Below are 72,089 nucleotides of genomic sequence, written 5' to 3' on the forward strand. Positions count from 1 at the left end.
CTGCAGTCAGGTCGAGACCCCGATGAGGACGCGAGCATGCAGATGAGCTTCCTGAGACGGTTTCTGACAGTTTGTGCAGAAATTCTTTGGTTATAAACCGATTGTTGCAGCAGCTGTCCGGGTGGCTGGTCTCAGACGATCTTGGAGGTGAACATGCTGGATGTGGAGGTCCTGGGCTGGTGTGGTTACACGTGGTCTGTGGTTGTGAGGCCGGTTGGATGTACTGCCAAACTGTCTGAAACGCCTTTGGAGATGGCTTATGGTAGAGAAATGAACATTCAATTCACAGGCAACAGCTCTGGTGGACATTCCTGCAATCAGCATGCCAATTGCACGCTCCCTCAAAACTTGCGACATCTGTGGCATTGTGCGGTGTGATAAAACTGCACATTTCAGAGTGGCCTTTTATTGTAGCCAGCCTAAGGCACACCTGTGCAATATTCATGCTGTCTAATCAGCATCTTGATATGCCACACCTGTGAGGTGGGATGGATTATCTCGGCAAAGGAGAAGTGCTCACTAACACAGATTTAGACAGATTTGTGAACAATATTTGTGAGGAAATGGTCTTTAGTGTGGATAGAAAATGTTTAAGATCTTTGAGTTCAGCTCATGAAAAATGGGAGCAAAAACAAAAGTGGTGCGTTTATATTTTTGTTCAGTGTATAATAAGATTGAAAGCTGGGCTGTGATCGAAGCAGAGAACAGCATTAGAGGATGAATGTCTGGCACATAATCACACATGAACACCATGTCATCCAATGACTTCTTGCTAGAGAAGTTAACAGAGTTGGAAACACTTGTGGAATAAATGAGTGAAGAAGTGCTGCTAGCAGTTAAATCACCATGGATGAACAGACAAAAAAGCATTGATAGAAACTTTTGAATGCTCTGGTGTGATCAACAGAAAATCCAAGGAAAAGAGGTCACAGTGCCACCCACGCTGTTTGACTGACTGCTGATCTCTGGCAACTTCAGTGCAGACACACCACAGTGTCTTTGGCTGCTTAACTCCTGAAGATGGAGCCAGAAGAAGGAGAGAAACATACACACAGAAAAACTGATTTTGTGGATTACTACTACTTTACCACTACATAACCACTCAAAAAACCCATTGATAAAAGTGAACCCTCAGCACCAGCACTGCTGCCACACAGTGCAGAAAGTTCTGTGGCGTAGATCAAAGTAGGGTATATAACGGGATCATGGTGTCCTTCCCTCCTCTGCCACAGTCTCCCACTCTTCTGTATCTGACATCTCTCAGCTCTCTGGCCATTACTCCCTCTGTGTCTTCCTCACCTCTCATCTCCACCCCATACAGACAATTTATATAAAAGATTTTCCTGCCCACATCTTTCATCACGGGGCCTATTTTCATCACAGGGCCTATTTCACGACATTAATACTCTTTCTCTTACCAAAACCATCAAAACATTAATTCAAACTATTTCCGGGGTCCGATTTATCAGCGCCTGTCAGCGGATTTCTGCACAAACATAAAGACAGCATGGCGGCTGGCATATTACGTTTGACCGAAGCTACTCGAGCTCCTCAACACCAGTAACTAACCGACCATTATTTAGTACGAGAGCCCAAAATCGTGACATGTAACGAATAGAATGAATCACTGGAAAACTAAGAGCCCACAAGGCTGAAATAATCCACCTGAGTGGAAATGCCTGTGAGGAATTGAGCCCTGTTATGTTCGGCCTTGCGACTCATTACTGCAGCGGTATGCATGGGTGGAGAAGAAGCAGAGCATGGAGTCTCAGCAGAAGCAGATAAAGCCCACATCACTGTTTGGTGCCCAGTGTGGAGGTGACCTGCAACACTCCCCCATCTGATCTCAATCCTGTTTTTACTCTGACTCTAAACCCTGTCATCATAGTGAGACACAACAGAATTATTTTGACAGAAACCTTGGTCCTAAACTACGATCTCTCAAAGCACGTGTTTTTATTGTCCTCTGAATTGAAAATGTTCAAATTTTGTTAAGCAGTTCCAGAACTCAAATCCTGAATAGATACAGTCCCATAGGATCTGAGTATTTGTAGATATTCTTGTTCTACAGCCTAATTTTTCAATGTTTTTCCATCACTGATTCAAAATAACACATACTGTAGACTCAGTAACTCTGCGCAGATGAGATTATTTTGCTTTTGCTGGTTGCAGCTCCCCCATATATTTAAAAAAAAAAATCAAAGTCAACTCCCCAAAATCAAAGTTGTGCACATTTGCCAGCTGGCACTAAACGCTGGCTGAAAAATGAGTATGGAAGTCAGTAGAAAACACTCACAGTGTAAAACACCATGCAGGGATTTACTCTCTTATCAGCTTCATTTAAATTTGTAAATTTTATGAATTTCAAATCATTCAAAATTTGTAGTTTTTATTTTTAAAGCCATTTCAGAACTTGTAACCAAGAGTTCTTTTGACTCTTAAGTCAAAGACTGTATAATAAAGATGGACGCCATGACAGCTCCCCAAAAGTGAAGCCAAAACATCTTGATCGCCCCCTGGTGTCTGGCTGCAGTATAGGTTATAAACCCCGCCCCCTCGATGTTAGCAGATGGGATATGGGCCAAACTGTCATTTTAAGTAGTTCTTATCACATTGCTGTATGCTCACATGTTCACTTATCTTATGATTATCTGATGCTATAAAAATGGGGTTTGACATCTTGATTGAAACTGTGTGTGCCACCTAGTGTGCTCACGATCAATGCTGCTGCTCACACTTAGCTGGGCCGCGATACCCTGGAGATCACTACCACATAGACTCTGGCTCCAAATGTTGCCACCAGTGAAAGAAGGCAGCCATATCTGCGACATTTTGACTTTTTTTGTGCAGTTGGACTAAGTGGAGAGGTGCTGTCCATCTTTATATACGCATAATCACCACCAACTGACGATCAGTGGCTGGTGGCAGGAATGTGTATCGAATCCTGGTGCACAATTCCAACAAAACATGCACTCATTTGTAAAACCATAAATCTATAGCACCACTAGTGGTCAGAAACTCCACAGGGTAGTTTTAAGTCATGGTCATTTCTTCTTACAAAAAATGAAAACAATGCGGACCATGGTGAAGGTTAGTATCCAGTTAAAGCTGGGGTAGGTAGTTTTATTTTGGCAACACTAGTCAAAAATCCCATAATACCCTCTGAGCATATTGTAACTGAAATGATCAAACGCCTTTATTGTAGTGGCTAAATCATTTAAAGAGCCAACATGTTTCGACCACTGCAGGTCTTCGTCATACTGGATTGCCCTTCAGACGATCCTGCTGTTTCCTGTGCTCCACGAGCACCCGACACAAGATTTTGATCTATGTTTGTATAAACAGAACAACCAGTCGTGTCTCTCTTTTTCTGGTCTGAGAAAATATCAAACTTCTGCACCACTCATCCTTTAAGTTGGGAACAAGAGGTGTTAGACTAAATTTTTGAAAAGGAACAACAACTGGCATGGCCATTTTAAAGGGGTCCCTTGAGTTCTCACCTGAAGATTACTGAATGAAAATGAGTTCTCTGGGTACCCACGAGTCTCCCCTAAAGAAGAAGGTTTGTTTCAAGTGAATGTTTTGTTCCTTTTAATCAATGTCCTCCTTTAAAGAAAGATTTTTTTTGTCTTTTTTGATCAGCTTATTTGAAGCACAATGAATCACCTAACATGTTAGATAGCCTACATCAGTGGTTCCCAACTGGTCCAACCCGGGGGTCCAGATTTCTCCTCAGTCATTGATTCAAAATCCACACAGTTTAATATATTCAGTGTATACTTGCGTTTGGTCATGTTGTCGAGCTAATTTGCTGTCTCTGTCAAGAAGCTGTCCATTAGTCACTCACTCTGCAGCAGGAAACAAAAGCTCTGTGCTGGAAATCCCCTGAACTTCAAAATCAAGTGTGTTTTTTGCTAACTTGACATGTTTGTGAGTCACTTGCGGTCCATTCAGAATGGATTTGGGACTCACTTTTGGACCGCAACCCACTAGTTAGGAACCACTGGCCTACATAACCCATTTAAACAGGATTGCTGTAGAATTTAAAATTCTAACTGCACCGCTACAGAACACAGTTTTCAGCTTGCATATTCGGTTTTGGTGTGTCACCTCAAGATTTTTAATTATTGGAGACACCACTGCATTTCAAAGAGGGTGTTGCCACTGGTTGTTTAGTTCAGTCCACAATGAGTTTAATTCTCAATAGCTAATTTCACATCTTCTAAATGTGTGTCTTGATGTTAGTTTTGGAAGTTATTATTCATTTAATAGGACATGAAGAGTTAAAGAGAGGAATGTCTGGGAGCATGTTTGCCTGACTGACAGACAGACTGTCAAACTGAACCACAGTCATTGCCGTTTGCCCAACCTCTACAGTACCACCCAAGTTTGGATTTTCAAGTCTAATCTCTGCTGCAAACATGCCTTCAGAAGATGAATGCCTGTATGATCTCAGCCTCTTTGGCCCACATCCTGCCCCTTAAGGCCCAAAGAAGAGAAGTGAATGTGAACTACACAAAACAAAAAGAAGCAGTGCTCATGTGGTCTTTATCTTCCTTCTGTCTGGCTTCATTGCACTTTGTTTATTCGCTTCCCTCCACTGTTGTTGTCACATCTCCGATCTGTGTCAATCAAAAAAGTTCCATGTCGCAGCTTTAAACTCAAACAATTCTGCTTTAATCCTTCTGACTCACGCTCACTATCAATCAAACATCTCTGACTGTCAGCTGTGAGAAATGTGTGATTGTTTATGATGACAATTTGCATCTTGTTTGTCATGATTGCTTTGCATCAATATTCTACCCTCCAACTTTCCCAGAGCACCGTGGCTGACATATTTCCCCCATCAGCCCCGGTTCTTGCTTCTCCTTTCGGGGCTTCCTGATCTCGTACTGCTGCTGCTGCTGCTGGCTGTGTGTGCTCGTGTGCCGGGGCTCCAGCTGTCAAACATGGGGAGGCTGGGAGATAAACGCCACTCTGTTTTAACACTGGATGTTGGGCGTGTTTGGCTGTTGTTTTCGCCGGTAGGCTTCATGTCTGGCTGGACAGGAATCAACACAAATGTCGCTTTTTGGGGACATTTGGGACAAACTGTGAAGGATATCACTGAGATTACTTTGGTTTTATGACATACTGTGTTTGTCTGTTTCCAGACCAACACATACCTGCTGGTGTCAGCGCCTAAAAATATCACAATGGCAGCTCATTTAAGCCTCCATTTCATCTGTCTGCAAATGAGCACATGAAAAGTCGGGTACATGCTCTGTCAGGCGTGGCTGAACTAATGGGACAGGCAGTGATGCACCTATGATAATTGCTCAGATGAAGTTTGACGTCATTCTACATCCTCACAAACCCATCATGGAGAATACTGGGGCGTTTCATGCCAGAGCGCATACTCCTTCATGATTGATCACTCTGCTTATAATTTCCTAATTTCTAATCCACTGGGGGACTTAACTGGAAGTAGCCATTTTTCCTGAGCACCGACCAGCTTCCTTTTATTTCCGCACAGGGCTAAATGGGAAGAATCTTCCAGCCCATTAAGCAGACTTTCTGTGTCATAAAAGTTTGGTGGCAGAGTCTCCCTCTCTCCCTCCCTCTCAGCAGCAGCATGGAGCAGTCTGTTTGATCTGCAGGCTGCAGGTTAATAGAAATCAGCCTGCTCATCAGCAATAGTGGATTGAACTTAACCACCCACCTCCGCCCTGTCAATTCAGATTTGGAAAAAACCTACTAACACTGGCCATAGTCTCATTTCCCTCTGTCAGGTAATCAGTATTTCACTATAATCCTTTTTAGGAGTAAAATTACAATGACCTATCCCTGATTCCTGAGCCGGTGTGGGGATTTGGATTTGGGGAACACCGGCGAAGGGTGAAAACCAGGGGCGTTAATACAGGATGTTTTCAGACATGGAATTGTCTTGCTTTGTTCTGAGTCAGGGACTAATTTTGGGCCTGGAGTTGGTTCGTGTTCTCACGGCAGCATTTACAAGAGGACCAGATCAAATGCCTTGCAGGAGAAAGCTGCTCTTGATTGGTCAGAATTTCCATGTGGGAATAATCCAGGAAGTAAACAAAACGTTGAAGAAGAGTACACTTGCAAGATAAATGTGACACTTTCTAATGTCACAATGGAGGGACAACTACGCAGGTTGATTTTAGCGCTGCTCATCGTGGACTATATTGCTGTCATTGTTCATTTTAGTCAAAGCATACAGTTTGAAAACGAGGCGCGGCTCCAACTAGAAAACAATGTTTTGATGCATTGGATGTGCTGAATGTGCATATTAAGGCAGTACAGGAGGAGGTGCACATTAATAATCCTCCAGGACTGTAACATGCTCATGTTTAACCCAAACAATGTGTCATGTGACTGCAGTTGACAACTGCATAAGACAGTTGTTTTGTCAGTGAACCTTGTGAGCTGTAATGGAGCTGAATTTTGCAGCGCTACATTTTTAAATGTTGCTGTTGTCCCTGGCTTCATATGAGTAGAGGAAACCTCTGCTAGCTGCTAGGCTAATTTATTCAATGTAAAATGCCATAGGCTTGTGCTAATAACATTAGCATGTTGTATTTGTGGGGAAAATGTGTCCAGATAAAGACAAGTGTTTTGTCTGTGAATGCTGCGAGTTATAGTGAAGCTGATTTGTGTACTTGTGTTTGAAATCATCTCCATTAAGTCATGTTTAATGTGTGTTTAATGTGTGTTTTGAATCAAGTAAACTTTTCAGCACTTCACAGAAACCCCACCGCTGACTAGTGTTTTGGAGGTGTAACTGCAGAGTGACACAGACACACCACCACATAAGTATAAATGCTCTCAATATAATACGAGCCATTACGTCATTGTCGCAGCTGGTAAATATCTCCAAGTGTGATAATTGCTGCAGCAGGTATACAGGGGCTCGAGGATTTTTGGCTTGTTGGGTTTTTAATGCAGTGTGCTTCTTTCCTCATGATAAAGATGTGTACCACGAATGGTGTTTACACAGTGTTGTTGAATTATCATTTTTAATGCATAATGAATGTGTTTAATTATTTATTTCATTTTTAAAAAAGGGTCAGATGTGTTTCTTCTAGCTACAGCAATTAGCTTAGCTTAGCATTAAGACTGGAAGCCACTGCAGTACCAGCAATAGCTCCACATTTTTACTAATTAACACTCATTAAAATTTCAGCCTGTATTCAGTTTAAACAAAGGAAATGTAACATGTTCATAAGTGAGCTTTAGGACGGAGCCAGACTCGCTGTTACCTTCTTCTTTTAGCCTTTATGCTAAGTTAAACTAATCTCCTCCTGGCTCAGGTTTCATACTTAACGTGCAGACCTGAGAGTGGTATTGATCCTCTCATCTAACCCTCGGCAACAAAGCCAATAAGTGTATGTCCCAAAATGTCAAACTATTTCTTCACACTGCATTCAATGGGATGTAATTAAGGCTGTTTTCACACTGTGTGCGGCCTTTCATGCTCAAACCAGAGCTCTTGCTGGTAACTGGTGTCTTTTGGATGACGGCTCATATCTATTATAAGATATAACACACTCTTTGTAACCAGTATGAACAGATGCCAATGTCAGAATGTACACAGAGCCATTAACAAAAGGTGTCACATTTGTTTTTGTACCTACGCTTCTCCGGCTTGTTTGAGGACTTTTTCAATCACACTTTGCACTCTCAGCTCTGTCAAGCACCAGTCAAGTCGTCTTTTGTCGTTGCTTCTTCGGGATTAAACACAAATCTGATGTCGCTCATTTGCATGTCCCAGAATCAGATTTTGTGCCACTTGTTCATGTGATTCAGGAGTTGAGAACGCCTCGCCGTGTGCAGTTTTTTGTCGCTCGCAGTGATAAGGAAACATCAGATCTGTGTCAAATGCGAGGGGGAAAAATTGGGACACAGTCTTGGCTGCGGTGTCAGTTTATCTGAGACCTCAGCAGCCTCCCTGCTCTCCGGCTGGCCAATCAATCACTGAGGAAACATCAGGCCAAAGATTATCAGTCTCGAACTTGGTTTAATGTGTTGGCTGATGGAGCGATGCTGGGCTGGAGGAGAAAAAGAGAGTCTAAACAAAGAGGGGGTATGACAGGAAGCACATTTACTGGCCTTAACACCATTAACTGATTAATTGAAATAAATGGAGAGGTGATTTTAGGATGGGGAGGGGGCAGAAGGACCACTGTATGTTTGCATGTTATAATCAGGCGTTGATTGCACACCTAGCTGCTGATTGAGAGACTTCAATCAGCGAATACATCTCCATAAGCAGTCAGGTGAGGGAACTTTCAATCATCATTTAATCATTAATTAATAGTGATGAGGAAGAGATGCGACTCCACGGTACCCCACTTTAGACACATGGGTGAAAAACAAAAAAAAAAAAACCTGACTATGTGCAGAGCTGTTTAAGGTGTTTTGATATGTCTCCGAGCTGATGAAACCAAACTTGGCCGAAGTGGCGAAGAGGAGAACATGTTTGCCTAACAGTATAGATTCACTTTGAAGGGAAGCAGGAGCCTGAAGTGGCCCTGCACAGAGTGGATGGCTCTGTGGGAATCTGAGTACATCTCTTTGCCTTCTACTTCAGATCTTTTCTTCACTTATTTATCGTATTATTTTCTATGTTAACATTTAAAACCAGCCTCATTAAAAGGAGGGGTGGTTTCATGGATGAGAGGTAAGCGAGTGTAATTGTCCTCCTGTAATCAATCCAGTCAATTATCTCACTCAGTGTTTTGATGTTAATGGCACTTGTAAGGGTACATTTTTGCACACTTAACTTACACTCATGTAATGTTATACAGGTGCCCAGCTAAGTAAGAGGGTGACATAACGTGTGGGGGGCACAAGCAACGTGAGATGGCAACTTAACAGGTTTTTACCATTAAGTTTATAACAGATATTTTGATAGGAAAGTCATGTGTTGCCTAATTAAAACCCAAAACAGACAGTAGCCATGTTTCCATCAGCCTGTTTAGATGCGCATCTAGAAGTATCGCATTGGAAAATTATGATGGAAACGCCAAAATTCGAATTAAAATCCCCTGATACGCACAAACTAAAATACGCTCGCTTTTTGCTCGCGTTTTGGTTGATTCGAAAAAATGTTGATTTGCAAAACGGGGGATGAAACAGTTATGTTCGAATTAAGTCTGATGTAGCGTACCATCTCCACGGTGATATCCACACTCCAGGTCGGGAAGGCGGTGATGCATTTACAAGCTGGTTGCCAACTGCCAGAAAACGTAGAAGAAGAAGAAGAAGAATGCAAGACTTGTTTTGTTTCCGGTTCTGCGGAAAACTCACGCGAGTTCGTAGTTTTCACCAAAGTATGTACATTTAATGGAAACACACAGGATTCATATTTCTTTTAATGTGCATTTCCCAATGATTCAAATCACTTTTGGATGGAAACGTAGCTAGTGTCTGATATGCGAAACTTTGACTGTATATGCATCAAATATGAGGATTTGCATAAATGTAGCATTAATATAATCTGTACTGTAATTGTGCAGGAGGCAAACAGCAGGAATTTCAGAAACTCATGTAAAAAAATTTTTTTAAAATTAAAAAATGTATCACACCATATGCAATTTCCCAATCAAAACAGTAGCAAAAGACGGACTTTAATGACATCACGAAGTAGCGTGGGATCATGGGAGTTGTTGGGAGTCTTCATTGCTAATGACAATGAAAATGTATCCAATGTGACTCAGCAGAAATTCACAGATAAGGAAACATATTAATTTAATTCATTTAATTCCAATGAAACAGTCGCAACTAATGTAACGTTAGCTTGTTAACTTACCATTAACACAGTGTTGGGGAAGCTACTTTGAAAGCTTAGCTTTGCAAGCTAGCAGTTACTTTAAAGTGGAGGAACATGAACTACAGCAAAGCTACACTATGGAGAGAAATCTAGTTTGGTTAATTGAAGCTACTTAGAAAAAGTGGTTCAAACTACTTTGTAAAAAAGAAAAAAAAAAGATCAAATTGACAAATTATAACAAAATAAAATACAAAAAGTCACATGCTAGCATAAAACAAATGCCACTCAGTTGAGTTTATTGCAAAAAGTACCCACTTGTTCACTTGTCATGAACCAAGAAAATAAAAAACCCCACTAATTAAAGTGCAGGAACATCAGCTTTGGTTCTGTGTACAATGTCCATCAGTCAGACACCTGCCTTCAAACACTAGAGTCCAAGTGAAGGTAATGCACTTAGCTAGCCAAGTAACATCTTCTATAACATGCAACAACTTCTCTGAGCATATAATCAATACGTTTATGACTAATTGTGTTCAAAGGGTATTAAAATACAGTAGAGAAGTAATGGCAAAATAAAAACTTATTCCTTTCTATTTATGAAATAAAATTGTTTAAGGCTTCAGTACCCTAATTAACTACACAAAAAAAGGCAAAAAGTAATCTTACTTGAATCACAATGCAAATATGAACGTAGATGAAGTACAAGCAAACAACTGCAAAATGTAGTTAAACTACTAGTTTAATTAGGTCTACATGCAATTCACTGCTCCCCAACACTGCATTAACACGAGATGAGTCGACTACCCATACAGCTACTGTAGCTAATGTTATGTGGCTACTTCAGTAGTGGGCGAGCCCAGTGCTGTTATCCACGAAATGACTTAATTAGTGTGTTTAAGGGTGTTAACCACAGAATGAGAGTGTGTTGAGGTTGTAGGGGGGACACAGATGTGTTATTTTTCCTGTCCATTCTGATGTAAGCAGAATCTGAACACAGAAACCACCTCATAGTAAAAATGTGGTCTTAACAGCCATTTTTCTCAACAAAGACACAGTTTATTCATTTTTCCTGAATGGTTAACTCGTATCAATGAATAAAGGGATGCTTTAACACACACTGTACATATATTTTGTATTATATTTGTCATTATTGCTCAAAATATCCTCAGTTTCTGAAGTATCTCCAGAAAGGTGTGTTGAAAACCTTAATATTCTCCACGCATAATCAGAAGAATGCATTATAAGCTGATTGCATCATCAGAAAATTAAATGATACAGAATAATCTTTTCAAACAGTATTCCCTCTGTTCATTTAACACTGACACTCAGATCCAGTGTCTATTCCTTTGAAAAATAAATCTTTCATAGGATCGTTTGACATGTAGAAGAGATATAATGTCTCATGATTTCTTCAACAACTGTTGAACACGACATATGTGCTTTAACAATAGTGTTAATAACAGACTGAAACTTGCCTTGAGCTTCCTTCTTGCCTCATGGTCGGCCATGCTTGTTAAAACAGGGGGCATGACGCTCCTGCAGTCCACTTTAGATGATGTGGAACACTGTGATTGGCTCATAGACATGCCATCAAATAAGCCTGTGCATCTGGGTGGAGTCACATGATAGTTATCATAGATCTAGACATCATAGAAAAGTTATGTCCATTGGAATAAAGGGGGATCTGAACAGGTTAAAACGCCAACACTGACAAAAATATCTCTATATAAGCGAGCATAACTTTGAGTCCATGAGTTTTCTGCTACTGCTGTGCACCATTTGACACTTAACAGTATTAGTTCCAGCCGTGCATCTCCTGCTGTGAGTCAAAATGTCTGCTGTGGAGAAGGCTCATCGGTCACAAGTGGTTAACTGACACAGAATACATAGGCTGCACTTTCTAAACCCATGACTCCACTTCATTCAAATTAGCCACTACTAAAACTGTGCTACCAATATAAAATGGTAAATGAACTATACCTGTATGGTACTTTTCTAGTCGTCCAACCACTCAAAGCACTTTTACACAACATGTAACATTTGTTGGGATTTGATGTATATTGTGGTAACATATTTTCCTGCCTTTGTGTTGTCTGGTTTAAAGTCCAGCGCAGTTTCTAAGTTTAAACAGTTGAAATGTGGTAATCCTTGACTTTTATTCAGACGTCATGAGTGCATGATCATAAGTTTGTTCCCATACCGGGAGTTGAACCCGGGCCGCCTGGGTGAAAACCAGGAATCCTGACCGCTAGACCATATGGGACTTATACAAACATCCATATATTTTTCAAAAGTTTTTATACAGGGAACTGAAGCATCTCATAGACATACCAAACCCAAAAATCCAGTTGGTTGTCATGCTCATCAAAACCACTGCATTGTCAGTGATCAAGGCGTTAGATACCCATGCACTGAGGTGCCTTTTTGTGGCGTTATGAAAGAGTTTGTAACGCGCCAGCAACTGTTGACGTATAAAGAGTGAGAAAGTCCACAGGGCAGGTGGGAGAGGTGGAGGACTGGTCAAACAAACTGTGGACTTTCACCCAGGGGCCCACTGTTGGTTTCCTGTGTGAAACCAGCAGTCGGTAGAGTTAGTTTAATGACAAAGTGTGCTAGCATGTGCAGCATGATACACTAGTGACGTGATGTATGTCATGTGATGTTACATGACTTGGTAACAACTGTATTGATTTTAAGCCAAGCCATGATGTTTTTTTAAAACCTAACCACTAGGGAGGAGCAAGCACACCATTATCTGTATCTGTTCGCAAATGGGCAGAGTTTATGTCTGATATGAGTGGGGTTTAAATAGAAAGTGGGTTGGGCCTAATCAGAAGTTGTTATTTTAAGCCTCAAATATATTTGGATTGATCAGAAGTTGCAAGAGTTATTCCCTATGAGAAAAGTATTTACAGAGCAGCCTCAGAATTGAGCTGAGATAATTTTTTATCACAGATTTTGTAACAGATTAAACATTAATGAGGGTTTTCCTTTATCACGAGTTCAGATAATGACACATTTTACTCGATGATATGATACTCACGCTCGTAAAAAGCAAAGCACATTGTCTGTAACAGATACTTGTATTCAGCTCAACCCTGCAGTAAGAGAGGATTTATTTTCATGAGGGTGTATCAAGTAGATTGTCTTGTTTTTCTATGTTCATTATTTTGCAGCTACATAATTTAATATTCACTACATTCATATTTTGATTACATATTTTATTTTGCTCCTCACATCACATTTGGGAACTATTTACCATCGCGCATCTTACGTGCAGGTAATAAGAGTTATGAGGAAGTGTGGCGGAGTGATATATAAGATGTGAGATGTCACTTTTGTTGTCGATTTTCAGTTGTCCTACATTCTTTTCTGGGAGATTAAAGTGGATCAAGTCACTCTGAGAAGCTGTCCCCGTGCACTTACTGGACCCACAGCCCTTTGATAGATAATTCAGTAACTAGAGGAAGAAACCTGCCTCACACTACTAACCACATGCTTTTGTTTCCCAAACTTGAGGAAATTTACTTTGTTTTAGGTTTACTTTGGAAAAGACTGTATGCATTTCCTGCAAAAACAGAAGTGTATTTTGAAAAGACCCCAATGCACATGACAAGCATTAATTGACACCCGTCCAAGAACACGCATATTTGGATATTTGGGTCACTTACAAAGCGATGAGTTGAGCTGACAAGTTCGGATGAGAACGCATTAGAACATCAGGATACTTACGCTACAGATAACATATGGTACAAACACTGAGACATTATGCAGCATTTTAAAGATCATTACTATTGTGCTGAGTACTGGAGATCGACCACAGCTGATATCACAGTTGGAAGCTTCTTCTATACATTAAACCCTTAACACACAGCTGCTGAGTGAAATTACAATCCTAATGTTTACTTCGCCTTTGTTATTTTGAGAAATGCGCAGCAATGTAAATGTCCTCCGCGTTACAAGGCAGTAAAAAACCTGAATACCACGACGTCTCCCACTGTGTGTGACTTTTTATTTTCTTCATCCTCATGCAGCGTCAGCACAAAGTCCGTGTAAGAAGAACTACAAGACGCTATAGGTTCTATATATACATTTTAAATAATCAACCACATAAACACAAAAGGCATACTGCAAAACTGATAAATGTTCTCAGCACTTTCTGGGCCAATATTTAACCCCAAAGCAGGTGGCTGTATCTACACTTTTAAGACTTTGGTTGCATTTTAGGAATTAAATTAATATAAACAGCTCTGCTACTGAGATTTACATTACAGTGAGAGTGTTGAAGCATGATCCTAGTTTGAGTAATGACAGTAACAAGCTGTGAAAACCTGTTTTTGCTTCTGGAACATAAGCAGTTAAATGTATGTGTGGATGTGTGTGTGAGAGACAGCGACATGTTGTAAGGAAGCAGACAGGAACACCAGGTGCTGACAAGCAGAGAACTGTGATTGTTCCAGAAGCTTCTCCAACAAGAAGTCACGGCAGATGCTGGAGATGACAGAGCGGTCTGGGAGCACAGTGACAGACTTCAGCACACGTCAAGACCCAGCTGCAGCACACTGCGCCCGACGTCGTGTCTGCAAGCTGTGTTGTTCAGCGCCGTGCGAGCACAAATCTGTACTGACCGCCCTGCGGAGTCCTCCAGGGCGACTTCTTGTACTTGAAAACCGCCTTTGGCGAGGTTTTGAGACATAAAAATACTCTGCTTTGAAGAATAGTTATGTCTGATATGTTTTTTTACTCCCAAAAATGTTCAGTTACCTTGTTGGGAATTATTAAATCTATAAATAAACAAATACTGTTCATTTCAGAAGCACTTGACACAAGAGGCCTCCTCCTTTACTGAGAAGTCCATTCTCAGTGCATGTACTCTTCAGCTTTCAATTTCCTCATCGTTCTTGTGTAAGCGGCATGCTGGACCGTGATTGGCTTCCAAACATGTGATGTCACAAACCCCTGGTCAGATGTACACGTGTTAAACTGACTTTTAAGGTGAATACAGAGCAACTTTCCCCCTTTATAAATGTAGAAACGGCTTTCTAGCATCACATTTTGCACATGCATCATCATCAAACATCAAAGTTAAATCATATAATTTTAATTTTACTATTGAAGGTGAGCTTTAAATAAAATAAATGTATGTTTCAATGTGTGTTTAAATAGAAAAACATACAGTAAAAATGTATTTGTTTTATTGTTCATTCCCATTTATCTCAATTTTAACACGCAAAGTTTGAATTTTCTTTGAATTAAATATACAGAATAAACAGATTATATGTGCAGAAGTAATAAAGCCTGTCAAAAACACAAAGTTTTGTTTCTTTGTGGACCTTGTGAATAAGAACCAGTGCCATGTGTTACCTTTCAGTGAGGTTATACTACTCTCTAGTGGTTACCTGACACTATTGCAGCCACACAGAAGTGAAGGTATGAGATGAACTCAAGCCTTTGTGCCTTTTCACACACTTTCCTCCATCTATTCCCCAAATTAAAATGTTTTGCTGCCAAAAACGTGCATTTTCAAATATATTTCAGCTCCACAGATGACCATGACAGCCCTCAAATGTATTTTTCTTGCCTGCGAAGTGAAAATATTTCTGATTTCCTTCAAATAAACGCCTAATCTGAGATTCATCTGTGAATTTTCCGTGCTGTTTTCCTTCAGCCGCAGTTGTGGAAACCTTGAAGGAAACGGGGCTGCATTCAGCATCCGGCAGCTTCGCCCATTATCATGTCCTAATAGCTTGCTCAATGGTGCAGTGTGTTATGTGGGTTCACTGGTCAACCAAGACACACGCCATTAGCCCGAGCAAACGTTGCCTTGCAATGCTACACAAAGCACACCTTATTTGTATCACATTAGCTCTTTGATGTGGCATAGCATATTATATCAACAGCTGCAATTTATCAAACAATTTTGGCACTGATTTGCTTCACTACCAGCACCACAGCGGCGGCAACGCCACCGTCACCCGTCTCCAGTTCTTTCCTCTGTTCCTCTACGAGAAGCTGCAGCAGCAAATAAATTAAACATGTGTCATTGAGCATGCTAAATGGCTTGCAACACATAATCATCTAAATAATTATGAGGCTGCCATTAAAGTGAGCTAGATGGATGACACATGAGGCGTTATGGAAAAACTGGAGGTAATGGTGCAAGATTTGATATGGGAGAAAGGGGAGATGGTGGGGGGATATATATATATAAAGGAAAAGGGAATGCAGTTTTCTGTGCGATTCCCTCCGTCACTCTTCCTTTCTTGCGGTTAAAATCCCGGACTCAAAGTGCTAAGGGACAATGGGGTGATTAGCCCAATCAGAAAAAGCAGTGAGGGATTGTGGGTAGGCTGTGGCACCGCTCACAGCCGTCTTTTTGTCCTCCCACATTTCATTAATCAGCAACCTGAGGCCCCCTGAAATCACTTCAGCAGATTGGCAGCTCACTCATTTGTTCCCATGTGGCAATCAGAGAGAAAAAGAAATCAGTTCACAACCTTCATGCTGTTACCTGACATTATAAACCATCTCTTTGTGTGCTCTTTGTTACTTCTCTCATCTCTTTTTTCTTCACTGTGATTTGCTGCTGAAAATATATGTTCCCGACACCAAGTGTGACCTCTATTAACGCTCAGACAAGCTACTTTTTTACCTCCTTGGCAACAATACTGTCAATTTAATCTGCCCGTTAAAGATAAAAAGAAGTAAAACATAAGTAATGCTTGTTTTTAAAAAGCGTGATGGTTAAATACACGTGTACAGCCTGTTCCCTGTGTTCAAAATCAGCTGTAAAATGGAGTCTGCCATCAGGCATCTCCAAGTACAATATTTTAATGAGCCACATGTATCAGCCTAAATGATGCAGCACGTCACCAGACATGCACGACAAGCACAATGATATTCTGCTCATGGAGGATATTGTTCACGGCTCTACACTTTTTACACGCCATTACCTCACAATGTCTGTCCAGTGTGTGCTTTACATGATCCCACTTTAATGTAAATAATAGAAACTGCTCTCTTTAAATGAAGAATATGAGGAACACAAACACAGTGTGTGTGTAAGGATTACAGTAATGCCTATAGTTCTCTATATGAGGGGCAATAATTGGGTTTTATTAGCAGAAAAAATAGGTTATGCTTTTGATTTTCAGCCTGCAAATTACAGTTTGATTATTTAGTACAATAAGGACTTACTGGTTATCTACTGGAACAAATATGAAAGTACAGGGTGAGAGGAATGGGAAGAAACTGGTGCCGTGTGTTGCATGATCCACAAATACAAAAAAGTGTGTGATGGTTTGTGAGCAATGTATGGTGTTCACAAATGCATCGCAACCCAACCTGAATAAGTGTCAGTATTCTACAGAACATGTATTTCCAACTTCAATATTATTTGTCTAATAATTTAATTTTGTTAACGTTCGTAATCATGATACCAGAGGCCCAGTGTCAGTGCACTTTACACAAGCTTCACATAATGTTTCCTCTCTCAGATATTGTGGCACTGAACTGGTCAAACAGCACTGTCATGGAGGTCATATAAATTCTCTCCTACTGAGAAGGGAAGCCTTTTGGATTTACACGTTGGACGCTCTGGCTCTAAGGGGGTTAAATGAAGATGTTGATTTGAGGCCTTTTCTGTGAATATTGTATCGTATTTACAGGTGAAGCTTGTGCCTTATTCTCTTATGGATATATGACTGAGCATTTGGTTTTATATTAGATCATGTATTTTTGTATTGCTGTGGGAGGGATGTTTACATGCTGCTCAAGATTTGTAAAAAAAAAAAAAAAAAATTAACAAAGAAAAAAAAATTATAAAAACATCTTCTTTCACAATTTCACCTTGAGTTTGCATATTATGATGATTTTTTTTTTTTTTTTTCACCTGATGTTTCAGTCATGTGATATTCAAGGTGATACTCTAGCACTGCTGGCCTCTTTTGTAAATGTAATTTTTGTAAATATAGAATTTTTGTTAATATGTTTTGTCAATGTATTTTAGTAAATATATTTTTTGTAAATTTATTTTTTGTTGATATGTTTTTTGTAGATGTATTTATTTGTAAATATATTTTTTTGTAAATGTATTTTTGAAATTTATTTTTTGTTGATATATGTTTTGTAGATGTGTTTATTTGTAATATAGTTTTTGTAAATATATTTTTGTAAATATGTTTTTTGTAAATGTATTTCTTGTAAATTTATTATTTTAAATGTATTTTTATGAATGCATTTTTTGTAATTTTTTGTAAATGTATTTGTTGTAATTTTTTAATCACATTTTTTGTAAATTTATTTTTGTAAATATATTTTTTGTAAATGTATTTTTGCGAATGTACTTTTTTGTAAATATATTTTTGTAAATGTACATTTTGTATTTGTATTTTTTGTAAATTCATTTTCTGTAAATGTGTTTTTTTGTAAACGTTTTTCTGTAAATGAATTTCTTTGTTAATGTGTTGTATTCTTGTGGTGTAAGTTTGTACTGGTTTTGCAGTGTGTTATATTTGGTTTCTGTATAGCTACATGTGTTATCACATGATCTGTTGGGCGACTACCACTGGTTGAGGTGTGTCTCCTTATCTCCTTCATGTCTGATGAACTGGGTCTCACTCCAATGTCGGTGAAATCCAACACTTGGGCAGTGACATGTGGCATCAGAAACCAACGAAAGAAGAGAACCTGACCAAACCCAGAATGTGGACAACCAACACACCCAGGGTACCTTGCACGTCGTATGTGGACGTGGAAAGTCCATGACCAAAACATCAGTATGTGATGAGGTCGGAGTGAGAATGTGTAGATCGGATCCATCTGACAGTCAAAACTAATCACAGAGAGGAACCATGAGCAGCTCTTTGTTCTGTCACATCATAAGATCATAAATAATTATGTATCAGAAAACATGTACTTTTACTCACCAACACTTTATTCTGCAGTAGCAATATTTTTTAATTGATGATGAGCAGTTACACTTTAAAAAACTTGTGTGCTTGACAATGACTTGCTCCATGCAGCCTGGCCGTGACGCAGCGGTTCTTCTCCTGGGAAAAATAAAGATTGAGCCGCGTCCCTTCAGGACACAACATCTGCTAAAACTTATCCGAATAAAAAGGACCAATCAGAATGACAACCTCCAGCCAATAAACAAACAATCAATGTGAGCCTATATTGCACAAACCTGCTCAAATTGGGACTTGATTTCCCCTGGGATGCAGCCGGCAACTGAGCAATGCAATAAGGGACGAGGCTTTTGGTGTACAATTGCAGGTAGGAAATGTAATTTGACAGAAATGAGGTCCTCCTTAAGGGACGGGCGACTGCTGGGATTTGAGATGGTGTCATGAGTGACCTCTGCTGGGAGGGATCGGTTATAATCAGCCTCACAGGTTACATTAATGCCTTGTAATGTGTTAGGGTTAGATGCTGTGTGGTATTTCAGTTGGATATCAGCTGATTAGCTTATATCAGCTTTGATACGGTATAATGGAGGGTCTTCTTTGCCCTGTTAGAGAAAGACAACTGTGTACACTGCAGTCTAGCCATGCAAGTGCTATGGCATATTAGATGGATGCAGCTACTTCAGTAATCCCCTGACTTTTCCTCTGGCACCACCATGAGGTTGACATTTGTGGTTAAGTCTGAAATATTTTTATTGGATGGATTGCCATGACATTTGGTGCAGACATTCACGTCCCCCCTCAGGATGAATTGTAATAACTTTGGTGATCTCAACTTTTCCTCTTGCATCAACATCAAGTTTTTAAGTTGTTGTTTATGAACAAATACTTGTACAAACAATGACTTTACAACTTTGAGTGTTACGTCCATAGACTGTATAAAATACTGCGTGTAGCCACAGTGACATCACCCATTGGTTTGTGGACTCTGGTTTTGAAGCCTTGAGTTTGGCACTTTGGCCGACACCATCTTGGAGCCAGTAGTGACCATATTTGAATAGGAGGATGGAGCCGTGAATGAGAAAAGGGTGGATCTGACTCATAGACTGTAGTCATGGCTCACAGACAGCCCTGTCCTTAAATATGCGCAACTTTAAGTCTTAATAACATTGAAACGGGTGAGTTATATAAAAATACACCACCTGTACAGTTGTCATGAATGTTGAAATTAGCTATAAAGGCCAAAATTGTTTTTTGTACCAGGGTATAAACATGTTTATTTCTGCTGTAAAATAGAGCATTTTACATGGGGGTCTATGGGGATTGATGTGCTACTAGAGTCGACCTCAAGTGGCCATTAGGGGAACTACAGATTTTGGCACTGACATTGGCTTCATTTTCAACCCCAGAGGTTGCTGCTTTAACACATGTTAACATAGTTTGCTAAGCTCACAGAGCTGCTAACATGTCTGTAGACCCTTCGTCTTGTTATTGAATTGACACTTCAAAAATATTACACATTTAATTAGAATTTACTGTTTAATTCTTCCCACCACTGAATGGGTGCAGTACTTAAGAGGCGTCTTCACCGTGTTAGTGATGCCATTCCTGGTGAAACAATGAATTCAGCAGTAGCTTTTCTGAATGAAAAGGAGTCAGTTTTAAAGGCCTTGTGATTAGCATGTAGGGGAATCCAAATTATGTTTACATTCCATGCACATTTTACACCGTCACCATCTGATACATCAACATAATAATTCAGAGTCTGCATTTTCCATTTGCTGTTCCTGATACCCAGTAAGGTCCTTTTTTCAGAGGTTTTAAACAACATAAAAGAAGTGCTGTATTTTTTTCTGTGTAGTAAGAATAAGAAAAAGCTTCAAATAAAAATCAGAGTGCATCCTACTCAAATTTCATCTCCAGATACCCCAAGGATTTACACTTTGAAAAGTGCCAAGCACAAACACCTCAGCAGTGGCTGCTTAGCAACAACGAGAGAGACAAAAAAGGCTTTCCACTAAAGAAAGCTACATATAGATGTAATAATTCAAGCTCGACACGGCCATGCAACTGTGCAGGAGTGCACTGACTTTTGAAAAAGCAGCCTTTCATAGAGCCTCGTGCCCGGGGAGCTCTACCTGCAGGCTACCACAGCATTTCAACTCAGATGTCACATTTGCACCCTTTGCTCCTGATAGTCTCTCAACGCACCATTAAACCTCACCAACGCCAGAACCACAGACATGAACACATTCATTTCACTTCACTTCAGCTTATTCAACCATTCCCTTCACATTCAGTATCATTTCCATTGCAGGCTGCTGGGATGGAGCTAACAGAGTGTAACAGGCAGAGACAAAGGCTTGGTTTCCTGTGTGAGCCAGCTCTGTAAATACACAGGTCTATTTACTTTACAGGTGCCGTGTGAGAACAACGCTGATGGCAACTCGCCAGCCAGTAGAGCTCTCTCTGGGCTGTTTACATCTCTGTACATGAGAGATAATACTGCTGTTTCACACACTTTTCTGAGTGAAGAGTTTAATTGGAAGCTTAGAAATTCTACCTGTCACTTAATGCTGTAATGGGTGCCTAGAGTGGGCTATAATCATACGCTTGCATGCATTATGTTGTCACTGCATAAATTAAAAATAATAAAGTTACACTAATTTGTCACATGGATTAAAATTCCTCTGCAGACCACTTAGTCTGATGCCATTCTCAGATAACATGCCGCACTGTAGCAAATGACATAACTTAACAGACACAGAGCTTTCATGTTACGTGAAGCAAAAATTTGAAGGGAGGAATTGACGAGCGCAGATCAAACACCAAATGAAGAGGCTCTACTCGAGCTTCCAGCTGGCAGCATCATTTCTGCAGTTTCCAGCAAAGCCATCCTCTCAGCAACCCCGTGGAGTGAAACCATATGATTGCTGTAAGCGCTGGAGGGGAGGGAGGCTCGCTAATGTAAAGCAAGCAATTCCCTCTCCCAGAAGTGAGAGATAAAAAAGGAGCACAGGCAGAGTGAAGTCGTGTTTGAGGATAATGAGGACCAATCTCTTACATTTTTCAGAACGCACAAATGTTACTTTTGAGACAAAGAAGTTATATATGGTGATACTACTGGTGATATAGTGTGGTATATAGCCATTGTAACATATATAACATATCAGTCCATGCAATACGGTTGGGTATACCAGCTGCCACTCCCCTTACCTGCATTACTTACTTCCCTGTCATTGGTATAGTGGTTGTCGACAAGATGGGCGTACAGCTTGGTATAGTCTCCTATACACCCTCTGGCCACTGTGTTGAACCCCGTTTTGCCTTCAGACCTGCCTTAATTCTTGGTGTCACAGATTCAACAAGGTGCTGGAAACATTCCTCAGAGATTTAGGTCCATATTGACCAGATTTGTCAGCTGCGCATCCATGATAAGAATCTCCCGTTCCACAACATCCCAAAGGTGCTCTGTTGGACTGAGATCTGGTGACTGTGGAGGCCATTGGAGTACAGTGAACTCATTGTCATGTTCAAGAAACCAGTTTGAGATGATGTGAGCTTTGTGACATGGTGCATTATCCTGCTGGAAGTAGCCATCAGAAGATGGGTACACTGTGGTCATAAAGGGATGGACACGGTCAGCAACAATACTCAGGTAGGCTGTGGTGTTTAAACCATGCTCAGTTGGTACTAAGAAAATCTCCCCCACACCATTACACCACCAGCAGCAGCCTGAACCGTTGATACAAGGCAGGATGGATCCATGACGCCAAATTCTGACCCTACCATCTGAATGTGGTTTTTCCAATCTTCTATTGTCCAGTTTTGGTGAGCCTGTGTGAACTGTAGCCTCAGTTTCCTGTTGTTAGCTGACAGGAGTGGCACCTGGTGTGGTCTTCTGCTGCTGTAGCCCATCTGCTTCAAGGTTGGACAAGGTGTTGTTGCTTCAGAGATGGTCTTCTGCAGACCTTGGTTGGAACCAGTGCTTATTTGACTTCCTGTTGCCTTTCTATCATCTTGAACCAGTCTGGCCATTCTCCTCTGACCTCTGGCATCAACAAGGCATTTTGGCTCATTGGATATTACATCCTCTGTAAACCCTAGAGATGGTTGTGTGTGAAAATCCCAGTAAATTCTCAGACGAGCCCATCTGGCACCAACAACCATGCCATGTTCAAAGTCACTTAAATCACCTTTCTTCTTCTGATGCTCAGTTTGAACCAGTTTTTCCACCAGAAAAAGAGCTTGGTATACCTTGTATACCTGCGTATACCCTCCACTACACCACTATGGCCTGTGTGTCCATAAGAATAAGACTTCCTCTAGACTTTCAAAATGAATGATAAAGTCAGATATATTTCACTGTCTCTGGCCCTCTGTCTAACAGAGTCATGCTGGACAGACTGTTCCCAGTTCATCAGATAAAGAACAGGAGCCAAAATTATATAGATGAAAGAGTTTGAAACTACGTGACTTTCAAATTATGATTATACCCCAGCTCTACTGAATTTCCCTTTTCAGAGTTTCCATCTGAGGACAAAGTGAATGATTTTATGTATAAAGTAGGTGATAACAGTAATCTACATATGAATATGTGTGTCCGTATGAATTTCAAACACCTTGACAGTTACTGGAACTTTTTTGGGCGTGTCATCTGAGTTAATGTACACTGACAATTGTGTATGCAGTGAGTGTTACTGATACAAATCAAACCTGAAGTGAAACCTGTTTGAAACAGGTATGATGATGATGACTCACTTTTAAAAGGGAAATACAGAATGAGCTCTCACATCCGCCTATACATAATTATATGTTGTTTGAATAAAAATATCTTGGGTGAGGTAAAAGTTCTTGAACATATTTTTTTCTGTTCATATTTTATGAAAATTCACAATTGGTTTGTTCTTGTAATTTGTTCTTCACGCCCCTGGATGGCGACAGTGAGACAAAATCTAAATTTAATAGTGGTGTCCAAGTTTAGTGCATGTTTCATGTTGGTCAGGAGGGATTTGGGGCAAATTGTATATAATAAGGCAATAGGGCCAAATCTGAGACCACAGCAGATCATGTCATGCACAAGAGGAATCAGTGGTTGGCTCTCTGAACATCTTGGGTTCTGGGAAAAATGAGGACATAATCAGTGGAAGGGTTTCAGGCCGACCTGTAATGAGACCACTTTCTCATCAGTGACAGTAAAGGCTGAGTTGTTTCAGTGATGCAGTTCCATGTTCGTGAATCATGGCCCTCAGGCAATAATCATCATAAGGCAACTTCACAAAGAGTCAATTTTAATTTCAGAAGAGTGTCAGGCTGTGTTTTTAAACATCATATATGGGGCAGACTGGGATAAGGTGAGGAAGAGGATAACTTTTCTGATGTTCTTTAGTAAACTGTGCAAGAATACAACAACAACAAAGGAAGACAGAAAACATCACACAGTCATGCCTTGTTTATACGGGATTGTTAGGAAAGTTACCTTTCTACCTCACTTCTCTTTTGGAATGGAAATCCATCTCTCATCACACATTCATTCATTCATTCATTCATTCATGTTCCATTACTACTTATACTGTTGGGGGGCGCGCAGGGGGCTGAAGTCTATCTCAGCTGACACTGAGTCACTGATAGTTTTTGTTGTTTTTATTATTGTTGTTATGTATCCCTCATTTACAGCAGATTTTGCTCTTGTTATTTAAATTTTTTTGTCTCTTTACTGTTTTTATTTTATTGATGTTTAGAATTTTTGATAGACAGCACTGCTACTTATTGGTTTTTATGGACTTTTTGTCATTTTATTGTGATTGCTGTCATATATTTGTATCCCTCTGGCTCAGGTGTAGGCAACCTGTGGTTCAAGAGGCACAAGTGTCTCTTTAGCTACTCTCCAGTGGGTTAAAAAAAAACATGGAAATAAATAACTAAACAACAAAAAAAAAACCAAACATTTAACAAAATATGTAACAAAAAGCAACAGTAGGTCTGTGTCGCTGCTATGTGTGATGAATAACTTTTCTTTGTGTTATTTCAATTTAATTATTGTAAGCTTAAAGTGATTCCCACATTTTCCAATTGAAAAAACATGTAGCTTATACACAGAATAAAAAAATGTTTTAAACATTTTGTCAACTAAAATGTGTTTCATACATCTACAGCCTGCCACTGTTAAGGAGGAGGAGGAGGAGGTTCAGGAGGTGGTCTACTATCATGGGCATCAGTCAGAACGCATTAGCCACTGAAACTTTCCTTTTGCACACAAAGATTTATTTCTGAACTCAAACTGCAATTAAACATATAGGGGGCGCAAACACACATGGGCTGTGAATCAGCGCTGCTGCACCACGTGAGGATGAAGACAGAATGAGTGCAGTGGTGGTCAGGGTTTAAATAGAGGTGAGCAGGTGAACTCAGTCAGGTTAATGAGTGAACAAAGACTGAAAGGAACCAATCAGTGCCGAGGAAAGGGGAGGACAGGAAGTGAATTAAGTGAGGGAAAGTGTCAAAATGCCGAAATAAAGAACATGGCAGTCTTTACTACAGCCGCCTTTTATTCTAAATTAATGAATAAAGGTGAAGTCAGAGTGTTGCTGTAAAAAAGAGCTTATAGTGCTCAGTCAGTTTTCCCTGAATAAACAATGGTTTGATGATGATGACACAGTTGAAACAGGTGAATGCAGATATGCAAAATAATTTAGAATTCAGAATTTATTTCAGTCTTCAAATAGAAATAAGAACATCATGTATTAATCTACAAATTCATGTAAATTAAGTCACAACCTCTCACAGAAAATGGCAGATACTTAAAAAGTACAGTGCAAAACATTACAGTAAAGTCATTTAACATAACTTAGACACTTGCAGTTTGAAAAAGAAGAAGGCTGATGCTCCAGCTTGTGACACCTACACTTTTAACAACATATCATTTGAAGCAATCAACACCAAAACAGGCAAACAGAGACAAAATACAACACACCTTACACACTTGAAGCTCCTGTACCCTGGTCTTCTACGTCAGTATTACAGTCTGATCATCCAGTTTCATATTTGGCCAATACATTAATAATGTTCTACATGTTTTCAGTTCCTCACTACAACTATTCCATAAACTCTCTCCTTTAAATGAAACACAATGTAGTTTGGTGTTGGTCATCACTAGTGGTTTCTTGAACATAAAAACACCTTTCAAAATATGCTGACTATGTCTCATTTGAAACAACTTTTGGATACTGTCAGGTAATAATTTTTATTTCTTCTCTGTACATAATTTGAGCTGTTTTAAAGTCGACCAAATCTTCAAATTTAAGAGTTTTATGAAGTTCAGTAAAACAGCAATAAATAGTAAACAAATAGTATAAAAATATGTTATTTATTTATTTATTTAACATTTATCTAACCAGGAGGCAGCAGATCACACATTTAAACACATTTAAATGCAACAAATACAACATATAATACAAAAATCCACAATAAAACAACAACTATTCAAACACAGTGGCCTCTCATGAAAAACAAACACGTCTCTGTCACCACATTCTTTATGATGCCCTTAAATTCACTGATAGATACGTGTTTTTAATTTTAGATCTTTGTGGAGGTTGTTCCATGTCCAAGGTGCAGAGTAGGAAGATGCAGTTTGCAGAAGGTTTATTAATATGCCCGGTGTCACTGGTGTAATTATAACAGCCATAATAATGATACTAATGTGGATATTTTATTTAATTTGATGCCACTTGTCTGCCACATTGCAGCACTGTCAGTGAAAGATGTCACACATAAGCCACCACATTGTGACAGTGTTCCCGTGTCAAACTGTTCCGTGCTGTGTTCTGCTTCCAGTAGACTAATTTCCGTCTAATTAACAATGATTTTGCAAAAAATAAAATAATAAAACAGCTAGTTTAGTCGGGTTTAGCCTCAGTAACATCTCTGAGAACTGTGAGCCACACAGGCATCCTCATACTGTCTGCCCCGCCCACATACCATCCACGCTTCACCCCATTGGTTTAAAATTCAAGGAAGACCTCTTAAATCGAGATCTGATTGGCTCACTGGAACGTCAGTCACTCTTCCCCGGTCGGTCTATGCAAATCAGCGAATAGATGCGGAACAGGAGGAAGGAGAAAGAGAGCACAGCGGGCATAAATAGGTAGAGGAGGCGGACGAGAGTTGCCCTTCATCGTTTTAGCTCAATTTTAAAACTGTTGCGGGCCCGCTGTGTCATTTTATCGACTTGGACCGGGATATACACGGAGCCGCGGGGAAAATGGCGCAGCCGGACAGCAAGAAGATCTTCTTTGAGAACCTGTCGGGAGCGGGGAAAGCCATCGCGGTGCTGACGAGCGGAGGAGATGCTCAAGGTAAAGTGTGGAGTGACACTTTATCTGTGTCAGTGTGAGCGGGCCCATAGAGGGCGGAAATACACCTCTTCTACCGTGAGATGCCCGTGAAGTGTCGTGTAATTGTGACAGTGTCCAGAGCATTGCGCAGCAGCTAATTGCATAACAGTTGATTTGTGAAGTAACGTTAACGATCATTCATTCAGGAAGCCCGCCGGTTAGCATGCTAACATGTCTCATCTTGCTAGCCGGCTAACAGCAGCATCCTCTGGCACCACTTTCCTGGCATGTCCGTCGCTACACACGGTGACAGCACTTTAAAGAGCTGCCAAGCTCGGGATGTGTCGTCTTTAAATATTCACATTCAATTTATTAGCGCTGTGTAACACACAGGCTCATGTTACCATTTAATTAACCCGGTTTAATTAACTTGGACGCAGCGTCGATCGCTATAGAGGAGCAGGCCACTGCACTGCGGCTTGAAGAAGGGCCTAACTAAGTGGTCGACGTGACAAGCAGGAACACGCATAGAGACTGTAAAGGCATCCCTAACATGTGTCCTGTAAGAGAGGACATGATGCTGTGGTTAGGCAGCAGTCACGCTGAGGGCCAGCAGTGGATGCCTGTATCCTGCGTACGTGATGAGCTGCGCATACGTCTCTCCCACTCAGGCTTACATCATAGAGGAAACACCAGCTCAGCCTCTCTTCATCCAACAGAAACATCGTGTGCATTCACACAGTAATGAAATGAGTTATGTAATGAGTAATACAGTGCTATAAGTTAGGCATAAAGCAGTAGTTTATTGTATTCAGAATGACTACTGCAACACAATGATGAACAATTACATCAGAATTTACAACACTGTCACATGGGACACCTCGATTATGGCACATGCTTTTGGTTAAGGACTTCCTCTATACATCTTCTGATCAGTCATACCATGATTATGCAATTAAATGAACTAAATTTAACACCGACTTTTACATATCTGATGCAGCAAAACACAATTTAATAGTGTTGTGAGGATACTGGAATTTCTAACTTTGATAAAACACCTTGAGAAATATGTATTTGACAGCATTTTTGATACCACAGAGAAAACTGACATTGAAAGCATATCATTTTATTTTAATCAAAAGATAAATGTAAACCACATGTAGCCCAGTCTATAGGGACCTGGGTTGGGAACCAGAGGGTTGCCGGCTCAAGTTCCCATCCGCACTAAATTTGGAGTGCCGATTGGTAACTGGAGAGGTGCCCCTTCACCTCCTGAGCAAGGCACCGAACCCCTGTCCATGGGCAGCCCCGCTCACTCTGACATCTCCACATTAAACTACAGTTTAACCAAAGATATCAAACTATGTATATTAGATGCAGATGATGAGGTGGAAGCCTGATTGTAGACATTTTTGAATATTTTTTGGTGCACATTTTTGTCTTTTGTGTGTACTTACATTTTTAGTATGGATCCCACGCATGCACACAAGTATATGTGTCTGAAAAACTATGTAAAGTCTGCCTGTGATGCCTTCTAATGGTCCATTTTTACAGCAGACATTTTGACATGTGATAACAGGAATATCCATCTAAGTGTCTAGGTGAGCCATGATGGTTAGCCTGCATGCACAATAGACAAACCAAAGCAACTAAATGGAATTCAGCCATAAATAAGTTTATTATTTACACCTGTGCTTTCCCTGCAGTGACATGTCCAAAGGTCTTCTTTAAAAAGGGTGTCTCAGAGGTCACCCTGTTTTGTTTAGCTTGCACTCTTGACTTTCTGCCCTTCCCTTCCCTTCTAACAGGAAGCACCACTGCAGTTCTCGAAATGCAACTGAAATTGCCAGCCAAGTTATCTACATTATAGCTCTCCTTGGCTCAGGGGAAATGAAGCCTCTTTGGCTTTAGAATTAGAGTTAGCTGTTGGCACACACATGAACGTATACACAACGGGAAAAAAACACACGGAGCTGGCCCCAGAGCACAGCAAAGAGGCAGCGGCATGCATGACAGGAACTGAATGTCAGTGTCAGAGGGCATTGTGTTGCCTTGGCTTGGTCTTTTCACTCAGTTTGCACAAGAAAGCTTCAGTTATGCAGAATGAGGGGGACACACGTGATGACTTTCAGCTCTGATAAACACCTCACAGCATGACAAGAAATATGAATGATATGTTTCTTCAATAATATTTACATTTTATATTTGTCTGGTCTCACTTTCTTTGTCTGTTTCTTCCGTCCTCTTTCACTGTGATTAAACCAGGCTGTACATTTGAAATAGTTATGAAATGAGACAGGAAGTTGAGGGCAGTTACAGTGGACAGTATGATGACTAGTTGGTCCCCTGCTTCTAATGGTTATGAGTGCTTTTTTGGGTCTGTGAGTGTAGGAATGTGAGAAAAAAACACACATCTCTGAAGGGTTTTTACTTCTCACTATAATTCACCAAATACTTTCCACTGCTCCTCACTTCCACTGCTGTCGTCTCCACTGCCCCACCAGCCTAACCCTTTGTGTTGCTTGGTAACAGCACTGCCATTAGATCTGCAGTGTTCACCGGTTTGTGCACAGAAAGGAAACCCAGTTCTTTCTTCTGTTGTTTATATCTCCCCCAGTCAGCCAAGTCTCTGACTGCCCACTGTGGGTAAAGTGTTACCCATTATTCCCACTGTATGTGTTGAAGCTAACTTGGCTTTGGCAGTCGAGTCACACAGCAGTACCTGAATGGTTACTGAGTACACTTGGACTAACCACAAAATAACTGCGAGGCTGTAGGAGGGGCTGGGAAACCTTCTGACCAAAAATGGCAGTGTGCTGGAGTGAAGGGGAAAAAAGAGCCAAGCAACAGATAGGAGTATAAACATAGAAACCCTGCAATTACACGCACACTTACACACATTGTCTCACATGTACTTAAAGAAAGGGGATTTAAGTTTTACTGCTGCAGTTGTAGCAGAGATAAAATTAATATCCACACAGCAACTGTGGAACAGCCATGCAAATCAATATTTTACAGTGGTTTGCTCCAGCTGTATCACATGTTTCCCCTCTTTAAAGTTCATTTATCTACCCTGTTCATCACTGCAGTGTTGCACAAACTTTGTTTTATTGTTAAAATCACTTTTTTGTGTTGTTTTTCCTCAGGGATGAATGCTGCTGTGCGTGCCGTGGTTCGAATGGGGTTATATGTGGGAGCAAAAGTTTATTTCATACACGAGGTGAGCTCCTGGTTTGTGATTTTTGCCACTGTTTGTAGCTTATTTTATGCTTTATTAGAAACGGACCCAAAGTAGTAAAACATAATTTATTTTCTGCATAAAGCAGAAGGTTAATGTGTAATTGTTAAACTATTTTTTGCTATCTAGCACATGCACTCTAGATATCGGAAGCAATAGCGAGTATTCAAAATCAATTTCATGAAGGGATGGCTGCACTATACCACTGCATATCGACAGCAGTAGGATCTCAGTCTACATCGAGGAACACAGGGATGTTTATTATCACGTAGCAGATGTTAGAGGAGCTTTGGCGAGGGCCCGTGCTCTGCTTGCTCAGCCTGTGATCCCTGTACATCTGTGCATGTCATGGACCTCTCCACTCAGTGTGTCGTTACGTAACTGACTTGAGGCTTTAACAGATGCCTGGTATGAAACTCCCCTCCCACTCAGGTACCACTGTAATCTGTGTGTTCTCCCATATGCTCCTAGAGAACACTGTGTGTGGTCAGACAAACTTTAAACCAACCAGATTAAATTAAATTTATACTCCTCTCTGTTATGGCATTATTTAATTCTGAGTGATAATGATCTACAGATGGCCCACATCACTCCAACTGTTAGCAAAATGTTTGGAAATCGCTGGTATGTATGTATCAAGAAATGCCTTCTCTTTTTCTCAGGGATATCAGGGCATGGTGGACGGTGGAGAGAACATAGAGGAAGCCACATGGGAAAGTGTCTCCAGCATGCTACAAGTGGTGAGTAATTATTGAAGGCAGCATTCCACATATCTAACGCATTAGGGCTCTCAAGACGGACATGCAGGTCATGTGGCTACAAGATAAGGTTGTTCTGTGGTTAGAGGGGTTGTCTCCGAACATCCCAGCAGCCACTGTGTGTGTGTTTATCAGCAGTGTTTACTCTTGTCATGTCCTCAAACAAGACGCTGAACACAATGCTGTACTAAGTACACAGAACCGAGATGTAAAAAAAGGAAGCTGAGTGACTGAGGTGACTGGTTCACACCTCTCGTCATCAGGGTGGGACTGTTATCGGCAGTGCCCGCTGTAAAGAGTTTCGCACCCATGAGGGACGCCTGAAGGCAGCTCACAACCTGGTGCAGCATGGCATCACCAACCTGTGCGTGATCGGTGGAGATGGCAGTCTGACGGGAGCTAACCTGTTCAGGGAGGAGTGGAGCGGGCTGCTGACGGAGCTGGTGGAGCAAGGTACTGAGAAAAGACTCAGTAAAAACTTCCTCTTTTACCCTCATGCTGTTTTTTAATGTAGGATGTGCTCCCTGTTCTGAAAACCCTGCAGTAACTGCATGTGGTTTTGTTCCAAACCACATTGTTCCCTTACAGATTTATTTTCCATACAGACTCACTGTAACACGTCACAGTATTGGCAGACATTTCTGTTCGTAGGTTGGATATTTTGCACACCCCACATCCTCCCTTACTCTCCACTTTTCTCCGTTCTCATTCTGTCTGCTTTTTATATGAACTCCTGCCTCTTCTGTCAGTAAACTTTAGGATGGCTTAAGTCGAGGTGAGCCCAGATGTGACGTCTTTTTCACACTCTTTCACAAGAGATGATGTTCCCCATTAACTTTTATTATTGAGAAAAAAACATTTTTGTTTAAAGTGGAGTTGATGAATACAACCTTTTGTAAACTAAGGATATTATCAGATTAAATACTGCATATACAAATTTAGTCACCTTAAAATCTTGACAGCACGCAAAAACATATTTACCACAAAACTTCAATTAAAAGCCTGGTCCCTTTACTAGCCCGGTGCGGCTACACATTTTGACAAATTAACGCCGTCTCATTTAGACAGTCCCTCCAGAAAATCACAAACTTACGATCACAACGTCATCGGCCACTAATGGCATTGCAGTATGGAGAAACGCTCTGTATTGACATAAGAATTTGCACTGTTTAAATACATACAATATGTGTTGAATGTATTAAAATGTTATGTTTAGGGGCGTCGGTAGCGTAAGTGCCAGCACCCCGTGTACAGAGGCATTGCCTCGCTGCAGCGGCTGCGGATTCGAATCCGGCTCAGTGCCCTTTGCTGCACGTCAGTCCCCACTCTCTCTCTCTGTCTCCTCATTTCACTCACTGTCCTGTCATAAAAGGGAAAAAGCCCACAAAAATAATCATAAAAAAAAAATGAAAAAATGTGATGTTACAGAAGATGTAGCTTACATATTTTTTACAGTCACATTGTCTGGTATGAGAGCTACAATATTCACTCAGGATTTTTTGCAATGTTATTGGAGTCCATGTTTTGAAACTATTTAAATAAAACTAAAGAAGAGAACTATAAAAAAACATGTTCTTCGGATGTATAAAACAGGTTGTTGGCTACCTCAAATTATGTGCCCATTCCTCAAATACCCTGTAAATTATTCATATTCCTGTAGTCCGTAAGGGTCCTCAGATCAAAAAGGGTTTTACATAAAAATATTTGAAGTTGTGATAACTGTTTTAACAGGACAGAGTGGTGTGCCAGGTATCTTAGCCCTCTGTGATGTGCTGTCTGTCGGAGCTAGATCAAATGAATTTAATATAATATGAGCAACAGTTTTGTGTGAAAGGAATTAAAGGCCTGTCCCAAATAAAGGCCTGTTGATTTCAGTGATTTTAAGTAAATAATAGCCGGGGCTATTAACTGAAGTTTTACGGTAAGTCAAATAGTCACTTTAATGTGAAGGGGTTGGTATTGTAAATCAGTGATGAAGAACTGTTCAGGATTTTCTCTTACCTCAGCAGTTTCCAATGCTGCTCACGCTGTCATATTTTGACAACAAGCTGTGGGAGGACCCTGCCCGAAATTACTGTAGGGATGCATTTGAAAACACAGAGCAGGCACTGGTTCAACCTTAACTTCCTGATCCTTTCAGGTTTGATCGAAGCCGATGCCGTTCAGAAGTATTCAGCCCTTCACATCGTGGGGATGGTCGGCTCCATCGATAACGACTTCTGCGGCACCGACATGACAATCGGCACCGACTCTGCTCTGCACAGAATCATCGAGGTGGTGGACGCAATTATGACAACCGCACAGAGGTGAGGGGAAGATGGATAGAGCAGCTGTATTTGTTTATGTATTTATTGCTGTTATAGTTTCTGAGGACAAGAGCGGAAGCACATCCTAAACTGGCAAATAAAAGTCATGCAAAGTTCATTTGAAGTCCTAAATAGGATATTTTGTAAATACTGCTTGAAAATGCCATGGTTGTTCAACAAATTTACACTCAATGGAGCGCTGTAAGCAGAATATCAGTGTATATAAAGTAAAAATAAAACATAGGCTCCACTGCTTCCATATCAGGCAACTGCATATCTAACATATCACCATGTTTAGGCTCCGTTCAGCTCCATTCAGCATCATCTTTCAAATGTCTGTCCTTGAATATGTCAGTGTTGTGCTGTATTAATCAAACTCACTGCTAAGCCGAATTTTCTGTTCTGGTCTTTCAGTCACCAGAGAACGTTTGTGTTAGAAGTCATGGGCAGACACTGTGGGTAAGAATGCTTATGGTGACCGTAATATCAAAACTAAAATCATCATTCCTAAGATAGAGACCATATCAACTCTGTTTATATACACAGTGTTCTGTCTGTGTGTTTTATCCCAGCTACCTGGCCTTGGTGAGCGCCCTGGCTTGCGGAGCAGACTGGGTGTTGATCCCTGAGATGCCCCCAGAAGATGGCTGGGAGGAGAAAATGTGTCAAAAACTGTCTGCGGTAACACAATCCTTTTTGTTCCCCACAGTGAACCGCAGAGTACCAGTGCTGATGCAGTGTAATGCCTCTGAGTCGTCTTGTTTTACATGATTCTGCACAACCTTTCAGTTTTCTGCCAAGGAGAGAATCCTGATTCTTTTTTTAATCAGAGAAGGAAAGTGTTTTGTCTGTCTTTGCCTGTGTTTTTCTCTGCTGTGGACACATGCCATTGTTCTATGATTCAGACCCGTTCCAGGGGCACAAGGCTGAACATAATCATAGTTGCAGAGGGAGCCATTGACAGGCATGGGAAGCCTATAACCTCTGGTTTAGTCAAGGATGTGAGTACCTGAGTGTAAAGAAGGGGAAGCCAGAAGCAAGGAGACCCGACTGATGGAACACAAAAAGCCTAAACGTTCTGCAGTACGATTCTTTCACAGTTTGTTTGCCATGATAGTTGACATCAGATCTAACAGGATGCTAATGTAAGTGAGGAGAAAAAGCTCCATCTTGCTCCTGGTTTGAAACCACAATGCTGCATGCTAAGACCACAATGATGCAGTGATGACAGGCAATAAGGTTGGCAGGATATTGCTGAGTGCAAACACAAGCTCCAGTGACGTCTGTCGTCTTCTCGGCTCCCCGGCTGCTCGCATCGTCTGGTCCCCGTGCTTCTGAAAGCCCATGTCACAGCCGCAGTCTCAGTTTTTCTGTCATGTTGTTTCTCCACCAACCCTCCTTGTAGAACCGGGCAGTGATGAAAAGGCTGAATATCATAATTGTAGCCGAAGGGGCGATTGATCGTAACAACAAGCCCATTACCACTGAGTATGTCAAGAATGTAAGTACAGAGCTCTGTGTTGAAGTGTGGCAAGTGCCCGCTTGGACTGCCTCCTGTATGACCTCTACTCCTGTACTGCTGCCCTGGTGTGGCTTTGATTCTGTTGCTGTGTTTCTGGAGCACTCTATCAGACACATTCTCTAGTTTGGTAAGATGGCTTTCACGATACTACTATGGCTGTAAAACACTGAGTAGATTCCCTCACTAAACCTCACACCCAGACATTCGTGAAGTCCAACTTTCTAACTACCTCAAACATAGTTGTCTTGGGTATTTTTTTTAATTTACTATGGGTATGATTTGACACTAAATACGTCATAGAGATTATCACTGTATGCTGCGACCTTGCACTAACTGTTCTTCATCTAAAGGGAAACATTTTGTTTTTCTTGTACAGTTCACTCCGAGTTTCTCCATTTGATGTATGACTTCCCGCTTGGGATCTTCTGTGATGTTCAGTATCAGCTAAGAGCTCCCCGCTAACATGACTGAAAAATTAGAATGGCTTGCTTGTGCTTTGCTGTTTCCCCTTCTCTTCATCTTTTCTACTGTTTGTGTTTCAGTGTGTGATGTGCCTGTTTATGTCATGTATGTACGTTTGGATCCGTTTGGACAGAGTTTTGCACTTAGATGTTGTACTAATATGCATGAGATAAATTGGCACCATTTCACATTGAGGATACATCAGATACATTTTCAGTAACATTTCCTATTAGAGTAATACCAGAGTATAATGCTTCGGTACTTGCTAAGACCTGTGCATTGTATCCTCCTAGCTTGTTGTCAAGTGCTTGGGTTTCGACACACGAGTGACAATCCTGGGGCACGTGCAGCGAGGAGGGACGCCTTCTGCTTTTGACCGCATCCTGGTATGTCGACTACTTTCTGATGATTCAGTTATTCATGTTAGTCCTTTGTCAAGCAAATTACCAAATATGTGCTGGTTCCAGCTGGTCAGATATCAGGATTTGGTGCTTTTCTTTTATCACATATGACAGTGAAGTGAATTTTTTTGTGATTTGGACTTATGATGGACTAAAACATGCTATTTAAATAGATCATCGCAGGCTGTGGAAATTGTAGTCGGGCATTTATGACTATTTTGTGATATGTTTTAGACAAGTCAGTTAATTAAGAAAATAAACATTAGATGCAGCCCTAATAGAAAATTGATTTCATTGATTTTTAGAATAGCAAATGCATGTACCCGCATAGCGTTTTTCTCTGGCAGAAAAGCACTGGCAGGGTGCAGAGGAGCACTGCATCCTAATGCCGGGGGCGTTTTTGTTTCTTTCAAAGGACTTTTTATCACTTATCAATAATGGACAAAAGAGTTATTGTACGAAGGGTTTTCAAAAAATTCCAAGCAGGGGCGACGCACTTTGGATTTTCTTTAGATCCGTACAAGACATGATGTCCCAAGCACGGCTTTTTTAAAGAAGCGCTGCACATGGGTTTTGTTTCTTTGACAATATCTTGACGGCAGCATTAGCTAGGTGCTTACGTAACGCTACGTTAACAGAAGGTTGATGACACTGCTAACAAGCTTAAAACCAGGGTGTCCATGGGGTCTTAAAAAGTATTAAAAGTTGATAAATCAAATGTCGGAAAATTAAGGCCCTTTAAAAAGTATTAAAAAGTCTTAATCGTGATTTTATGAAGTATTAAATTTTCTTGGCATTCAAGCTTTGACAAAAAGTATCCATGAATATATAATTTATTTTCCTCCTCGCGACTGTTACAAACAACGATGTGTAGGTAGGCACACTTGGACTGCCACTCGGGGCCGTGCACGTACCTGTGTGACATCACGCGACGGCACACGGTCTTAAAAAAGTCTTAAAAAGGTACTGAAATTAACCTCAGGATTCCTGCATATACCCTGACAACACACAGAGTGATAAAAGCACAACTGTCACCAGAAATATTCAGTGTCCAGCCGATCTCCCACAAATAAGCTTTCTGTATTTGTTGGGATAGTTTCTGACTGACATAACCTATTAAAGGAACATTTAATTGAAGCTGTTTTTCAACCACACTCATGCCGTAGGACCAAAAAAAACACACCTGAAAGATTTTCAGATGGGTTTAATGGCGAAAATGAGCTGTATCACTTCTGGAAATAAGGACCTCCGGACGGCACTCTGTCAGAAAACTCCACTCGCAAATATCATGGGACTGAGCTCGAAATGCGAAGCGCTGTCAATCACAAAAGGGGTTCAGTCTTTTAGACAATTCCTCCAATCATCATGCATACACCGAGCGTCCTCTCCCGCCTACCGCTCCATTAGGTCCCAGGGAAGATGAGCCTCCCTGGAAGTGACGATTTTGTCGCATTTATCCAATGACTGTCTCGCTTTGCTGCATGAGAAAAACCTGCTCAGCGCTGTCTCATAGGAATGCTTGGAGGCTCCACGTCCACCGTGCTGACACGAGAATGTATGACAGGGAGGTCGCATTTGAAAACCGGTGATAAAAAGCTGATGTTTGAATATCATAGACATGATGTGAACCGTATCCTAGCGCACGTTTAATGCAATGTAAATTCTTATTTTAATGTAAATTCAATAGTGCATATTTGACCATTTCTTCTGTGAAAATTTAGGGGAAGTTCAGCCTCCCTTGTTGTCTCAGAGCAATCGCCCCCGCATACAGTTAGGAATGACAGTAAAGAAGTGTCAGTGACGACACCGGTGCCCTTCTGTAAAGTTCTGTAGATTTCCAAGTAGAAGCGCTCGCAGCTGCTGCACAGTGAAATCAAAGCACTCTGATAAAAAGATGATGGGGAACCCTCTTTTCTCCAGACAGCTGCGTACGCTCTCTTTTCATTGAGAACAACTGAAAAAGGTGGCGCTCAAATGTGATTTATCTGACTACAGTTCACATGCTTGACCTTTTACAAGCTGCAGCAATTATAGAAGAAGTTCTCCAAGTGTTCACACTTTAAACCTGTTGTACACCGTGTGCTCTGTTTGAGGTATTTTGGTCAGAATAGTCCAGTTGTCCAGAGCACTTCCTGTTTAATCCTGTGTGTGTCTGAGGAGAAATGGCCTTAGGTTTTAGGTTAAGCACATTAACAGATTTATGGCTGAGCACATGAAGCACAGCATCACAAACAGTGAGTGACAAATCTCTTCATGTTTACCAAAAACCAATTAAAGAATGAGGCAGAGAAAAAGAAAAGATGAGAAAATTTTCTCCACTTTTGTGTCACAATCCTTAGATTTGGGGAAGAATGTGTCGGTGAAGAGAAACATGTGTACAGGAGAAACAAAGAATGTTTTGATATTGAGGATGATGCAGTTTTAATCTGTGTGTGTTTGCTCACACAGGCCAGTCGTATGGGCGTGGAGGCTGTTCTTGCCCTTCTGGAAACCACAGCGAACACGCCAGCCTGTGTTGTCTCTCTGTGCGGTAACCAGTCAGTGCGCCTGCCTCTGATGGAGTGCGTACAGATGGTAAGAACTGCACTGGGCTGGAAACAGGCCAAGACTGCCGCACATTTAACACACACACAAAAACACGTCTTTACTATGGAAGGTGCAGAGAAAGAAACTGCAAAGCACATACTCTGGAAAATGACTCTGCTGGACTCGGAGCGACAGAGTCAAGGGGGACGAGTTGGAGGAGCATTAAACAAGGATGACAAACAGCACAGCCCATTGGGCTTGAAGTGGCGCTAATGTTCACAAGAGAGTCGTATTGTTTGAGAGGCAGTTGTGTCTGGTTAATGATTATCTGAGGCATTTGGCCGGGTTGGCGACGACTGCCTGCTGGATGATGATGTAATGGCAAACCATCTCCATAGAAACACACAAAGAGGCTTTATTGTTGTACTCGCATGCCATGTTTGAGTTCTGACAGAACTCAAGGGAAAATCTTGCCGCAGTTTTCTTCTATTTTCGGATTTTATGAAGTGGTTCAAGGAATACAATTGTGTTACAGGTCAAAACAAGGTCACACATTACAACACTTGTTCTCTGTTGAAACAGATGATGACATCTCTGTATTGTTCTGTCCCTTTAAACTAGAAAGGCAGTCCTACAGTACATGCAGCACTTGTTACGCTCATAATAGAAACTTCAAAGACCTTACTTTAAATGCCTACAGATATTTAATCTCAGCTGCTATGAATTCAACTAAGTGCCTCTGCTTTTACACAAACAGGAAGTGTTTGAACAGTGAAAATACTCCTCTCTCTTCCTCAGACTCAAGAGGTGCAGAGGGCCATGGACGGGAAACGGTTTGAGGAGGCTGTGAGGCTTCGTGGCAGGTATGACTGACGGCCTGCCGGGATTTTTTGGGGGATTTACAGTTTGATGTTGCTTACTGTAGACAGGTGTAGTAGAGAAAGTTGATGATGTTGCTATTAAGAACAACACCTGTCTATTGTTTGTACACAAGATACAGTCTGTGAGCAGTTAGAAATAATAATGATGCAGACAATTCAAGTTACAACCCTCAGTTTGACCCCATATTGTGCATTTTCATTGACGTGGTGCTGAAAATGTCTCATGCTGTTGTTCTAACAATATTGCATGTGCCATGTTTTACTGCAGGAGTTTTGAAAACAACCTGAGGACATACAAACTGCTGGCTCATCGTAAACCAGAATCCGAACTGCCAATTGTGAGTCACCTCACGACATCTTGACATTTTCCCTGGGACATTTGACGGTGACAGTGTTGTCAGCTCTGTTTGCTCACACACCCAGAGACACACACACTAAGCAGGGGTTGTTTTCACACATACAGTGGCAGTCCACAACCTGCCTGGAGTGCAGGAGGTTTTTAGAGAGCTCAGTTGGCCTCACCAAGCCACTGAGATGTTTAATTTTTTATCACACCGTCCCAAGGATGTGCCTACAAATAATGACTCAGCTACTGCAGTCGTGGTGCACTGTGCTGCTATTTTTAGACGTAATTCCTGGCAAAACAAGGCTCATGTATTGAGTCAAATGTCCCTGTAAATGTGTGGTTTTGCCCAGCAGAGCAGTGTGAGCATTCTCTGAAAACAGGTGCATTAAAATATGCGAGTCATGCTGGCATCCATGAGACATAGTGTCAGTTGTGTCCAACTGTTAAGTGCAAAATAAGGTGACCTGTGATTATGGCTTCCACAGAATAATAAACTGTTTTTACCTGCCTGCTGTGTAGCCTATAGTTGTAGCGATGTGCTTCATACGGAGCCCAGGTGGTTCAGTGAGATCAGATGACACCTGGCTCCCCGCTAAGGGATGACTTGTTCAACCCTGCCAGGAGCCGTGGCAGCCTGCTGCTGTGGCTCCAAAGGAGGCAGCTCAGACTGAAGATCAGTGAAGTGTAGAGGCAGCATGGCGGACTCCATGCTGTGGAGCTCGCCTCGGGGTTTGGCTCCCCGCACATCCGTGATAATGACCACTGTAGGCGCAGCATGTCGCTGAGAGCAGAGCAGCAAGCATTTATTGATTCACTCTGCAGAGCTCGATCAACTGTCCTTCAGCAGCTGCAACACGGACCCTTTATTAAACGTGATGATTAAATAAGTCATGTGTGTTTTCTGCCCTCAGAGCAACTTCAATGTGGCGGTGTTGAATGTCGGCGCCCCCGCTGCAGGCATGAATGCTGCCGTCCGTTCTGCTGTAAGAGTGGGTATCTCTGAGGGGCACAAGATGTTTGCTGTCAGTGATGGGTTTGAGGGATTCTACAAAGGACAGGTGAGTACTATGTCACTTGCGGGAACGTTGTCACATTAAGGAGACTTAATGTTATAAATGTAATCATCAAATAATCTACACTAATAGTTCAGTGAAATACAGTGTGTACTACTTTAATTTTTTAACCAATAACCCAGAGAATTGTTCGCAATCACTGTTAGGTCCATGTCTGAAGTATAATCGGGGAGACCCAGGGGATTATCTGCTCAGATTAATGTAAACCAATTTCCCACGTTGTCTCTCCCTCCTCAGCCCTGCTCAACCAACGTTGATGCAGTAGCACAATAAAGTGATGGAGGGCAACACAATGTACAGAGCTTCAGAGTTAACAGTCTGACAGTAGATATCTGAGTCTCCGAGTGGAACCTGTTCAGTGTGAGAATGGGCTGTAATTTGAGACACTGCACTGGTAGAACTGGTTTCACACTCCTCTCCTCCCATGACCTTTTGTCCAAGTGAAAGTCTCGAGTTCTCTCAGTCCATTGTTTGCTCTTTTAAAGAACAGCACTTAACAAATGATGTGATCATTTATCCTCATCAAAAAGTCTCCAAAATCACTGGTTAGTTAAACATCAAGTGTGTGCGCCCTGGTCTGTTAAACTCACACTGTGCCAGCTGACCCTAAGAAGATTAGACCAGCAGGAGTAATGGATTTCTGTACTTCAGTGCTCTGGGACTCTCTGCTACACACCTCCGCATTTTCACTGCTCCAGTTCCTCTGTTATATCTAAGATTTTGTCAGTGTCCAGAAAATTATCTCTCTTTTTAATGATCTTGGCACTGTGACCCAGTGGCGCTCCCAATGGGTGGTCAGGGGCAGCCGTGGCCACCCTGATGCATAACCATTTTTAAATGGGATACCTTGAAAATTGGACAAATATTGAGTGTTCTGTTATTGGTCTGTGCACATCAGATAATTAGTTGCATTAACTGTAAAGTAAGAAAACAAAGTAAAACAGTATGCGATTCCTTTACTCTCCATAGTGAGAGTTTTCTTCTGGCCTATGTACTTAAATAGTAAAATAGAATTCCTGAAATTCACTTATGCCTTATGGTTTTGGTGTGCCGCGCCAAGATTTCCAGTGGCCTCCTGTGAAAGATTTCTGGCGGCACCTCTGCTGAGACTCTACGAGCATGTGTCTGATAATACAGAATTGTTGCGAACACAGGAAGTTCTGGGTGTGGTTAGGTTTTTGGTAAATAGACCAACGAGAATATAGAGCAGAGGATTCATACATTTGAATGCTGAAAGGAGGATGTACTATAATTGTGATGGAGTAAAATTGCATGTGTTGCTGTTGTTTTTCCCCTTCAGATTAAGGAGATTAAATGGGCTGATGTCGGAGGATGGACAGGACAGGGTGGCTCTCTGTTGGGAACCAAAAGGTAAAGTCTTGATCTGTTATCTTTAACTGAGGAGCAACTGTTAGACATTAAAACTGTCCAGTCCACGTTTTAAATTATTAGTTAAAAGTCATACTACTAAGTGGAGAAATATTGTAGACTCTGTATTATGAAAACAGGTGGGAAGTTACAGATTTCATCTTTAAAGGTAAACTATGCAGGCGTTTCCGAAAAACAATGTAAAGACTCATTCAGAAGTAATCCCTCTGAATCATCACTTATGACCCACTCTCAGTGTGTGGCAGTGTGTTTATCCACACACTCTGCTCTCTGCCTGTATTTTCATATTATTTTGCTGTGGTCAGGACGTTCCTGTTCTGCTGCGCCTTTTTATTGTTGCCAAGCAACCACCCCGACTTCTAACATTCCCGTGTAGTCATTGTACTGTTTATTTATTTTAGTTGTTTGACAGTAATCAGTATCTAGGCAGGCAGAGGGTGCTGTCTGTAGCTCTGGTTGAGGGTGGGAGGCTGTCAGCAGATAAACAGAGATCTGTGTGGGTACATGAGACCCTAAAAAAGAGGCTGGATCATGGGGAGTACCAGCAGTTGGTCCAGGAGCTTCTCCTGCATCATGGACATTTCCAGGCATATTTTAGGATGACTCAGGGCAGTTTGACAACCTGCTGTCTATTGTCGGGCCATATAGCTCTGGGTATCCAGCAACCACTACCACCAGTTTCTCCTCCTCTGATTGCCAGCTGTTTCTTCAACTTGAGGCATTCAGAGTGCTTCGGCAAAAACGCCAGGCACCTAGAGCCTAAAGCTTCATTCTCATTAAAGTCAATTACAAAAACGTGCCCCCAGCTGCTAAAACACATCCTGTGTGATCAGGGCCTCAAAAGGGATCAACCTGGTGCCTGACCGTAAGCAGTACGCAGCCAAGAGGAAGCTTCAAAAATTGCAGTCACACTGATGAAAGAAAAGAAATATAAGGAGGCGAAATGCCTGCATCTCTTACCTGTTTCCTCGGTGATACTGTTTACACACAGCAGCTGACAATTCCTGCATTGTGTACCCTTAAAGACCAAATTCACAGCTCAGTACTTTGAATCTGTATAAATGTTTTTCCACCAACTGAAACTGTTCATATTTCATGGATAGATAAATTTAACAACAATTTTGTTTTCTCTTTTCTCCAGAACGCTTCCTGCAAAGCATGTTGAGAAAATTGCTGAGCAGATGAGAAAGCACAACATTAACGCGCTGCTAATTGTCGGTGGATTCGAGGTATGTTTCAAACTATTTTCTTGTCTAATTTGTGCTTTTCATAAAGCTTTTTAAAACTCATGACAGTAGTGCTAATGCTATGTTTCATATCTGGCACCATTTTATGAACGATCATTGACTTAAAAAAGACAAAGTAACTGTTGAAGCATTTTAATAATATTGTCAGATGTCCATATGTACAGTACATGATAGTGAACACTGTGATGTTGATCCTTCCCATTAGTCTTATCCCATTACATGTCAGCACACCACCATATGGCTCCTTACATAATCATGCACATTATCATGCTTCAAAGTCATTTCTCTGTCAAAACCCAGAACAGCAGGAACTGTAGCGTTAAGTTGATTTTCTGTACTTTGAATAGAGAGAGTAGGATTCTTAATTTGCTGCCTTATTGAGATGAAAAGTGAAGCAGCACTGTAACCTGAATATAAATAACATGATGATTTGGTTTTGATTAGAAACAGAGAGCACCTGCTTCTTTCCAGCCATTTCACGCACTCCCGTTTAGACGCTCACCAGCTTTATATTCCTGTGATAAATGCAAGTAAATGAGTATTATGGTGTGTATGAATGTGTGAGAGAGAGATGATGTGTTATATGTGGAGTGGTACCTGTCTGTTTCGCTGCTGTCCGTTGCGATAGACCTGGCTCCTCCCCTTGGCACCCCTTCACTTTTGTCTTACCCTTCCTTTGTGGCAAGTAGCACCTCCCAACCAAACCAACCCACCAAAGCTCCACCCCCGCCAAGACTAAAGCCCCTTGGCTCTGCCCTGCAGGCCTTCCTGTCACTGCTGGAATTGTTAACGGCGCGCGGGAAATATGACGAGTTCTGTGTGCCCATGGTCATGGTCCCAGCCACTGTCTCCAACAATGTGCCGGGCTCAGACCTCAGCATTGGCGCTGACACGGCTCTGAACGCCATCACTACTGTAAGTGATGGAGGCTGGCAACCAGAATAGTTGATGTCAGCAACACACGGACAGATATAAAGCACACACGTAAGCAGACACACTCAGACTTGCTTATGCTCACGCAGCCAGCAAATCAAGAAGGGAGAAACCGCTCACTCGCTCATTTTACCAGTCACACCACATATTTTCCAGCCTGTCATTTGGGGGAAATTTGGTGAACGTGGCATCTGTTAGCCACATCTGGAATCAAACTTTCAGCCAGACAGACGAATTGAGTCCCGTCTGTACTGTGAAGCATGACTGGTAAATGTAACGGCACATTACAGAGTAGCGTCCCTCCCTTCCGCATCAGGTGAGTATGTGGTCGACAACATGGAGGCATGCTGCGAGGTGCACGAGTGTCGTGACCGCCATGTTTGCTCTGCCTGCCTTTCTCTCTGTCTGTGTGTTTGTGTCCTCCCACATCATAAACAACAAGATGAGTGGTTAACAGCGTGCAGGTTTGATGTTGATGCTCACACATGCAGCTATAAACTAACACTGTAGCACAGCTAACATGCACTGCATCGTGTGTATCTGCTCGAATCGATGACAAAGCTTCCACACTAACTCGATTCAGTGACATCATGTAAATGTGATGTTTTCTATGCAAATATTTAAAAACTCAAAGCTCTGGTTTTGTTTGAAGCATCATGATAACTGAATGAACATAAAGAAGCAGCGCAAATGTAAACAAATTAACATCTCTGAGCCTGAATCTTTGCCACCATCTTCATCCTTCATCCTCCTCTGTGTACGCAGACTCGATCGGTGCTTGTCTTGCCTGCATATAACTTTCCGCAGCAGAAATGGCCGCCCTGAGCTGCTGAGGCTCACAAATGCACAGATCTGTCCCATCTTTTCCTTTCACATCTTTCCTGTTTCTTCCCTCTGTTCCATCATCTTCCCTCTCCATCTCTGCCACTCCTTCAGTGTCCTCTCCTCCTTCCATGCTCCTTATTTCCCCTCCTTCACTCTCCTCTCCATGTCTCCACTCACACTTCGGTCCTCTCGTCCTGTCTGCCAAAGGGAAGCCATTGCCGCTATCACACGGAACGAGCCGGAATGGCAGGATACACTCTTGCACACTGAGAGAGACTCACCCCTCTCTCTCAGCGGTCGTCCTCTAACGCGTTGTCATATACTGCCGCTTCAGGCCTTTGAGAGTCTGCTGCAGCTGTATGAGGCGCGTGCTGCCTATGAAGAGTTTTGCATCCCGATGTGTATGCTGCCTGCAACCATAAGTAACAATGTGCCGGGTACAGATCTAAGTATCGGGGCAGACACGGCCCTCAATGCCATCGTGGAGGTAAGACTGTCGGACTGCCGCTAGCACAACTTTAACCGCATTGTTTGAGATGCTTAATGCACAGAGGATGAAATTGACACATGATATCAAGTATTAGTGGAGTTAACAGTCCAGTGCTCATACTCAACAAACTGGCTGCAGGAGCAGATGTGCAGTAAAGTGTTACATGAGTAGATGCTGCAGCTCTAAAGACTTCCCAACTCAAATCTTACCCTAACTGTAGCGCTAACATTAACCTGTAAGATTAACTTAAACCTTAACGCTGAATATCTGTTAAATTTTAAAGGGGCAATCCACCAATTTTTAACATTGACTGCAGATATGAGGTTTAAGAGGCAGGGGTTTTTCGGGTGTTTTCATACTTGGTCCTTTTCAGCCCTCTAAACAGACTCAAAGTGGTGACTCATTTTTTTTGTGCACATGTGAACATTTCAGGAGGACTCAGACCCCTCTGAAGCAAACTGAACTCAGACCACCTTGTAGAGTTTGCTTCAAATCCACGGTGCGGTTCACTTTGCTCTTTGCCGTTGTATTGAGCCCTCTCGATCACATGCTGTTGCACTGGGACGCTTGATAAACATAGACGAATCCACGTCTATCTGTAATGCTCGCAAGGACGCAGGACGAAGAGTAGTTTGGTCCATGGACGACACTGCACGTCTCCAGATGTGGAATGTAGAGTACATCAAACAGCAACAGGTTTTCTTTCCTCCAATTTGAAGTTCATCTGAAAGCGAGGGGCTTCAAAACCGCACTGCAGTGCCACGTCAAAGTAAAACCAAAACTATGTCAATATATGTCATATGTGGTGTGAACAGGAAGAGAACTGAGGCCCCACCAGAGCTGACATTGACCAGAAAGAGAACTTAGTCCTCTCTTAAATGAGCACACAATGAGAACACTAAAAGAACTGAGTCTCTTTTCTGTTGGTCCACTTTTTGGTTCACTTTTTGGACTGAGTTTGGTTTGTTTAAAAAGGACTAGATGTGAAGAGACTACAAGTCAGAATATCCCGGCCTGTGTGGCTTTGATTCTGACCATTCTTTCTTGAATCTGTCTATCGTGAGTCCCCCAGTTTAATGCTAAATCACTGGAATGCCCCTTTAACACAGCTGTAGCATCTGAGACTCTGTGCACTCTCTACTCACATCACAGTCACCTGATATCAAACTGACTATCAGCACTGGACTTTCAGAACAAAGATCAAGCAGAGGAGACTTCCCCTCTCTAAATAATTCTAACCAAGTGTGTAACATTTGAATTGTAAAAGATATCTGACGTTTACCATACGATGTGCTCTCTCATCTTCTCACCCTGATGCAGGCCTCCAGTCTAACTGTTGAAAGCAGCATTTTAGCCTGAATCTGCCTGAATTGTTTAAATGTAAAAAAGCTGGCTCTTGTGCAAAATGAGAAATAAGCATGCTGGCCTTGAACTGTGTGATGCTGTTGTTTTCTATGTGGAATGTATTTACTGTTTAACAGCACATGTCTTCTAATCGACACACTTCTAACCTTGCTGGTTTGGTTCTCTGACATTTTGATATATGAAACACGACATTTAACTGGAGGTATCTCACATACATGTCTAATAATGCTTAGCTTGTAATCATCCCCTAATGTATACTGACGTTGTGAGCTTCTATGCATGTGTCAGACTTGTGACCGCATTAAGCAGTCAGCAAGCGGAACCAAAAGGCGCGTGTTCATCATTGAGACTATGGGAGGCTACTGCGGCTACCTGGCCAGTGTAGGAGGCCTGGCTGCCGGAGCTGATGCTGCGTACATCTATGAGGAGCCATTTGACATCAGAGACCTGCAGGTGACATATATTAGAATGTGTCTCCTCTCTGATTCCTCAACTCTGTGTCTCAGTATTCACTCTCACTTTGGTGCATTCAGCGCCATCTGCTGGTCACTAACTTTCAGTTTGTTCCTGCAGGCCAATGTCGAGCATTTGACAGAGAAAATGAAGACCAGCATTCAAAGAGGACTGGTCCTCAGGTAATGCTGCTTTAATTACACCAGTCACACAGCACTATTTTAAGGCTACATCCTTTGGTGATTATGTAACGGGGAAAACAAGCACACATTCAGACAAATAGCTGGTGTGCTGCTGCAGTGTTTGTGAAGGACCATGTATGATCCAGTATTTCCAGCCCTCATTGTTTGATTTTAAGCTGCTTGTGTAGTCAACAGGTCAATGCTGATGTCATGAGTTTAACAGCTGACATTTTGCAGTGTTCTCATGTTGACGTGACTATAACATGGACTCATCTGAGTTTACATGTACCTACTGGTCCTAAAGTGCACGTCTGTTGCAGTAACAGTTCCTTTCCTCACTCAGTTTTCTTTTAATGTGTGTGTATAGGAATGAGAACTGTAATGAAAACTACACCACAGACTTCATCTACCAGCTGTACTCTGAAGAAGGGAAGGGTGTGTTTGACTCCAGGAAGAATGTGCTGGGACACATGCAGCAGGTAGGCACAGCCACACTGGTTCCCACTTCACACTGACTAAATGGGAGTGATCCAGTCTGAAGCAGTGTCAGGGGTAACAGTTAATCCAGGCTAAGGAAGATTTATAAACAGTTTTCATTATTTGTATCATGAATATGCATATCCCCATTTTACACGGACGGGCTTTGTTGTATTTCGGCTTTGTGTGTCTTGAGATTAGCGCAGATAAAACGGGATCAAACAGAACTTTGATGATCCCCAAGGGATAATTGGGTTGTGCCAGCAGCAAGTGAAGGGATACAGAAGAAATGAAAGTAGAATTGGATTAAACAGCACAAATAACAACTTGAACAAATACATGCATTTAAATGTTATTAAAAAAAAGTTTGGTGGGTGTGCTGGTGCTCGGGGTTTCAATCTGGTCTGAGCCATTTGATGCTGATTCATCTTTCTGTCACCATTTATTTATCACGATATATACTTTGATAATGCTGTGAGTTTGGAAAGCGTCCTGATAATATCTGACACCTGAAGAAACCAAATGATTTTCCAGCTTCCCATGGCGCTCGTCGTAAAGCTGGGGCAGAGCAGTTTGAGAAAAATACTTCCTGTCTGGGAGCTCATACCTGCAGTCTAGCACTTCAGTTAATTTCTTGAACCTGTCTTTGGCTAGAAAGTATAACACTGTATCTGTTATATCTCTGCTTGCTTCTCATCCGAGGTTACGGTGGCAAAAGAGGACACTATTGATTGCAGTTCGGGTGCAGCCCCGCTAGCACTGCCCACAGCAGCATAAGTGCTCGGCTTTTGATCCTGTGTTGGTGGACTTATCGCAGTTTTGCCACAGATTTTCATGCTCTCAGTATAGATGCTGGGATGCCACCTTGTTAGGTGATGGGAAAGGTTTGTTGTGTTTCCTGTCCTGGTTGGCGCTAACCAACGACATACAGTATTTTTCTGACCGTCTTTGTCTGTGCGTCGTCACCTTTCAAGCAGCCAACCTACTTCCAAATTATTGACGTGGTGTGACCTTTTTTATCCACAATTTCTTCTGTTTCGTTCTTCAGCTTCACGGCCGCTTTGCTCCTCACTTCCACTCATTTCCCCCTCTTTTCGTTACATCCACGCTACTTTAAATTCCTCCTCACCTCGGCTCACTCGCCTCAGCACAGACTTTGCAGTGAAAAAAGGTCGTGAACGATGACGCGCATCCCCAGCACTGCAGATTGACAGTTGTCTGTTAACTTCTGCTGCATCACACGCTGTTTTATTGCGATCCTGTTTCAAGAACGTTTCATTGCCCAGCCCTAGAATGAAGTCACGCTCCTTCCCTGTCTTGTATTCGAGCTTCACTCTAGTAGATGTGTGTATCAGTGGTGAGCACATTGCCGCTGCTTTTCGCTGAGCTCATATGGAGGTTCCCCTAACTGATATCTGGACGGTGTCATCACAAGTGAAGCTGTTAGCTCTGTCAGCACTTTTGCAGTTGAGCGCTGTTTATGGAGTTAGCATCATTAGCTGCTAGCTGCTGGCTCCTCCACCTCGTTGAGGAACGTGTCTAGACAACCTGTCCCCTCTGAATTGTGCATAGAGTCCCTCGAAGACATAAAGTCTTAAAGAAATGAGTCAGGCCACAGCAAAACTAAATACACAGCACACAGGGGAGACATGCCAAACATGTGGGGCAGCTGTGGCTCATCCACTAATCACAAGATACGTGGTCTGTTACCGGCTCCTCCCATCTGCGTGTTGACGTCTTCTTGGGCAAGACCCTGAACCCCAAAATGCTTCCAGTGGCCATCAGTGTGTGAGTGCAGCATGTAGTGTAAAAGCGCTTTGAGTGGTCGGAAGATTAGAAAGGCACTATACAAATTCAGGTCCATTCACCACCCTCATAATTTTTGTGTTTGAAACAAAATGCTATAAAATGCACCATTCTGATTCCTTTAAAAGGGTGGCGCACCGTCTCCGTTCGACCGTAACTTTGGGACCAAGATCTCTGCCAAGGCGATGCAGTGGGTCACCAAAAAGCTGGTGGAGACGTTCAGACACGGTAAGGTTAATGTTCCACTTCTGTACGAGTGAAATGACCTGTGGTAGTCGATCCTCCCTCCCTACAGAAGCGTGAGCGTTGTGAAGCAGACCCTTACCCGGATCTGTCATGGAGTCACTGTCACTTGATGTATTTTTATCCTCTCAGAGGAAATTATTTATTGATCATTTACATCCGTCAGCGTAACTATTTAATGAGAAATTGACTTGAATGTACTGAGGGACGGATAACACTAACAGCTGTGAGTGATATGTTTAAACACAGTGCATGTGTGTAACGGTTACAGTTAAAGTTAAAACTCTTTGTTTTTTATCTCTATTTTCTTTACACATGGATGACATAAGATGAAGGTAAATCTCTTTTTGTTGCTGGCTCCATGACCATCTCCATCTTTATATTTAGCTCCATGTCCCTGTCTTGTCTTTTCCATTATTCTGCCATATTAGAGACCCATCCATACAGTCTAGGCACCTGTAGAGCACAGCTAGGACTGGTTAGCTCTGCTACCAGTCTGTGTGTGTGTGCCGTAGTCTCCCCTCTGTTATATAGCAGTAGTCACCGTGCTGCACAATTGCCAGTTCTGTAGTCATTGTGAAATTGTAAGAATGGGATCTATGACCATGGGCTGTATGAATAATGGGCACATTTTCCTGCTTGCCCCACATTTTCTTGTCTGTCTACGATGCTTTATGTGGCCTCAGTTGCTTTTTGTGTTTAGATTTTAAGTTCCACTGCACCGTAGTCCTCCTGTCGATCCACTCAGGACTGTTCTAGTTAGTGTTTTCTTGAGGTTAGCCACGAGCTAGATGAAATGTCATCATCACTGTATACACCCTCTCACACCCACTGTCAAATGTCAAAGCCATGCCGCCTTTTTGTTCGCAACCAGCTAAAGTACGTTCCTGTGTTTCCACCTCTGACTGCTGTGGTGCTTCCCTGCAGGCCGAGTGTTCGCTAACACCGAGGACTCCTGCTGTCTGCTGGGGATGCGTCGCAGGGCTCTGGTCTTCCAGCCCGTCGTACAGCTCAAGGACGAGACTGACTTTGTGTACGTATCACACTACTCACAATTTAAAGCCAGTCTTGTGTCACGTATGTTCCAGATGGGAAATGATCTTTTCACTGCACCCCATTCATCGGAAGATATTTTATAGACATTCGCAGAACCACAGTGCTGATATTTGTCTGTCTGCAGTCACAGGATTCCTAAGGAGCAGTGGTGGCTGAAGCTGCGTCCTCTGATGAAGATCCTGGCCAAGTACAAGACAAGCTACGACGTGTCAGACTCCGGACAGCTGGAACATGTAGTACGCAACCGGCCTAAAGAGTCGGACGCTTCAGTAGCCATGTGAGGACCAGTGCATACGCTGGCCTGCGAAGTCCAGTCTGTGTGCGAGACTGAAGGTCTGCGAGACGTCAGTGCCGTGTGTCGTAAAAGAGCTCCAGTAACAACGTCAACAACCGTCTCTGTTTGGCCTCACTGTGTTCATTTCCTGTCTGTCACTTCCTTCGATGTCACTCCTCTCTCTGTTTAGTCTTGACGAACCCATGAACTGTAACCCAGCCTCTGCAGTGCTCCTGATATCAAACACACACACACATGCTCTCGCACATCCACGCAGCTGTCCTGCCATGCATCTGTGTGTCCGTGTTGCCCTGGATGTTTAGTGTCACCGCTGTTTTAAAAATTGCACTTTCTCTGATCCCAGAGCTGCACGAGGACAGAATAGACACTGTATCTGCTGTACAAAAAAAAAAAAAAGAAGTTGTGAAAAAAAAAGTGTGTGTATCAGCGTAGAGCCAGTGTAAGATGAAGCATATTTATGTGAGACTGTTGCAATACAGTTCTACTGCTGCAAGTCAAGGGAACTGCGAGCTGTGCTTTACACTGAAACTAATATTTATGTTTTTAACATTTTATTATTTTTGCTCGTAAACGTAAATTAAATATTAACTGTAGGCACTGCTGTACTGAGTAGATGTCTGTCATATTGCACCAACAAGTTAGACGTGTACGAGAGTACTGTTTCCCACAGAATAAAGATCCGACTTGAGAAGTGTACCCCATCGATTAGTGTCCCTTGATTTATTTATTCAACCCGTTTAACCACTTGGTTTATATTTAGTCTTTATCACATTGTTCCATCTCTTTACTAAAGCTTTATCTCTGAGTAAAATGTGTTTTTAAGGCTGCACCACTGCATCTAATGGAAATATTTCAGAGTTCCTGTGCATCTAATGATTTAAATTTCCCCCAAATTCAGCCTGTGATATTTGGTGGAAATTCTGTGGAAACTTTTGGATTTTTTCTAGACTTTGAATACATTTCCAAAGAGTTTGGGTGTCATCAAAGCTTGGACAACAAAAATAGGTTTGCAATAATAAACCAGAAGAGTCACTAAACCAGCCTATGAAGCACAGGCCCAGAGGCGTCGAGGCGAGCCACTGGACCAGAGCCTTTGTTTAAAATGATTGTTAACATTTCTAGTTTGAAAGTCAGACAACTAAAGAGACACAAGAGGAAGACACTCTTGATTTAATGACTCTTAACGTCTTTGGGAGTCTGACTGTTAATTTAGGAGTTGTGGGAGGCCTTGAGAAGTGTCCAGCAGGTGTCCAGCAGGGCTGTGTATTGGTACTTCACACCTTTTAAAAGGAACTGACTGATAAAACAGAATACCAAGTACTATCAAGCCCAGCAAGCAATAGTCGTGATTTAAATGTATTGGCTATATTTAGCTCCGATTTAGTCTAGTCTAGCTACGTGTAACCCAAATCTAGCCGATTTAATTTTGAAATTGATTAAATGTAATTTTTGCCATTGCAGACGGCATGCGGTATGATATTCAATCACGTATGGAGAGTCAACAGTAATCAAAATATGTTTATCTCCATTTTTTTGGACATGGTCTCTACATAGCCGTATAATTGATGACGTCTAGACTTTGGCTATGGTTAGACGTCTACCAAATTTTTACTGACAGCCCAAATTCAGCCATGATTTAGCCTAGACGTCAGGTCTTGTCAGGTCATGTAGACGGCTATTAGACGTTTTTTAAACCAAAAAATGCTTGCTGGGAGACTTCTTTATGTGCCAGGGGTCTGATCCCGGACCATCCCACCTCCTCGCTGGATCAGCCAACTTTCTGTTGCTGCCGTCTCGGGAGCTGCTCACCTTCAGTTAATAATCAGTTCCATTGTCTGTCCGATTAGCACGACACTCAACACCGAGCTTTTAAACACTCCTAACAACACTGAAATGGCTCAACTGGCATTAAACCTATTAATAACCTTAAGGTAATGCCATGTGTGTGATGCTAATAAGTAGCTGTCACTGTGTATTTGCGGGCGGACTCTCACCGACTGTCCCCTGCGTGGAGCTCACACTCCCTCAGCAGCAACCACAACCCATACAGTCTGTGGTGTGGTAAAGTTAATCATGGTGTATTGAGAGGGTTGGCAGTTCAGCGTGCTGAGATGCCACCAAAATGTCAAAAAAGATTGCCATACTACACGCCACTCCATTCACGTGATGGGTGCTGAATGAAGTACTCTGTTGATGTCGGTCAAACTTTAAGGGTACTGGTATTGTTCCTGGTATTATAATTATATATGTATATATATATATATATAAACAATACCCAGCCCCAGTGCCCAGGGGGCAATCGTCTCATACCCTGCCCTTGTTTGTGGGTTTTTGAGAAAAGAGCTCCTTGATGATGGTCTGCTGGCATTCAGTTTAGTAACACTATAAACCAGGTAAATCAATGTATAAATACATGATTTTATTTCAGTCAGGGGTCACAATGGCTGGAGCCTGTCCCAGCTGACAGTGGGCGAGAGGCAGGGCTGACACATAGAGACAGACAACCATTCACACTCACATTCACACCTACGGACAATTTAGAGTCACCAATTAACCTGCATGTCTTTGGACTGTGGGAGGAAACTGGAGTACCTGGAGGAAACCCACGCTGACACAGGGAGAACATGCAAACTCCGCACAGAAGGGCTCCCCCACCCTGGGTTCAGACCCTCTTGCTGTGAGGAGACAGCTAAGCACTGCACCACTATGCTGTTTAACAGAAAATAAGATCTCAGATCCTGGAGGGACTAAAATACAGAAGAAAAATTAATTCCCAATATGTTTATCCTCTTTAATAAATCCAAAGATATCAGGGCTGAAGTGCAGAATCTTTTAATCTTTTGATTAAGAAAAGTCTCAGCAGCATCTCCACCTTAAGACAGACCTGATCAATATTTAAAGACATGATTCTAGCAGACTCCCACTCTCTGCACTGGTGTTCTCGTGTTCCACCTAACAGCCACCAGATGGCGGCAGAGCACCACCACATCCATGAGCGCCCGGGTTCAGCGGGTGCATTATGACACGGATTCCCTCCATCAGTTGCTGTCCACTTCTGCTCTTCACAATTCCACTATATGGTGGCTTATTACTAAAGCAGATTAAGTGTGTGAGGCCTTGTGTGAATGTGCATGTGTCTGTAGCCATAATTAGGAATTAATCTTATCATTTGAAAGAAAATTTCAATTTCCCATGGGTGTATTAATTGTGTATACATGTAATTGGGCGGCTTTTTCCTGCCTAAATGGACCCTTTTTTTCTGTTTTAACTGCGAGTAATTACATGCATATATGGCCGGGCTGAGGCCATCGCTTAGCGACAGCGCAGCGATGTGAAATGTAATTTGAAGAAAAAGCTACCTGAATCACCTTTACTCCCCACAGACCCTCCCGGAATAATTATCATCCTTAAGTTAAAGCAGTGCGGTTAATTCAGCCTCACACCCACGCCTCTGCACAAAAAGATGCCTCCCATCACTATAATTTCCTCGGACCTCGACGGGCACATGGTTCATCGTGGAGGCATTTTCATGTTGCTGGCTACTTCTCTCTGAGCATGAAATTAGTAAATCCAATAATTTGGGTTGATTTAAGAATGCAAGGGGAGACTGCGGGGTCATATGCCCATAGGTAATCAATACTAATTACCATTTCATTTCTCCCCCCACTTATTTTTCCTCTAGAATCGCATGCGAATCTGATCTCATTGGACTGATTAAAGGTTGCAAATGAAGGGTCCTCACTCCCTGATTCTCATCAAAGGCCAACCACACGCTCAGTAACTTTGTCTTCATTTAATTCCACATTGTCTTCAGACAAGGCCCCAATTATAAGCTCGCAGTGAATCTCCAAAATAGCCGGCGCACATTGACCTTTTTAGATTAAAAGCACATTCTCTTTCTCTCATGGAGTCCATACAGTCCAATTTCCTCTCTAATGAACCACAGTGGTTGGGATTCCTAGCGCTGTAATAACTAGTGAAGAGCAGTGACGCTAAAATAAGATTACTATAAAAAGGTATTGTGATAACAATAGCAAAGAGAGCCAGTAAATCCCGGCCCGACTGAGACTGCAAAAGCAATATATTTTATTTTCTTTCAAATGAATCACATATATGACACTCAGAATGAATATTTATGAATAAATAAATCCATGCAAAAATAAACGAGCACATAATACATTCCAGGAGAGAGTGCGCGGGATGAAAAAGCACAGAACAGCAGAAGTTATAGATTTTAGATATGAGTCTGCTGCAGTCCCTCCTGGCTGCACTGGAAACATATACTGTGCAGGAGCTGCTTCCCAAATAAACAAGAGCGAATCACATGACCTGTTTCCAGACTTTGGATAAGGGATTTGATCCACCTCGCACGCACGAGAGAAGCTCGGGCTTAAAACAAGCCCACTGAGTCGCACTCCAATTTAGACTTCCCACAATCCAGCAGGCGAGTGGCAAAATGCTCGTACGAGAATCTCCCTTTGACAATTAAGACACCCATAGAGGCATGGAAAGCTCTCGATTCCATTAGCCTCTGTGCTGTTGCACTCTATCTGTCCACTGAGCCTTAACTTACTTATTAGTACAAGTCTGCCGTATTTTGTTAGGGAAGCGATTAGTGAAATCTACATGAAAAGGCAATTTCCCCTCTTCTTCTCTCTGCCTTCACTCTCACACTTCATTGAGATCAGACAGATCTAAAGAATGGCATTTGCGCACTAATGAAATTCGCTCTGCATCATCTCGGATGTTATTCTTCGGACTTGCGTCTTTATTTACTCGTTTTCTGCGTGACGGAGTGGTCAGAGTTGGCTAAAAATGACATCGGCGCTGGTGTGCCCCCCCTCCCCTATTTAAGCAAAGGCTGGGAGCATGGGCTGGCAGTCAGCTCAGAGACTGCAGCTCCACTTTGATGTATTGGAGTTAATATCTGCCTGACATTTCTCAGGACAGATTTTCATCACTGGATTCATCTGTACTTTTGGGGCTATGTGATAAATGAGTCAGGACATTCATTTTCCTCCTCTCGTCTCTCGCCTCTGTGCAGAAAAGATGTGTGTGTGCATGTGTAAATATGTATCCACTGTTGAGATGCAGGGGTGTGAATCTTTTCATGAGGTGCGTGTGTTCTTTTGTGTTTCCATGCTCAGCCCCAGTGTGCCCGAGCAAGCGGGAGTCTGCAGCGAGCGTACTTGTGACACGAAATAGACGGCGGCATTAATGGAACTGACATTAATTTGACAGAGCGCTCACTAACATGCGAAGTCACTCGCAGTTCATAATAATAATATTAACTCTGCATTAACATGCAAGGCTGTCTGTTGCACCAGATGCCGAGCGTTCTCTGCGAGCGGGTGCTGCAGCCTGTCTTTCTGGGCCACGAGTGTGCATCGTGGCGAGAGTATGCACAACAAGAAAAGCCTCATTCTTGCTGTCTGTACATCACGGCGGTGCTGAAACCCCTCCGGAGACGCGGCAGCATTCTCGACATAGCTAAAGGCGAGCAGACGGTGTAGAGGTTATAGTTTCCAGAGCAGGTTGAGACATAAAAACCTGTACATCACTGCACGGTGGGTATAGCTTTTTCAACTTGATGAATTGCTTGCATGCCCTTGAGCAGAGCAGCACACAAACACACACACACACACACACACACACACACACACACACACACACACACACACACATAACAGGTGTAGCCAGTGGAAAAGCTGAAGGCTATTTAGTCCCAGCCATTAACACTAATCAAAAACCACTTTACCTGATAAGAACTGCAGTGGCTGTCTACCAACCACAGTCACCCACATCCCTCTTTGCTAATACTGACCGGGCTTAAACAAGGTGCCACTAGTAGGGACCATGAAGGTGATGAAGAGATTCGGGTGAAAGTGCTAATTCGTAGCAAAGCAAAAGAGGGACCGCTCAATCGCTGACCTGGATGATTAGTCTATGACAGATGCCGCAGATTGTGCCCCGAACAGGTGAGAACGCAATTACAGAACACGTATAGAGAACATGCTCCGACATGGACGGACACACAAACGTTACTGCGAGACACAGTGAGACCAAACATGTAGTGTTAGGACAGAAAATAACATGCAGGGTCACACACACACTCGCACGCACATACACACACACAAAGGCCTATATACAGTATGGATTGGGCATTGACCAAACCTCATGAAAGATGCAGTTATGCAGATTGAGTCAGCGTGAGTGAATGCAGGCCATAGGGGGCTGGTGTGGAGCAGCCCAAAGCTTCCCCCTCAGCTCGACGGTCAGCTCTTCCAGGCGACAGAAACCTTCTGGTGTCACATCGAATCACCAAAATACAATAGTGCATAGTGTTCAGTTCGTAAGCGAGAATTTTGAGGACATTTTTTTTTTTTGAAACAGACTGTTTTTTTTTCTCCACGATGAGGAGACAAAAGTGAAAAGAAGAATGACTAAAGGAGAGGAGCTGAAGTAGAAAATAAAAAGTTGAAAGCTGCCATAATTATCACATGATGACTCAGGTGTGAAAGGACACTCGTAATGATGAACTCAGAGAATTATCACCTGACTGGAGACAAAAGCCTGAGCTAAAAGAAGTGTGAAAATTGGACTTACATCTGCCTCGATGCCAAGAAACCTTCTAACCATGGCTCACCATAACAAATTAATTTTGATTAATTAATCACATAAGAAAATGGAATTTATCGTACCATTGGAGTACTTCAAGCATGAAACATCACCTCAACGCAAAGCACTTAGCAGCCTGAAGTCTACCTTTGACCGACTAACTCCTTTAAAGAATGGATTACAATGGACCAGTCATTTTGTAGTCAGTTTCAAATGCCTGTTATTTTAGCCTAACGTCAGCTGGAGTTTGACGAAGATGCTTCTTCTAGACTAAAATGTTCGTTGTTTTCTTCGACCTGCACAAGATTAAAGCCGACTAAAAATAAGAGGGGTGAGGTTTACTGGATATGGACTTGATTTCAGGACTGAATCTCGACAAAATAAAAACTAATAGCACAAGATGGTGATTCAGAAATTACCCCCCACGCGTTTGGTCCAGCACACTCACATAGGATAAGTGAGGTCTCAAGTTTACTTAGATTTACTGGCATCATCACCCGTCATTCAAAACCCCACTCTACAAGCTCAACTCTCAAACATACATGGACTTTTACCCAGGAGACTGCTGTTTGTGTCCCACATGAAACCAAAAGTCAGTGCTATTAACATTCCCTAAACCTGACTGGGACTGCTTGACAACTTTAACCACGTGTTAAGGGGTTAAGGGTGCGTCTTATAGAGACCCAAAGGATGCCTTTGACACTGGTATCATTCACCAAAGGCATGAGAAAGCATCGTGTTGGATGTTGGTTTAACAGACAGAGCTGATTCGGCCGCACACTGGCTCTGTTTAGACCTGCTATTAAAATGTGTTTGGGTGACCTGATCTCAAGTGGACGGCGCTAAATACAAGGGTAAACCACCACAAAGATGCACTATGATCCGATCTCTCAAACCACTTGCTGAGGTGGTCTGAGACGCATTTGACCACACGTCTTTTGTAGCATAAACACGAAAGCCTCCTGATGCATCCCCAACAAGGACCACATCATTGGTGCAGAACATAGTGGTTGTTTTGGTGACCCATTTCATGTTGAGTCGGGTGAAGTGTTGTGTGACCATCCAAGACGTGTTTAATTCTGCTAGCGTCGATACGTGACGAGCAAGCATGCTACAGAGCAGCTAGCAAAAGTGTGGACGTAAAAATCGTGCGCGAGGGAGTAACGAAATCTGAACACAAGTGATCAGCTGGAGACGCATGATAGGAACAGGTGTGAACAGGGATGTGTCTTAGCCGTCCATTCGTGATCGGATTGCCCAAAGCGCCTGTTAATTCCAGGTCTAAACAGGGCCATTGTCACATTTCATCCATTTTGAGATTTCACTCTCACTCTGATGGATATGAGCTCGCTCCTTCTGCGAACAGGTCTTTCATTTGTAATTGTAATTCATAATTCTCGACCAGGAAAGAGGCAAAAAGGAGGCGCAGAGAAAACCAAAAACTAAACATGGCCCCACATGGGACTAATATTTTCTCATGACCTCTGTGTCTGGTGAAAAATGAAAGGTAATTTGTGTTGGAATTTTTACTTTTAAAAAATTACAGACACAGCAAATTCGCATGGGATCAAGGTCGCAGACGCCCTCCACAATTACTGCAAATTACTAGAGGCCCCCAGGTAATACTAGTCTCGTCGGACAGGGCTATATGCAGTATATCTCACAGTCAGCAACATCTTGGAGAGGCAACTCAGAGACCATCTTTCTACTGCTGTGTTTTATTTCTTAAAGCGGTTCTTGTTTTATCCTTCGACTTGTGTTGGCTTCACCTCCTACACAACCTGCTCAACCAGCCCGTTTGTGTCTGCCATGTGTTTGATATTTCCACTCTTCTACACAGTCTTTACCGGCGAATACTGTAATATTCCGTGCAGCGGGATGGACAGCAGTGTAACAGCACCCACATGAGCTCAAGTCTGGAGTCTGAGGGTCACTGGAGCACGGATCTCGAGCAGAAACCAGGGAAGAAGATCATGTTGCAGAAAAAGACAGAAGAAACACTGCAGTGTCCTACTGCAGATTTCCATCGCTTCATACATGCATAATTCAATTTAATATTTTCCCATTTTATGGCCCTAAATATTCATGAATGATAAGAGCTCAGGGCGAACTTGTTCAGAACTTGGTGAATCTGTGAAAAACTTGCTTCCTGCGACGCGTGTTTTGGCCGGAGTTGTTTTCGTCGCCCCTTTGCTTTAACAAGATCTATATCGCAACATCGCCGTACCCCCGCATATTGTGCCATTACACCATCACCGGTAAATGAAATAATGAATTCATGGCTTGACACAAAGGCAGATGAAGGCATATTTGAACATTCAAAGGGAGAGCGAGGGGAGAAAGAGGGAGAGAACATTCCCAAAATTAATTTTCATCTCCAGGGTTCATGCATATTTAATAGAGAGCGCTTGAATATCATAGGGTAATACTAGCCCGGCGTGCATACAGAGGCCGGGCTGTGGAGAGAAAATAAACGACCGTGATCGTTGTCATGAGCAATAACTCTCTGTAGAGCTGGGAAACAAAATAGCCAGAAATGCTTTGATGAAGGAGAGCAGGAGAGGAGCAGGAGGGAGGGAGAGATGTAGCACGGTGAGGGGAAGCGAGTGAGACAGAAAGAAGCTGTAGCAGAGGTTAAATACTGGTGGAGCGATGGTCCCTCTGGATGCAGCTGCTGTGGCTGCCGCTGTCTTTGTTTTGCAGAGGGGGGATCGGAGCATGGGACACGGGGATGGTGAGGGGGGTGGGTGATGACTGAGTGACAGTAGTTGACAAGCCCTGTGGACGGCATCCCAGGAGGCTCTGTGTTGCCCCCCCTCTCCAACCCCTCTTTCAATGAGTAAACACATCACAAAATCAGCACATGCAAGCAAGCTGTGCAACTACACACTCGAATCCAAGTTTTCAGTTGTCAGTGAGGGACGGAGTGAACACAAAGCTCCAGCCCTGTTTTAAACGCACATTAAACATTAAAGCCTCTGCTATTACCGAACATAACATATGCACTGGTGTTGCTGATAAGCTTTGCAGTGTGTGCGTGTTTTACACCTGTGTGCTCGAGGTAGCGCGCCGTGTGCACTTAAAGCACGCACCAGCAGTGTCTGCTTACCTATTAAAGTCTCCGCGCTTATCCCGTATTCATCCCACGTGTGACAAAAAATGAGGCATGAAACAGCGTTGTCATGCTGAACAGAATTTTAATTACCGACCCTCTCCTCCCTTCCACGCGTGTGCGCTCCCAATTGGTCTGAACTAACAGCAAAAAAAAAAAGAGAAAGGCAAATGAAAGAAGAGGAAGCCTTTCTGGAGGAGTAGACGGTGCCATGAACACGGCACTATCAGAGCGTGCTGGAGAAAGCCAATATCAGGGCGCGATATTTACAGCATGTGAAGCAATTTACCCACCTGAATGCAATAAGAAAGGCAGAAAAAAATGTGTCAATCATTTTTCTTAAAGGACTAAGGCCTGTCTTTTTCCTCATTGGTGCCCCCCTGAAGCATTTCCTGACCCTCCTACTAACCCAACACCCGGCGAAAATAATTGAACTGTCTTTAAGTGGCAGTGGGGCGCTCATTTTTTTAAGCTAGCGCAAAGGTAGGACAACCTAAGGCATCCGTCGGTACCAAGCATGGAAGGTGGCTCGATAATGCTCCAAAGTTAGACTTAATTTTGGCGAAGGAACAACTGATATTGCCACGATTAAAAGGGTCCCTTGAATTCTCACCTCAACGTAATGGAAATGAGTCTGTGGGTTCCCACGAGTCTCCCCTAAATTGAGAAGGCTTGTTCCCAGTAAATGTTTTGTTCCTTACGATCAATGTGCTCCTTCAAATTACAGGTGTATATTTGTTTGTTTAACAAAAGGGACAATCAGCCACTTCGGAGAACAATGAATTGCCCAACATGTATGGCAGGAAACAATAGTGGGGGAAAAGTGGGACTGATTACTCAGGGCCCCAATGGGTGGGTGGGGGGACAATAAAAAGAAGTGAAAAGTTTGGTTTTGTTTGCAGTTTCTTATTTCTAAGTAATCAGCACCTTAATTTAAGTAAAACTGGTGAAATAAAATCGGTTGAAAGACTGAACTTTGTATTATAAAAATGGAAGTACTCTGAGGTCCCTCTAACTGCTGAAAGGCGTTTTGCTGGACACATTTTCCCCACAACTACAACATGCTAACATTTTTAGCTCAAGCCTATGGTATTTTACACTGTATAAGTTAGCCTAGCAGCTAGTGGACTTTTTCTACTCATATGAAACCAGGGACAACAGCAACATTTAACAAAAGTAACGTTACAAAATTCGGCTCCATTACGACTCACAAGGTTCACTGACAAAACAACTGTCTTATACTAAACATTTTTTCCAGACAAATACAACATGCTAACGTTATTAGCACAAGCCAATGGATACAGTGTCGATTCAGGAGCACCAACATACACTGACATAGAGAAAGGGAAATTGAGGTTCCAAATAAAGTGACTGACAGAGACATGAATCAAGTGAGGAAGGGCAGGGGCCCCACAGAGACTGCTTATGCACAGGGCCCAGAATTTGGTGCTACGTCCCTGTGTACAGATACACAACAAAAAATGTAAACTGTACCGCTAATGACATAATTTCCCACTTGCCCAGATACTTGAACACCATAGTTGAAGTCCTGAAATTCAGTTATGGCTTTTGGCTTTAGAGTGCTACTCTGAGATTTTCAGTTAAAAAATTAGAAGGTGCACCACTGCTTCTTCTACTGGAGAATTAAAGGCATCTAGAATTTGATGGAAAATTTTATTTGTTAGCTTTACATCTTACGTCCCTGTATTCCTCATCTCACCGCTCAGACTTGAAGTTGCTGTGATGTGAAGCGAAGTTAAAGACTGACGTTGAACTGAATAAACTTGCTTGATTAGGGCGGCTCTGCCCCCCTCCTTCATCCCTCCCTTTCCTCCCTCTGATCCCAACCCCCATGCCGCCACGCCGCACTCTCTGACAGCTCAGGGAGCCCCACTAACTCATCTCAGCCCCTGGAGCTCCGACACCCTGCTTGTTTTATTTCCCATCCGCTAAATTGAGTCGTAAAGACTTGTAAAAATAACGACGAGCGCGGATGGGCCGTGTTCCGTTTTTTTACTTCCTCCTCCCACCCTCCCCCTCTACCACCCACTCCCTTTCCCTTTGCCACGAGTCCCAGGTGGGCTGTTTGTCGATCCATTTAAAAGCCGTGACACGTTAACAAGAGCGAGAGGGTATTTACGGAATGCTGACCTCCGGCGCGGCCGAATTCGTCTGTTTGATGCAGGTGTACTAAACTTAAATTTATTCCCCTCAGTCAGTCACGGGGAGGAGGTCGAGGCAGATCTGAGACTCGCAGACAGATGTGTGGGATCTGTTTATACGCCTCCTGGGCCGCAGACTGCGCATATGGATACAGCAACATGAACCTGGACCTCCACAAACATGTCGCACAGAGCACTGGTGTAATCTTTACACCCAGCATGAGAACACACACTATAAATCCCACTTAGGACAAGAGGGAATCAATCGTTCATATTCTCTATTTCACACAGTTTACTCATTAACCATTTCAGCATTGATTGGTATTCCTGTGGCAGTTAACCCATGTTTAACAAAGGCACTAAAAAGAAGGGGGTGTTAAATTCAGTCGGTAGCAATACAATTCATTAGGTGCAATTTGGTGAGTGTGTACCTCATAAATCTTACTCTATTGGGTGGTAGCACTGCACCACTGTACAGTACGGGGTGGCACAGGCAGAATAATGTAACCCAATCTGCAAAAATCCTTTCTCCCTGAAGCATGCTATTGCTCTCAGCAACCAGGGTACAATGGAGCCACAAAGAAGGAGGACATAAGTTATACAACCCTGTTAACATGCATAAAAAATGTATGCATTAAAAAATGTATAAGTCCTGCAGCATTTAATCGAGCCCTTATTGAAGATTTTTCACACTGCCAGGATTTCTTCGCGTGGCGGAGATACAGTCCGAAGAAAAAAACATAACTGAGCATCCATTAAACTTATTGTTCAGGGAAGAAAAATTCCACGGGAGCAGTGTGACAAGTTTGACGGAGAGTAAGGTAGACTGCTCCTGCTCAAATGGTTCCCTTGTGGACTGATGGAGCGTGCTTTCTGTTGTAAAGACTGATGTCCAGACTCCAACTTCTCTCCTGGGATTAAGCCACTACTTTCTCTGTGTGTGTGTGTGATTGTGTGTGTGTGCACAGACGTGTGACCTTGTACATGCATACATGCCTGCCCCCAGTCAGGTATAACTCGCACTTTCATCTCCTTCAGGACTCGGCCATGTGTGAAGGAGGGACACACTCTGTCTGCTGCTGGTAAAAGCTTTACATGCGACCAGTGTCACTATGGATCTCTTGTCACTCATCTGCACTGAGCAAAAGGGACAGCTGACAGCCGTTTCCATGGAGAGGGTTTGAGGTGACGTATGACAGCACACTCTTGCAGCCATGTTGGAGGTCAGCTCCTGGTAACAACAGCTGATTGTGTGTCTAAATGTAGAGCTCGGATGTCTCTGCAGCATGCAGGGCTCCAAATCCTGTTTTTCTGCGTACATGCACCCAAAATCTTGTGACCTCAGTATTTGGTGTATTTGTCCTTTAGTCGTGGCACTTCAGCCGTGGCTGGATCTAGAACATGTGCATTTGTAACCCCCAGAAAAAAATAAAAAATCACCAGAATGCAGGAAATTACACGTCAAACCCGGGACAGACCCCACCCCCCAGAATCCAAATGAACCCAACGCCTCTGAGCATCGACCACCGGACGTTTTCTTTTTCATGACCGCTCACCCTCTTGCTGAAGACTGAGGTCACATTTTGCCCACTGGCTACTTTGGTAAACTGTCTTCATAAAAATGAGGACCATTTCAAACACCTCTGTATTACACCGTACAAACACTTTCCTAAGAGGAAACAGGTCACACACTATAAAACTGAAAATCATCTCTTGACATAGAATAATTCAAATTAATTCCCCTGTGCCCATATTTAAACATTCAAAGCAGCCAAACATTGATCATCCCAGTGGTAGGCACATCTGGGTGATGCAGGTCAACAAAGAACGACAAAAAAAAGTTTGATCCCATTTGAATTGTGTCATAAATTACACACATTATGTTTGTCGATTTAAAAGATAGTTTGCAAGTTAAGGAAGTCACAATTTGTTGTAGTACCATTTAGTTTTGTGTGAAACCACTCAGACATGTAACACAATATACGTCACCAACACCAAAATGGCTGTTACCTTAGCAAACATGAAACGTTATCGTACCTGATGTGTTTTATTCAGTGACTCCTGGTCTTTTTATCTGCCAGGAAATGAAAGAATGAGCAAGACTTGTTGCTCATGTGAGTACGTTCTGGTACAAAACACACGGACATTGCATCTACAGCGGGAGAAAACACAGCTCATTGGAGTTTCAGTGCATCTCTCAAATTAACAGTGTTATACTTAAACAGTTTTACGACAAGCTCGACTTTCTTGGCTAAATTATCCTTTACACTAGCTACGTTTCCATCCAAAAGTAATTTGAATCATTGGGAAATGCGCATTAAAAGAAATACGAGTCCTGTGTGTTTCCATTAAATGTACAGACTTTGGTGAAAACTACGAACTCGCGTGAGTTTTCCGTAGAACCAGAAACAAAACAAGTCTCGCATTCTTCTTCTTCTTCTTCTTCTTCTACGTTTTCTAGCAGTTGGCAACCAGCTTGTAAATGCATTACTGCCTTCCCGACCCGGAGTGTGGATATCACCATGGAGATGGTGCGCTACGTCAGACTTAATTCGAACATAACTGTTTCCGTCCCCCATTTTGCGAATCAGCATTTTTTGGAATCAACCAAAACCCGGCTAAAGTGAGCGTATTTTAGTTTGTGCGAATCAGCGGATTTTAATTCGAATTTTGGCATTTCCATCATAATTTTCCGATGCGATACTTCTAGATGCACATCTAAACAGGCTGATGGAAACATGGCTAGTGATAAACAACATACGTGTTATTCAGGACACAGTTTAAACAGAATTAAAAAGTTATTTGTCTTCCACTTTTGACTGTAGTAAGATCTCATAGTGATCCACTGGGAGGGGGGGGGCTTTGCCTCTATATCTTCACAATACACAATATTGAAGAAAAACAGTTTTGTAATCCTCCACCATTTAATTTTGAGCACCAGACATTTAATTACCTGCATATGTGCACATGTTCTATGTACTGAGGGGACGTGTCCCCTGCGCCCCCCCTGATATCTACACCTATGCAACCTTAGACTGTTGACTGCAGCGTCCTACAGCAACATCACAAAATTTCCTTTTCAGGTTTTGTTCTTTTTGTAGCCTGGATATTCAGTTATGCAAAAAATTCTCCTCTGGACCTCCACGATGGCGGCTGACAGATTGGTTAAGCAGATTTGTCGGACACCTACAAAGCCCTGAAATACAGAGGAAAAAAAAAAAACACGGGAAGAAAGAGAAACTGTCAACTCACGAGCCATTCATTGGTCCCATAGAGACAGACAGGTCTTATAGTTTGCTTCAGTGAGTGAATAAGCTGTGTTGCTCTGTCTTTTTTCTTACAGTGAAGAAAGGTGCACACATGCGCTATCTGGAAGAAGAAAATAGAGTATCATCCTGAACTCGAGGAACACGATTCAAAAGAGCTTGTAATATTTTCGGCACTTCAAAATCTTTGATTTAATCTAGAAGTAACTCTTTTTATCCTGCGTTTCCATGGAAACAAGTGAAGTTGGGGCAGGGGAGAATAGGCAGGGGGCCTGATAAGGGGAGGAAGAGAGAGGAGTGGAAGGGGAGGAGTGATGAGGGAGGGGTAGTTTCATTTAGGAATTGAGGGAGAGGGATGAAGGGATGAGGATTAGCTGTCACGATGAAGAAAAGGTGTCTGTCCTGTAGCTTTCTCCCCCGTCTCCCTCTCTGGCGCTCTGGCTCTCAAACTCCCTCCCATCACCTCCATGTCCTTGACAAGCCTGCTCACAAAGGTATTTATCGGCCTCCATTCCATTAATTACCATCCAATTAGCTGCTCCCGCAGTGGAACTGCTGCAATACTGCACAGTGTCAAGTCGGTTCACTTAGCGAGTCCTGACACCTTCATGTTTGCTGCTTTCTTCAAACTCACAGTGATAGCGCGAAGAAAGTTTTCACAAAGAATCCCTTAGCGTGCTAATGCGTCCATTAAAAGAGTATTCATCTCCTCACTTGTACATTAGACGTGGTTTCATTTGCGGGTTAGAAGATTTGTCACTAAATAGCTATTTTAGCTAATTGGCAAGGCAGCTTAGCCTTGTGTATTTGATGTTTCTTGCTGGACGTCTTTCATGTCAGTGATACAGGCTTATTAATGCGCAGCCTCTTTACTCTCCTCGTGGACCTCCTTCATTCAAAAGCCTCCGAGGGAAGAGAGGGGAAAAAAAAAGTTTAGGATGACTTTTCGGGGGGGTTGACAGACCCAGAGCGAGCCTGGCTAATTGGTTTGCTTTGAGACTGGCCCACTGGGCTGTGGGCAAGGACAAGCATGTGGCATCGCTGACTTGTTAGCATGGAATTAGCCTCTGCGAGTGAATTAGACCAACCGCCTCCAGCCGCTAGCCATCACATGAGTGTATTACACTTCCAGAGAGCTCCCTGTCTTTGACAAGTGCAAAACAAACACCCATGCACTCGCACAAATGCTGACACACATGCATGCAGCACACACATTAGTGCAGCACATACAGCACACAAACTCATTAAGCCTATAGCCAGAGACTAAATACCCCAAGAGCTTTTTAGCTGTGTGCTTTGCATTCATAACAAATCAAATCCTAGTTTCTCGTAACGAGCTCCCGCGCTCCCAAATCTTAACCCCCGTCCTGGTGGGTAACAAGAATATATGCTGGATGAATTCAGACAGTAAGCATGTTAATGTGTGTGCACTCGGGGTCCGTGATGATGATGATGTGGTGTGTGTGTTTGTGTATGTGCGGGGGGTGTATTCTGGGCTGAGAGGCTGAGTCTGCAGCACATCATCCCACACACCAAGCGCAGCGCCTGGGGTTGTTGATGAGTTCTTTAGCCATGCTGTGTGGACCCCCCTCGCCCGCCCCCCCCCCCCCTCGGACTGAGAGTATGCTGACAGAGCAGCTGCTGAGACGGACTCACACACAAACACGCAAACGCACACGCACAAAGTCTGCTGTTTTCCTCTTTGATCAGGCAGGCGTTCGGTATGTGAGTTCAGAAAAGATAAGACGTTGATGTTTAAGGTGATTATGAGTGTGTACCCACGTGGGTGTGTGAGAGGGAGCAGTCTGTCTGCTTTCATTCAGATATAGGTCATTGTTGGTGAGTGTGTCAGATGCATTACACTTCAGATAAGTGTATTAGGCTGATTAGCCTCAGCTCTAATAAAAAACTTTACCTCAGGTTGTGTCTTTAATGGCTGATGTGTGAAAAAATCTCAGAGTCAAATGCATCATATAAATAGCTAATTAGAAATATATTTGCCATCTACTTTCTAAAGCTTGTAGAACCAGGCTTATGAGCTTAATTGGTTTCCAGACATGGCCGTCCGTACCAAATGTTATGGAAATTCATCTAATAGCTGTGACATGACATTTCACTCAAAACCACAGGGATCACCAAATTAGGATGCATCAGGGAACCATGAATTCCTGTACAAAGTTTTGTGCCAGCGCATCGTGTAGATGTGGAGATACTTTACTGGATAAGTAAAACGTATGAATCGCTGGCAGCACAAGATGAAAAGCCGGAGAATCACCAAAGGAGTTAGGATTCATCCTCCAGGCATCATGGGTATCTGTACTAACTTTCATGGCAAATTCATGCAATAGTTGTCAAGATATTCCACTAAAAACCAAAAATGTCAACCTAGAGGAAAAGTCAGGCCTCTGCAAAGTCTTCAGGCTTCATCAGTTTCTAAACCAAATGTTAAGGGCAATCTAGTCTGGACTGAGCAATGTTGCTAGTATGGCTAAAATGTCATGGTTACAATAAAATCAAATTTGTTAGAAAGCGAATTCATGTCAACCAAAATTTATGTGGGACAGACAAAATATGGCAATAGTTCTGTAGTCTGCAAACTTGAAGTTTAATTTAGGACTGGACACAGGTTTAACTCACAGTTGGGTTCATGAGTCACCCCACTAAATGATTTCCCTGTGGGTGCTCACAATCTGCACCCATGTCCGTCGGACAATTTAGATTTGCAGGGAAGAGAAGGTTAATTTAGAAAGAAAGGAAGTCAGCATGTGTCTGTACTGACTCTGTACACAGTCCAATCTACCATCCTAAGACACAAGCAGTACTTCCTCATCCGTGTGACTCTGGAAAGGCTGGTCTCTGTGTCTTGCGTGACTCAACTCATACTACGTCTGTGTTGTGCCAATTGCAATTTAGCAGGTGTTGGTGGGGACGGCTCACACTGATACTGTCAGTCTGCACTTGGCTCGTTCAATTTTAGGTACGTGCATGTATTTTGAGTTTCTACTAGGAAAATATTTACACGCTTAATTGGTCAAAACACTTTATTTTCCTCATGTTGTCTGTGCTAGAACACCTGCATTCATACTCTTTAAGCCCAGTCTGCTCTAACTGGTCGGCACTTCTGGGTCACATCTTGGCGTCTCTGCAGCGTCATTGCAGCCGGGGAATGGCTGTACGGAGAAAAGCTGCACTTTGGAAAATCACCAGTAAAAGCTTCTTAACACTACCAGACATGTTCAAGCAGGAATATGAGCAAATATCTGGGAGAAATTTACAACGATAGCAACCAAGATCACTAGTTTCCCTGATGTTAGCATGTAGCTACATGTAGCAGTGTACCTGCAGTGGAGGAATTACTGTGTAAAGCAGCACTTTCCCCCATTAAAAATCTACAACAAAATATTCTAAATGCAACCAGACATGTTCCAGCAGGAATTTGATCCAGACTGGGGAGAAGTGAATAACACTGGCAACCAAAATGACATGTTTCCCTAACATTGGCATGTAGCTACATGTAGCAGTGTAGGCTAGGTAATGTGAATGTGTGATTAACTTAACTTTTAATTTATATAGAAATATAACGCTCCGTTTCTTCGACCAACAGGGCTCTCACTTTAGTGTAGAACGTCAGACTGAATTTACCAACGCATCATGTCAGGACACTTACTTGTTACTTGAATAAGTAAACACTGACCAACGGGACCAGACTGGCCGACCCGTATGCTCTCATTCAGTGGATGGATGATGTCACAGGAAGCCAATCTTACAAAGGAGGATGAGGGCACTTGTTTGTTTTGCTATGAAAGCTAACGTTAGCTTAAGTGCTAAAAAGTTAACGTTCCAGAGAAATGCAATATTCCTCTTAATCCCTCCCCAGTTTCTGATGAGGTGGACATGATAACCCTTAATACACGTAACGTTATTCATCCCTACAACAGGAAATACTTTTTCCCTAACCTGATATGAAGTGTGCGCTGCACATGTGAGCATTTTGATGATGCCTCCGTCCAGTCCTTTGGTCTCATCGCATAGTCCCATAGTCATCTTTGGTTTTTTTTGACGGGCAGTGGCGGCTGGTTTTGAGCCATGACTCCTTCTATTCTGGCTCCCAGTAACACAACAAGACTCCTATGTAGCCCACAGCCCTGTGGGGGAGAGGCTGGTTTTGCCTCCAGTTAATAAAATGACATCACTGTGACTTTGGCCCTGAAAGGATCCATAACACAGAAAATAAGAAAAAGCATAATAATTGGTGCACTTCAGGCTGCAGTGCAGCATGTAACTTGGAAGTAAAGTGTGTGCCCAGGATTAGATTACTGATGGTTTAAAAGTGATCTGAGCACACAGCAGATATTAAACCACAGTGCAGTTCAGCAGATATAACAGCTATCACTGAGCACATTAGCATGTACACCTGAACTGACGGCAGCCTGCAGTCCTGACATGAGCTTGAATATTGCACAAAATTCACAGCAACCTTGAGTCAGTTCAATCCATCTGTAAGGCTGAGGTACAAATTTGAAGCGTCATCAGAAGAGCGTGTAAATGACGCCGTGCCAATCTCTGCATTTCCACTGATTCTGTATGAGCTGCCCGTCGCTCGCAGGCCTCGCAGCCAAGCACATTTGTTGCTGTGGATACTGCGTTAGTTCAAAAGTGCAAGGTCATTAGCCAGCCTTAGATGTAACGCCAGGCACAGTGGAAAGGTGCAAAGAAAGAGAAAGAGGGAGGAGAGAGAAAACGGGTTCTCAAAGGACTGATTACAGCCGTGACCTTTTATCTGATGGCTCACTAATTGAATCATGTAGTAAATAGATGATGATGGTGGCGGTGGCGACGACGATGATAATGAAGAAAATGGCTTTTTTTTTTTTTTTTTTTTTTACCTGAGGAGTGTAGAGGTGGTAATAGTAGTAATTGCGGTTTAAATGGAGGGCGCTGTAGGAAAAGTCAAAGACACGAGGATGACATGAATAATACAAGAAGTAGCAAGATAAAACCAGAAGCCCTGAGCTTGCACTAAAATAGAACTAACCTCGCAATTATTACTGACAGAGAGCGAAAATGATCATTATGGGGACCATATACAGGCCGTTAGTAATTTAGAATGAGCTACCAAGCTCAAAGGTAATAGCGCTAGAGGCGAACAGAGCATGAATTTTTAAAAAGTTTTTCTACTGTAAAAAGAGAGAATATACCTCAAACAGCCATCAGACACATGAGGGGAAATAAAAAGCAGGCGGCTCCAGCTACTGCTATTTGATGCCACATGGAGCAGAGAGCGAAATGATTGACATAATCAGAATCATAATAATTGCCACGGAAATAACACTGCCAATCAGGCAATCATGTTGGTGTGCAGGCTATGGTAATTGGAAAACATGGTGACTGACAGTATCAGTGTGAGCCGTCCCCACCAACACCTGCTAAATTGCAATTGGCACAACACAGACGTAGTATGAGTTGAGTCACGCAAGACACAGAGACCAGCCTTTCCAGAGTCACACGGATGAGGAAGTACTGCTTGTGTCTTAGGATGGTAGATTGGACTGTGTACAGAGTCGGTACAGACACATGCTGACTTCCTGTCTTTCTAAATTAACCTTCTCTTTCCTGCAAATCTAAATTGTCCGACGGACA

General features: G+C 42.4%; 1 protein-coding gene and 1 non-coding gene across 6 annotated transcripts; one reads left to right on the top strand and one right to left on the bottom strand.

Annotated features, from left to right (window-relative positions):
* Nucleotides 1-11,966: 11,966 nt before the first annotated feature.
* On the bottom strand, nucleotides 11,967-12,038 carry trnae-uuc (transfer RNA glutamic acid (anticodon UUC)). The gene has a single exon. It is a non-coding gene; the product is annotated as a tRNA-Glu (tRNA).
* Nucleotides 12,039-26,771: 14,733 nt separating this feature from the next.
* On the top strand, nucleotides 26,772-51,992 carry pfkpa (phosphofructokinase, platelet a). Of its 5 annotated transcripts, none has more exons than XM_049564846.1 (22): nucleotides 26,772-27,038; nucleotides 30,164-30,237; nucleotides 30,918-30,995; nucleotides 31,277-31,466; nucleotides 33,154-33,319; nucleotides 33,734-33,778; nucleotides 33,892-34,000; nucleotides 34,225-34,320; nucleotides 35,597-35,689; nucleotides 38,153-38,278; nucleotides 39,029-39,093; nucleotides 39,380-39,449; nucleotides 40,369-40,515; nucleotides 41,831-41,901; nucleotides 43,061-43,148; nucleotides 43,929-44,081; nucleotides 47,068-47,232; nucleotides 47,353-47,414; nucleotides 47,782-47,893; nucleotides 49,826-49,925; nucleotides 50,868-50,973; nucleotides 51,121-51,992. In XM_049564846.1, exons 1-22 carry the CDS (start codon nucleotides 26,945-26,947, stop codon nucleotides 51,275-51,277), a joined length of 2,367 nt encoding a protein of 788 aa, XP_049420803.1. In that variant the 5' UTR covers nucleotides 26,772-26,944; the 3' UTR covers nucleotides 51,278-51,992. The 5 variants fall into 5 exon arrangements, with proteins under 5 accessions (XP_049420803.1, XP_049420802.1, XP_049420800.1 ...); XM_049564845.1 differs by lacking the exon at nucleotides 43,929-44,081 and adding an exon at nucleotides 45,259-45,411; XM_049564843.1 differs by lacking the exon at nucleotides 34,225-34,320 and adding an exon at nucleotides 34,725-34,820.
* The last annotated feature ends 20,097 nt before the right edge of the window (nucleotides 51,993-72,089 follow it).

Source organism: Epinephelus fuscoguttatus, linkage group LG21, assembly GCF_011397635.1.
Source record: "Epinephelus fuscoguttatus linkage group LG21, E.fuscoguttatus.final_Chr_v1".
NCBI lineage: Eukaryota > Metazoa > Chordata > Actinopteri > Perciformes > Serranidae > Epinephelus > Epinephelus fuscoguttatus.

What these genes read in the sequence shown, in the direction of transcription:
- pfkpa (XM_049564846.1), top strand. Translation starts at nt 26,945, where the DNA reads ATGGCGCAGCCGGACAGCAAGAAGATCTTCTTTGAGAACCTGTCGGGA. An exon ending in TCTCCAGCATGCTACAAGTG is followed by an intron (nt 30,996 to 31,276) that starts GTGAGTAATTAT and finishes TCTCGTCATCAG; the next exon opens with GGTGGGACTGTTATCGGCAG. An exon ending in CTCTGAACGCCATCACTACT is followed by an intron (nt 44,082 to 47,067) that starts GTAAGTGATGGA and finishes TGCATGTGTCAG; the next exon opens with ACTTGTGACCGCATTAAGCA.